General features: G+C 35.1%; 2 protein-coding genes and 1 long non-coding RNA gene across 3 annotated transcripts in view; all 3 read left to right on the top strand.

The window, feature by feature from the left end:
• The window catches only part of LOC131012404 (sugar carrier protein C-like), a 16,593-nt gene extending 12,061 nt beyond the window's left edge, over positions 1-4,532 (top strand). The window contains exons 3-4 of the mRNA XM_057940357.1: positions 3,238-3,867; positions 4,120-4,532. Coding sequence (XP_057796340.1) covers positions 3,238-3,867; positions 4,120-4,260 — 771 coding nt within the window. The 3' untranslated portion in view covers positions 4,261-4,532. The remainder of the gene's footprint in view (positions 1-3,237; positions 3,868-4,119) is intronic.
• Positions 4,533-29,571: 25,039 nt separating this feature from the next.
• On the top strand, positions 29,572-31,846 carry LOC131012403 (uncharacterized). The gene has a single exon (XM_057940356.1). It carries the CDS (start codon positions 29,979-29,981, stop codon positions 31,695-31,697), a length of 1,719 nt encoding a protein of 572 aa, XP_057796339.1. The 5' UTR covers positions 29,572-29,978; the 3' UTR covers positions 31,698-31,846.
• Positions 31,847-41,297: 9,451 nt separating this feature from the next.
• LOC131012401 (uncharacterized) lies at positions 41,298-43,146 on the top strand. Its single transcript, XR_009097313.1, has 2 exons — positions 41,298-42,551; positions 42,639-43,146. It is a non-coding gene; the product is annotated as an uncharacterized LOC131012401 (long non-coding RNA).
• Positions 43,147-72,089: the final 28,943 nt, after the last annotated feature.

Raw genomic sequence — 72,089 nt, 5'->3', positions numbered from 1 at the left:
CTTGAGTTCAAAACTGTTCTAGTCTATTACAAATTAAACCTAAGGATTTTGGTATCATCAAAATAAAACCTGATATTCCATGGGGTTCCCAACAATATATATATATATATATATATATATATATATGGTTGCATTCTGCAAAAACAGACGTGTTGAACGCAAATTAGAAACATTGAACATGGCAGTTAATGTTGTTGCACGTATAAAATGATTTGTTGAACTTTTGGGGGCTGGGGGATTTGATGGTTGTTCACGTGCAACACAAATCCGCATTGAACGTTGAACGAACGAACGTTGGCCGTTAAATTAGATAGGATTAAGGTTGAGATTCAGTCTCCTTTCTCTGTCTATATTTGCGTTTCTATAGAACTTTGCCCTCTATATATATATATATATATAGGGGTGCGCTCCAATGAGACCATTATTTTTCGTGAGACATTGAGACCCTTAGTTTTCAATGAATTTGTTTTATATACTGATGAACAAAGCAGTATATACTGATGAATAACAAAATTTAAAAAATTAATTAGTAATGAATAAGACATATATACTGATGAACAAGACATTATATACTGATGAACAATGTAGTATATACTGATGAATAACAATGTTTAAAATATTTCGCTCCCTCCAGGATTCAAATTCCTAGAAAAAAAATTCGCCCTCTAGGTACAATATCAGCCATAAGATTGATAAAATAAACACACGAAATAGTGTCTAAGATCTCACTAAAAATAGGGGGTCTCAGTGGAGTGCTCCCGTATATATATATATATATATATATATATATATATATATATATATATATATATATATATATATATAGGGGAGGGCTAGAATAAAAACACTCTTAAGTGTATAAAATATAAACATTTCTTAATGTACGAATTTTATGTAGAACACGTATGAATTTATCCAACAGAGTTACGAATTGCGAAAAATAAATTTTTGTTACATTTGGGATTCGAACTCAGGACCACGAATTCATCCAACAGGGTTACGAATCAACCGTAGATCTTGATGATCTAAGGGCTGAAAATCATTTACTCCCTCCGTCCCAGAAATGGCTTCCTCTTTGGGGACGGCACGGGTTTAATGAAAAGTTGTAAAGTGTATTGATAGTGGAGAAAAAATGATATAATTATTATTGAAAGTTGTGAAAAGTGTTATAATTAGTATTGGGAGTGGTGAAAAGTGAAAAGTAAGAATAAATAAAGTATTATTAGTGGTGGGGTAGGTGTCCAAAAATGGAAAGAAAGAAAGAGGAAGTTATTTGAGGAACGTCCCAAAATGGAAAAAGAGGAAGTTGTTTTAGGGACGGAGGGAGTATATTTTATACACTTAAGAGTGTTTTTATTCTAGCCCTCCCCTATATATATGTGTGTGTGTGTGTGTGTGTGGGATCATGTAGTATACACTCCACTTATAATATATAGGTCCAAATTTGGACCACACAATGGAGTCACGTGGCTCATTAGGAGCGCGCCACACGGTAGTAGCGTCCTAAGGCTTTCCAAGGCAAAAAATACGGGGTAAAATAGTCATTTCAGAAATTATAAGAAAAAAAATAATAATAATTTTTTTTTTACCGAAAACCCATTTTTTCCCCACGACTGTCGTCAAATTATGCATATAATTGAATACCAATATGCATAAACATAAACTCAAATATGCATAATGTTGTATAGAAATATGCATGAGAAAATATTAGTATGCAAACCCTCTAGTGTCTCTTGTTGTCGAATAATGTTATGCATATTTATATTTTTGTTTATGCATATTCGTGTTGAACTATATGCATAGTACTATGCGATACCGTCAGGTAGTTCTTGCAGCTATTCACTTGACGGATCATACTTTTTCAGATGGGTCATAGACTAATGATACTTTTCCATCGATATTTCTATCCCACGTCATGCATATTTGTGTTACCTTTATGCATATTGGTATTCAATTATATGCATAATTTTGACGACGGCCACAAGAAAAAAAATTAAATTTTTGGTATTAAAAAAATAATTAAAAAATAAAAATAAATAAATATATATATTTTTTTAATTTTCAAAATTTGTATTCCTATTTTACCTCTGTATGTATTTTGTCTTGGATGCCCTTGGAAAACATCCGCCGCGTGTCACTCTCCTAGCGCGCAACATACACACATGATGTGGTTCTTAGTTAGGATCTATATACTATTATAAGGGGTGAGATCTACATGATCTACTCCCTATATATATATACAGAGAGAGAGAGTTGGGTTCCGTAGAGTATTATATTTTTCAAGAGAAGGAGAATAATGAACAAATTTATAAATTTTACGACCACATAAACATAGCTAATGAACAGACGTATTTAATAAATATAGTGAAAATCTCGCCCCCCTCGGGATTTGAACACAAATCAAAATACTTGTTCATACGGTACATTGATTTGTTCATCAAAATTATTGACTTATTCGCCATTTTTTCACGCATTTTCTATTCTCTAAATATTTAGCATTCTCCATGGAACCTCTCTCTATCTCTCTCTCTCTCCCTCTCTCTCTCTATATTTATATATATATATATATATATATATATATATATATACCTTGTTGGATAAATTCATGGTTTCGAGTTCGAATCTCATAGATGGCAAAAAAATTATTTTCTGCAATTCATACAATTACACAGCGAAATCATACGTGTCTTACATAGAATTCATACATTTTAACTTGTCCGTATTTGATATGTTACGAAGTGTTTATACCCTAGCCCTTCCATATATATAGATATATATCTCTCGCAAGAATGTTATCTTTCATGAGAATGTAAATTGATAATGAATAACTCAATAAAATTTACGAATAAATCAATGTAACGTATGAATAGTCATTCTCATCTGGGTTCGAATCCTGGAGGGGGCGAGATTTCACGACATTAATTGGATGCAACTATTCATGCGTTATATTGATTTATTCACATATTTTATTAATTTATTCATTATTCTCATTTCTCACGAAAGATAATATAAAAAGATCATTATTTCAAATAAATAAAATCTATAAGTATTTTTATTAAATAATAAGAATGTTATACAAATGTTAGTATTTGTAAGAAAATAAATTTTTATAATAATGATAGATAATAGATAAATTGACTTGGGTGAAGTCCATAAATAATATATTCTCATGTTCTAATTTATGTAGTTCCACTTCCAAGCAGTTTATATATAATTACAATAGTTGCATTTTTGCAGTCTGTTCCACTCTACCTATCTGAGATGGCTCCTTACAAGTATAGAGGTGCACTCAACATTGGATTTCAATTATGCGTCACCCTGGGCATCTTAGTAGCTAATCTATTGAACTTCGGGTTTAACAAAATCAATGGTGGCTTTGGGTGGAGACTCAGTTTAGGAGGCGCGGCAATCCCTGCTATAATCGTTATCATAGGTGCATTAGTCATTTCAGACACACCAACTTTCATGATCGAGTGTGATGAGCACGACAAAGCTAGGTCCAAACTTAGGAGAATTCGTGGTGTAGCTGACGTGGATCAAGAGTTCAAAGACTTGGTTTTGGCAAGTGAGGCGTCTAAAAATACGGAACACCCATGGAAAAACCTTTTCAAAAAGAAGTATAGGTTCTACCTCATGATGGGAATTGCCATTCCATTCTTTCAAGGGCTTAGCGGCATCAACGTGATCGTGTTTTATGCACCTGTCTTGTTCCAGACCATCGGTTTAGGAAATAATGCCGCGTTGATATCGACTGTGATCACAGGTGGGGTGAATGTTTTCGCCACTGTTGTGTCCATTTATGGAGTGGACAAGTGGGGAAGAAGGTTTCTTTTCATTGAAGGAGGCATTCAAATGCTTATCTGTCAGGTACTTTTAACCTTCACATCATCATCATCATCATCATCATCATCATCATCATCATTATCACAACTATCAAACTATAAGCTCGACGTAACCTAAAAATGTAGTGGTCATACCCGATCCCAATGAATTGAAGCCACCAGCTGGACTTGAAATCATTTTGGTACTTGAAACATCATTTTCGATGTACTCAAAATGGACCATATTATATTTGTGTGAAATTTTTTAATGACCTTATATTTTGATGCATATGATCAGATTGTCGTCGGAATATGCATTGCTGTGAAATTTGGGGTGGATGGAGAGGTAAATGAGATGATACCTAAGTGGTATGCAATTGTAGTGGTGCTGTTTATATGCATATTTGTGGCTGGATATGCTTGGTCTGGGGACCTCTAGGGTGGGCTGGTGCTAGTGAAATTTCCCCTCTTGAAATTCGATCTCTGCTGCTCAGAGTTTGAATGTTTCAGTTAACATGGGTTGCACCCTGTATCATGGCTCAAATCTTCTTAACCATGCTTTGTCACTTGAAATTTGGGTTGTTCTTTTTCTTTGCCTTCTTGTGTTGGTTATGAGTATCTTCATATACTTGGCCTTACCTGAGACCAAGAAGAGTCCGATCGAAGAAATGACGATCCAAAGTAGCTATGTGTTCGAGTGTGGTAAGGACAGGAGGAGGGAGGAGGAGGAGAGAGGAGGAGAGAGGAGGAGGAGGAGGCGGAGGAGGAGGAGGGAGGAGGAGTGAGGGAGGAGGAGGAGGAGGAGGAGGAGGAGAGGATGAGGAGGAGGCGGAGGATGAGGAGGAGGAGGAGGAGGATGAGGAGGAGGAGGAGGAGGAGAGAGTGGAGTAGGCAGGGTAGGAGGAGGAGGAGGAGGAGGAGAGGAGGAGGAGGAGGAGGAGGAGGAGGAGAGAGGAGGGAGGAGGAGGAGGAGAGGAGGAGGAGGAGAGGAGGATGAGGAGGAGGAGAGGAGGAGGAGGGGAGGGAGGAGGAGAGGAGGAGGAGGAGGAGGAGGAGGAGGAGAGAGGAGGAGGAGGAGGAGGAGGAGAGGAGGAGGAGGAGGAGGAGGAGGAGGAGGAGGAGGAGGAGGAGGAGGAGGAGGAGGGAGGAGGAGGAGGAGGAGGAGGAGGAGGAGGAGATGAGGAGGAGGAGGAGGAGGAGGAGGAGGAGGAGGAGGAGGAGGAGGAGGAGGAGGAGGAGGAGGAGGAGGAGGAGGAGGAGGAGGAGGAGGAGTAGTAGGAGGAGGAGGAGGAGGAGGAGGAGGAGGAGGAGGAGGAGGGGAGGAGGAGGAGGATGAGGAGGAGGAGGATGAGGAGGAGGAGGAGGAGGAGGAGGAGAGGAGGAGGAGAGGAGGAGGAGGAGGATGAGAGGAGGATGATTAGGAGTATTATTAGTATTATATTATTATGATTATTATATTATTATTATAGTATTATTATTATGATGATGAGTTAGTATATGATATTAGGTATTATGATTATGATTATTATTATGATTATTATTTTATTTATTATGTATTATTATTATATTATTAGTATTATATTATATTATTATTATTATTATGTATATTATTATTATTTATTATTATTATTAGTATTATTATTATATTATTATTATTATTATTATTATTATTATTATTATTATTATTATAGCTCATTCATTGTATCGTATAGTTAAAGTATGATATATTCACTACAATGTCATTTACCGTATAAGATATCAATATTACGTTGGTATGATATATTTGAATTTTTGTAACTTATAATTCATCTTTTAGCAAGGCGTATTAAATTGGTTTTGTTATTGTTAAATAGCGATTGAGTCTCATTAAAATAAAACAATTAGCCAAATGGAAAATGAGTAGAAAGTTGGTGTGATCATAAGAATTTGCTTTTTTTTTTTTTATGGGAGGAATGGTATGAATAGATTTATTTGTATCGTTCGTTCCAAAAGTTGGCGCGACATATCTTATAACAAATTGTACGAAAGAACACATCATACCAAGTGTTGCGCACCAACAATCGGTTCAAATGGTGTTAATGAATTATTTCATACCATTTGAATCGTGTTCGCACGAAAGATCTTGACACAAATGGTGCTAATACGAATTTTCGTACCATTGTTACAAGTGCTGACGCCACAGATGTTGGAATGAATGGTGCGTATAGGACCTTACGTACCATTAGTTTCAAATGTGAATAAGTTAATTTGTACCATTCGTCCCAAGTTCTGGGGCAATAGATCTTAGGGATGAATAGTGTGAATAGGACCTTTTATATCATTCGTTCCAAGTGATGACGCATGTTGGGACGGATGATATCAATAGGCCATTTCATACCAAGCGCAGGATCGAATGATATATCAAAATGTTGCGTGTGACAACTGGTATGAAAAATCCTCTTTCGTATTAAATCTAAAATACATTTAAAAAATAAGTATTCAAAATATATTCTAAAAAAGATGATCGAAAAAATATATTTCAAGAAAATAACAGAGGACCTGATGTCAACGGAACCACCTCACCGAATTTAAATGCAGAAGATGATCGAAAAAATAAATACAAATAAAATAATAAAGGCTAATTTAACACGTGATAAAATGAACACCGCTTTTGTCGAAGAAAATCAACCATGATGTCGTTGGAGAAGATCATCGAGAGAGATAAATAATGCAGAGAGAGTGCTTGTTTTGAAAAAGATAAAATTGAAAGAAAGATACAGAGAGAGCGGCAGATCCAAATGAGAGATAAAAAATTGTGATTCAAAAGCTGACTTAAGGAAAGATACAAGTTGTGATATAAAAGTTAGGGTAATTTGGTTCATTTTACTCAAATTTAGCTAAAATTTATTAAATTAAGTTGGTGGATAACTATTTTTTGCTTCTTTGTTTGGCAAATATTCGCACCAATATTAACATAATTTTATTAGTCATATATTTTACGACTAGATTTGCTCTCTGTGTGTTTCACGATAACAGTTATAGTTTATATATATAGGGGAGCGTTTCAAGGAGATCTCCTATATGTGGTTAGATCTTAAATTAATTTGTGAATGTTGATTTTATGTATCCTATGGCTGATATTTACCTAGAGGGCGAATTTTTTTACCAGGGTTCGAATCTTGGAAGAAGCGAAAATTTTATCAATTTTTTAATATCGTTACTTATCAATATATATTGCCTTATTCATTGTACTTATGATCTCACGAAAAATAAAAATCTCACTGGAGTGCACCCTTATATATAAGGAAAGTTAGGTTAAAAATAGTTCTTAAACTACAAAATAAGAATAGATTTACATCATTGATCTACCCATAATTTAACTGTTGAGATTTAATGTTACAGAAATTGTAAGTAAATGTATGAGTTTTATGTAGAACACGAGTAAATTAGCTATGTAAATGTTTGAATTGCAAAAAATAAAATTTTCGTTACCTGTGAGATTCGAACTCAAGGCCATGAATTCATCCAACAACGTGATGAATCAACCATAGATCTTGATGATCTAAGGGCTAAAAATAGATCATATTTTATATTTTAAGATGTGTTTTTATTTTAGCCCACTTCTATATATATAGGGGAGGGTTAGGGTATAAACACTTCGTAACATTTAAAGTACAAACTAGCTAAACTGTATGAATTATGTATAGAGCGTATAGATTCGTTGTGTAAACGTATGAATTGCGAAAAATAAATTTTTTGCCACTTATGAGATTCGAACTCGGGACCATGAATTCATCCAACAAAGTGATGAAGTCACCGTATATCTTGAAGATCTAAGGGCTGCAAATGGTTTTTATTTTTATATTTTAAGATGTGTTTTTATGTGAGCCCACCCCTATAGTGCGGTTTTAGTGAGAACTACAATTTTTATAAGAACTTGATAACCATTAAAATTATTGCATTCGCTATTAAGTTACTGCTCTCTAAAAATATAAACTTTTTCGTTCCCTTCGAGATTCAAACCCAGGTCCTGCATTCATCCACCAAGATGATCCATCTACCGTAGATCTTAATGATCGAAGGGCTGAAAATGGTTTTCCGTCCTTATTTTATCTAGTGGTTCTTATTTGAACTACTCCCAATACTGGTCAAGTAAGAACTAGTAAATAAAATAAGAACGAAGAAACATTTTTAATCATTCGATTATTAAGATTTATGGTGGATGCATCATCTTGGTGGGTGAAAGCAGCACCTGAATTCGAATCTTGAAGGGAGAGAAATTTAATTTTTTTTTCGAGCACAACATATGTATTAGCAAATGCATTAATTATAATAGTTCTCACGTACTCATGAAAAATATAGTTTTCAATAGAACCACACCTTATATAATTGAATTAGAAAAAAAAATTAAATTAAATGTGAAGCATAAATGTTATAAATTTTAAAATATTAGATTTTATTCAACATTTTTAGTTGTACCACAACAAAATAAGATATTACATTAACAAAATAAAAGCGAATCTTTCATAATATTAATTTTTAAAAATGAAAATTTTGCAAATGGACTAAATAATCATGGTTACTATTTTCAAAAAGTCATAATTATTTCTGTATATTAAATATATTTAGATAAATTTTTAATATGTAATATATGAGTAATCTATTAATTTAATCTAAGACTTAATATGATATTTTTCAAAATTATAAATCCATTATTGATTTAAGAGACGCAACCAATTATAAAGTCATACATAAATATATAATATAATATTGAATTATATAATTATTTTATCCTCCCTCCGTCGCATTAAAAATGGCATGTATTCTATTTTGGGATGTCTCACTATAAGTGACACGTTTCCATAAATAAAAAAATTAACCTTTAAAAAAGTGTAAGCCCTACCACTTTTAACCATTTAGACATTCTCCTTAATTCTTGTGCCGAAAAGTTTGGAGTCACTTATAGTGGAACAGAGGAAGTAGAAAATATATACTCTCTTTGTCCCATAAAAACATGCATAATTTTTATTTTTCGTCTGTCTCATAAATACATGCATATCTCATTTATAGTAATAAATCTCTCACTAAACATTACAATCAATGTGTCCCCAATGGTACACTAAGCGATGCGACCTCCTGTATGTGAACAGTGAGGTCCCGGGTTCAAACTCCACTGCTCCCCCTCCCCAACTCCCCCAAGTAAAAAAAAAAAAACATTACAATCAATGTGGGACCCTATCTCCACTCAAATTACACTTTACATGATTTTTTAAAACTCGTACCATACTGTGCATGTTTTTATGGGACGGAGAGAGCATAGTTTTTAAGTTTTAATTCGATGTAATAATCGATTCTTTTATTTGTATTAAAAATCAGTAATGCAATAATTATTTATCTCATTTTTAAGTAAATGAAACTCAATAATTATTAATGCTTGAATTCAACTTATGATTCTAAATTATATGTTTTTAGAAGCAGAATTATTATTTAATTATGCCTATTAGCTTCGCGTGAGATAAATGCGATATGAATTACTTCCTCCATCCCACGAATCTTGACATGTACTTTTTTTTTGGGCCGTCACACGAATCTTGACACATTTCCAAGTAAGGTAACAATTATTACCTTATCTCTTACTTTATCACTTTTATTACCTTCTCTCTCTTACTTTATCACTTTTATACTTTATTAACTACACACTTGAAATACTTTTTTTTTTATCGGGCAAAGTCATGTTAGATGTTAATAATCTACACACTTGAAATACTAATCTACAACTCCTTAATTCTCGTGCCGAAATCAAACGTGTCAAGATTCGTGGGACGGATGGAGTATTAAATAGTTCACCCAGCTTTGGGGTGATAAATAATCACTCAATTGAATGATTAGATGCGGGACGAATTATCAATCACAGATTCACAGGTCCAATCATTCAAACTAAATAATTGGTTGATGTTGATTATTTTATCAAGCATGCCTTATCACTCAAACCAAATGCCTCCTAAAAGAATAATTAATTAGCACTTCATTAATCGTACTAACAGCAAGCTGAATTGCCTAACCCAAAAACGATAGTACATTAATATATAGTTACACAATTTGACAATTTCTACTCGAAATCTGTAAATTGAGGTATATATGGAACCATGTTATTTGGTGTGGCGATTTATTGGACCATTTATCTATCTATTATTCATATAATTATTAGTTAAGCCGTGAAATTATGTTGATAACTTACTTTCCTTCATTGATTAGCCTAGATTAAAGAAGGTGCTGGCAGCTTGGGGACAGCGGTACGTACAACAATTAGAGCGGCATTGTAGCCCAACTCTCTGCTTAAGAGCTTGTACGTTGGCGTCTTAATACAATCTAGTATCCTGTTTAGGCAGTAATAATAGTTATAACCCAATTCACACTGTGTGAATCACATTTCACAATTAGATTTTTGATGTACGACACTTTTAATCGCGATTAAGACAATTCGATGTGTTCCCAACTTATTGTACCCAAATATTAATGAATGGCTACATAGCATTTATACATGTACTTTATAATTATGATTAACTCATACAAATATATATATATATATATATATATATATATATATATATATATATAGGGAGAGGTTCAGGAAAGAACCATAAATAAAAGAAGACCGGAGAACCATTTTTAGCCATTCGATCATCAAGATCTACGGTGGATGCATCATCTTGTTGGATGAATGCAGATCCTGGGTTCGAATCCTGAAGGGAGCATTTTTATTTATTTATTTGAGTGCATTAATTTTAACAGCGGATGCATTAATTTTTACAATGAATGCATTAGATTTGATGGTTCTCCCGTTCTCACAAATAATGTAGTTCTCTCTAGAACCACACCCTATATATATATGTATATATATATAGGAGAGAGAGTTCTATGGAGAAGCAAATATTTACAAAGAAATGAGAAGCAATCTCAGCCGTTGATCTTATTTAATCTAACGACTGAGATTGATTCGCGCAATGTTCAACGAGAATTTGTGTTAAACATGAACAACCATCGAACCCCCCAGCCCCCAAAAGTTCATGACGTGTTCAATGCTTCTCTATTCTCTACTTTTTTTTGCTTCTCCATAAAAACTAACCCTATATATATACATATATATATATATATATATATATATATATATATATATAAGATGGTTAAAATAAAAACACCTCATAAAATATAAAATATGAACTATTTTTAGTCATTCGATCATCAAAATTTACGGTTAATTCTAGCAGATTTTTTCCCCTTTATTATCCATCCTTGCACGACTGTATTAAAGAAAAAAATGATGAAAATTAAAATTGAAATTTAAACCCACAAAAATTGAATTTAAAAACATGTATTGCGAAATTCTTAAATATATGATGGAAGTCAAACGGAAATGCTTCCATAAATTGCTGAAAATAAATGCAGAGACAAGGAAAATAGGGCTGAAAATAAATACATACAATTTATCCATAAATTGCTGAAAAAACATAAATTCATCCACAAAAATTCGTTGAAATTGCTAAATTAAAGAAAATAGGACTCGTTATGGTTGTTGAATTTTAATTATGGTGTAAAAAGAAAACATGACATGTTACATGGAACGACTTAAAAAAGAATACAAACCATAAATAATGGGACGAAGTGAGTATATTATACCTAACAATGAAATTCGAATCACTAATTATTATTATTATTATTATTATTATTATTATTATTATTATTATTATTATTATTATTATTATTATTATTATTATTATTATTATTATTATGGTGTGTTAGTTGACGACCATGATATTATGGCGTCTCATGTGGAGAACCTTCTTCAAGAATCTTTTTGCGACTGATGATGGTCAGGTCGGTGATCTTTCCTGGGTTACTAACTATATCCCGCCCAGCATCAACTCGGATAAGGCGGCCACTCTGATTGTTAGCCCCTCTGCGACTGAGATTAAAGCTACAGTTTTTTCTAGGGACAAGGACAACGCCCCTGGTCATGATGGCTTTAATGACACGTTCTTTCGTTCTGCTTGAATAATTTTTTAGCATGATTTCACTTTAGCTGCCAAGCGTTTCTTTACGCATCACTACCTTTCTTCTGGGCTCAATGCTAACATATTGAGTCTCTTGCCCAAGAAAATGGATGCCAAAGTTATTTCTGACTACAGGCCCATAGTTTTGGGCAATTTCTTCTTCAAAGTGATTGCCAAAATTTTGGCGGCTCGATTGAACGCGGTTGCGGCTAGGATTGTTTCTGACAACTAATTTTGTTTTATCTCAGGCAGATCCATTCATGAGTGCATTATTTTGGCTTCAGAAGTGGCCATTTGCATGGAGAGATCTCTTCGCGACAACAATATGGCTCTGAAAGTTATTATCCGAAAGGCCTTCGACACTCTTACATGGGACTTTTACTTGTATGTTCTGCAAGCTTTTGGTTTTCCCTCTATTTCTTGCTCCTGGATTAAGACTATCCTTAATTCAGCTCACATCTCCATTAGTTTCAACGGATCTCCGCATGGGTACTTTGCTTGTAGTCAGGGAGTTAGGCAAGGAGATCTTTCGTCGCCCATCCTTTTTGGTTTGGCGGAAGATGTCATTAGCCATCTTTTCTTAGATGTTGCCAATCAGGGTTTGATTACTCGCATGCGGTTTTCTAGAACCATGAGTTTTCCTTTCCATTTACTTTATGCGGACGACGTTCTCCTTTTCTGTCGGGCTTCGCGCCGCAATTGCGTCGTGATTGACTCGATTCTTCAGTGTCGGGCCAGGCTTGCAATAAGCAGAAATCCATGTTATATTTCGGCAAGGGGGTTTCTCCGGCCCGCCGTTTGCACTTTCAGCGCACGTTGGAGTTTTCCGTGGACCCTATGCCTTTCATTTACTTGGGCATTCCTATCTTTTCTGGTCGCGCATCTGCTACTAAGCTACGTCGTATGTATGATAAAATTGTGGCCCATTTTCCCCGGTGGCAAGGTTCCCAATTGTTGATGGCGGGGAGGCTCTGTTTGGTTTCCTCTGTGATTAACAGTGCGGCGATTCATAATATGCTGGTCTACAAATGGCCGGCTAAACTTCTTCACAATCTTGACAAAGCTTGTCGGTCCTTTATTTGGACCGACAATATTCTCAGGAAGCCTTCCTTTTCAGTGAGTTGGAATAAACCTCACGCTTTGAAGGAACATGGTGGCATTGGGGTGAAATCTTTCTCGGATATCAAGAACAGTTTCATCTATCGTCTCGGTTGGAACATTATGAAGCTTAATTGCTTTGGTTATTTTTTGTTGCATCAGAAATATCTCACCCCGACGATGGACTTTGTTTCTAAATGGGCGACTTCTTCGGTCTAGATTGGGGTGCGTCGGACTATCAAGGATTTGGTTTCCGATACTTTCTGCACCATTGGTGCGGGCGACACAATATATTTTTGGAGAGACAACTGGTTTGGCTATCACCTTGTTAACAAGCTTGATATCCCAGAGTTTATGTTGCCGTACTTCTCTCAAAAGATTTCCAATTATTATTTGAACAATAAGTGGCATCTCACAGCTCACTTTGTGCAGGCGTTTCCTCGTATTGCTTTAGATTTCATTGCTACCCCGATTGCCGGACATGTTGATGATAGGTCTTGGGTACATTTGGGATTTGGTGAGGTTACAACGGTCGCTGCCTTTGCTCATATCAGACCTCATTTTTCGACGGTGGATTGGGGGAGTTGGATTTGGGCTCTCTTTATTTCGATGCGTCGCTCTCTTTTCGCTTGGTGTATTATTGTGGGCAGACTTCCTACATTTGATTCTCTCCGCCGCCAGCGCATCGAGGGTCTGAGTTGCTGCCCTTTGTGCTCAGCTTCGGAAGAATCGCTGGATCACACTCTCTTGACGTGTTTTTTTCGATCTCTATCTGGACGAAGCTTTTTTATTGGTTTAATCTTGATAGTCCTTCGCTTCCCGACGTCGGAAGCTTGTTTCTTTTTTCCATGCACACTCATGCTAGCAAGCAGGTGCGAAACTTGTGGAATGTAGGTGTGGTTTCACTTCTTTGGAGTCTTTGGACTCACCATAATGATATCATTCATAAGGAATCTTCTTCGTCGCGTCCCTTTATACTCAAGCATATTAAAATTTTCCTCCTTGAAGCGGCAAGTAATTTCGATCTAGGGCCAATGGAGAACTCGGTCTCGGATATCTTGATTCTTCATAAGTTGTCGATTGTTGGCCAGCGTAGGAGGCTTATCTTTTATACCTATGTTACGTGGTGCCTTCCTCCGCCTAATTGGATTAAAATTAATACGGACGGTTTGGTTTGAGATGGGATTATTCACGCGGGTGGCCTCATGCGTGATGCTTTCAACGCGGTGCTTGGTTGCTATCATTTTTCTGGAGGTCATGGGGTGGCGTTTGAGGCGGAGCTTCTCACGATCATTATTGGTATTGAATCAGCTCATCGGGGCGACTAGGAGAGGGTCTGGTTCGAGTCCGATTCAACTTTTGTGGTTCGGCTGCTTTAAGCTCAGGATTCGGTTGTTCCTTGGAGATTTAATAGACGTTGGCAGCAGGGGCTCTCTTATCTAGATTCCTTCTCTTGGCGCATTTCGCACATTTATCGTGAAGGAAATAGATCAGCGGGCTTTCTTGCTTCTCACATTGTGGCTGAGGGCTTTTGGCCACATGCTATCGAGGGTTTACAGGATTTCATCACGGAGGATATCTATATTTCTTACTTCACTCGCATGGCCTGAGTCGGCTAGACTTTGGCTATTGTTTCTTTGGTTGGTCGTTGGTGCGAGCCGGCTTAGCTTAGGAGTGATGGTTTGACCGGAACCTCTGAAGTTTTCCCAATTCAGCTCTATCGGCGTTCTGTTTCTTTTTAGTAGAGTACTCTTTTTTCCTCATTAAGGTTTTCCCTCACGGGTTTTCTTAATGAGGTTTTTCGAGGCTCGACCCTTAGTCTGTTTCGTTATGCTTTCAAGGGCCCTTAGTTTTTTCTTTCGTCTTTTTGGTTCTTTAATAAAATTCTATTTCAACAACAACAACAACAACAACAACAACAACAACAACAACAACAACAATAATAATAATAATAATAATAATAATAATAATAATAATAATAATAATAATAATAATAATAATAATAATAATAATAATAATAATAATAACAAATCAAAATTCTCTCCCCCCCCCCCACTGCAAGAGATTATCAAATCGAGAACAATAAAATATAACACATATATAAAACCTGATCACCTCTTTTTCATATATTTTATGCATTATAAATTTATAATTGTTCACGACATGATCATATCTTGTTCATGATTTTATGTGTTCATAATACTTCTCAGTTCTCACGAAAAGATGTCGTTAATTCTCACTTGAACCTAACTCTATATATATAGGGTGAGATCTTAGATTAATTTATAGGTGTTAGATTTAATGTATCCTATAGTTGATATTTATCTGGATGGAGAAATTTTTTACCTGAATTCAAATCCCGAAGAGATAAAAAAAAATTGCTAATTTTTTTAATATAATTATTCAACACTATATACTATATTAATTTATAGTCTGCCCAAAATTTCAAGCTGTATAGAGCTTAATATATAATCTTAGGTATATACGGAGTATTATATAAGCACGCATTATTGGGCCTATACGAGAATTCTAACATATATGAGATCAAATAGAATGAAGTCTAATGTGGTATTAGATGGTAACTTTTTCAAGGTGGGAAATGTACAAAGGTGAAAAAATGAAGTCTAATGTGGTATTAGATGGTAACTTTTTTAAGATGGGAAATGTTCGAAGACAAATAATCGTACGTAGGCGGAATCACTACCCACATAAAAGTGGAAAAATTATATGTGTGCAGACGAAATTACAATCAAAGACTTCTCATAAAGAAGAGTCTTTGAATGCCTCAACTTTACCTCTTAAACTAGCTTCATCAGCATAATTACATAGTAACTTTGGTATATCACTTTTTTGCTTTTCATTTCGAGGTTCAGAATACTCGTGTCATTAATGTAATTAATTGTTAGGATGCACGTATAGATGAACAAAAACCCTTTTTTTCTGAAGGGTTGAGATGAATTCCTTTTACCTAGTTATCATTACTGAAATCCTAACATTTGACACTTGCTTTAAGTTAAGTTATATTAAAACATGATAATTATATCATAATTTGAAACTATTAAGTTCAACATATTTGAAAAGAAGGGCCAATAATTTTAGAGCATTGGACCCCGGCAAATCACATTCGCTACGGTATTTTTGAATAAAATAGCTGCCACATAAACAAAATAGAAGTTTGGCATCCCCTGTGAAATACTCCCTCCCTCCATAAAAGTAGTCATTTTTTTTTTTAAGACGTTCACAAAAATTAATTATTTTTATAAGATGATAGACCTTATAATTAATTATCATTATTAACACTATTTTTTAAGTGACATTTTTTTTCCACTCACAATACATTAATTATTTATATTAAAACCAATATCGTCCACTTTTAGGACTATTTTAATGGTTGGGGGAAGTAATTAAAATAAGGGAGTACTTTTTATATGGCGTGAACAATAAATCTCCATTCTCATATAATACTATGCAAATCACATATAAGAAATAGAGGACACTTAATTATAAAAATAAGTGTAACATCAACCCCTATAAGGGCATGGGTCGAAATATTACTTTATTTTTTTCTTTTTTTTTTAATATTTCTTTTAGTATCAGAATCCTTCTATAATACAGCGTTACCTCTAATATATACCACAAACTAGTTAGTCTAGATGAATTTTGAATTGTTTATACATTGGATTCTAGCTATTAGTATTAAACATGACTAACCAAGACATAGCCCAATATAATAGATCTTAGTTCCATTATTAGAGCATCAATTTTGATTCTTGTAAAGCACTATAGCTCACATTTGTCTAATTATGCCAAGATCATTGCTGACACAATAAATCAAAGAATAATGGGTTGAACAAAAACACACTAATTATTCTGATTGCAAAAATATGAATTATGACCGATATGTCTTGCAAATTATGATAAAAACTTAGTGGGAAAAGTGAATGTATAAATGATCTTATTACATTGGACCTTTTTCTCTTGGAAGCTAAGTCTAGTTCATGTTTGGGATTTCACTTGTTCCTCACTCAAAGTCTTTTCTAATAATCAAATATTATGATGAATATTTGAGCAATTTTGCCTTTCTACCAAACATCGGACAAAAACTGGCCTTCAAACAAGAACACACCACTTACTTAACTATATGCTTCTTTTATTGGCATGTGGCAACCATTTCACTCCACAAACTATATTCCAACAAACCATTATTTTGTCTTTTGTTTCTTTCCTCTTCCTAGTCCCTATCTTGATTATAGACATACGTAAATTATCAAAAAGTAATTTATATGAATTATAATTATGGGCAGGGTACTATTACTCTATATACCCTTAATCAATCAACCATACCTATTAATAGGGATTCTTTCGAATGAGATTCTGATGAGGATATAAAATCGGTACATGGTTGTTTCAACTCAAAACATTCTAAATTAAATCAAATATCAGGAAAAGCTAAACATAGTGACAATTTGTATTGCACACATTGAACAAAATATAAATTTAAAGATTCTAATCTCAGTTTGGGTCTAATGTTTATCTACTCAACTCTAGACAAGAATAAAGAAAGCAATAACCGTTTTAGAAATATTGGGAAAGTAATTACAACGGCAGAAAGTAAATACTGAAAACATAAATCACGCTACTCTAATTTCTTACTGAGAAACATAATCAGATTCACAACAAAATACATGGAATTTGAATGACTCTAGATTGCAATAGAAATTGCAACCCAAAAAATTAATTACGCTAAATAAAAATCCCTAATAATTACAATCGTAGAGTTACAGAGATCATAGACATAATTAAATTCTAAAGCAAAGACGTAATGAGTAGATATTGCAGAATTAAATCAGAAATCAAAGACAAAAATATTAAACAAGAAATCACATTGTTCAATTATATTACAAGGAAAGCAATTCTTACAAAAGTCATGAGAATTTAAATATCCTAATGAAATCCAACAACATAATCCTTAATTTGAAGAATTGTTTGTACTAAATTGAAATCCTGATAAAACCTAAGGAAAACATTAAGAAACTAGAGGAAACTGGTGTTATTGTTAGAAATCGTAATTTCTATCTTTCTCCTGAATTTTTTTAATCAAACGCGTGTTTGTTGGGAGTTAGTGTTAGAAATTGTAAGCAAGTAAACTAGGTGTTATTGTTAGAAATTGTAAGCAAGTAAGCTACAAGTTTGTAGTTTGAAAGTTGAAATTATATTCTGACATGACCGAGTAAATAGTGAACAACAGACACGATCGCGTAATCCGTAGATAAGCATAACGTACTTTGTTGGTCAAACTGACTTTAGCGTTAGAAATGAGGTACCTAAAGTGAAGTGAAATCGCATGTAACTCATGCATGTGGACGTAGGATAGTTATCTCCAAACCACGTTAAAACTCTGTGTGCTTTACTTTCTATATTTACTTTAAATATCTTGATCTGACATAATTTCAGCACACACATTTTCAGCATTGCAAAACTCAACTCAAGCTAAAAGAATACTTCATCCATCCACTAATACATGATCTAGGGAGGAAACACGGATTTTAAGAAAAAGAGTATTGTTTATTAGTTGAGTGGAGAAAGAGACCCACAAAGTGTATTGTTTATTAGTTGGGTGAAGAAAAAGCGTATTGTTTTATTGTGATCCACCAATTAAAAAATGTATAAATAGTTACTAAAAATGGATAAGACATGAATTGTTGGACGGGCCAAAAAGGAAAGTAGAACATGAATTTGTGGACGGGTGGAGTATTTTTAAGCACACTTTCATCAGCTGACTCAATAAGCTAATCAACATTAATACTAATAAGCTAAACTGAAACCCTAAAGATTTTCATAAACACACGAATAGCTTAACCACCACATTCCACAAAACATTAGTTATTAATCCAATTGACTTACTAGCAATAGTTGGTAGAATTGTTAACTGGTTACTTTGTTAGACAAGTTTTATCTGGATAATTCTCAATTTACTCTTGAGTTTGCTGATCCTAGTCATCGTAGTTGATTCATTTATCAGTTGAATTTATCTTTTGTAAGAAAATTCGCAATGCAACGAAAGTTTGTAATTGGTGACTTAGTGTATCCTTCCATACACCAATATGCACTCGCTTGGAACTAATAATATTATTATGAGTGTTCGATTTGTATACTGAAAGCAAGAACGTTTTATGCTTGTATACAATGATTCATGTGTTCACTATTTAATCTCCTATCTGATTGTGTTCATGATTGCATATGTATGTTCCTTATCTCTTTATAAGTAGATTATATTGTGTTGTAGATCACAGAAGACCATATAATTGGAATAACCTTAAGAGATATAAAATGATCACAACTGAGATGACTTTAGGACGAGTCATTGGTTTAGGCTGCAGTATAGATGGAAGGAATTTGTCTTGACTACTTGTCTATACTGGTACGTCATAACGTATTGATAGGATCACAGTGAGATGTATTCTTCTGTCTGACATAAGTGAAGAATCAAGATCTCGGTGACTTAATAGAATCTTAATACTAATAAGATTTCGAATATATGTGTTGATTCGTGTATCACTTTGATTTACTATGGGTGAGAGTTATATAGTAACTTGAGTACTCTGTATCTTGGGTGATAGCGGTCAATATATGATATTTGATTATATGTATTAGTACCCGTATCCGGTAAAGGATAATGACATCATCTTAAGGAGCTCAATAAGGTTTATTGCGTTAAACCCTGCAGGTTGATTAAGTTCAGGCGCAATAATAAAGTTTGAGTGGTACTGCTTAAGGATTATAAAGAGATTAATTAATTTAAGTTGTCAGAGCTCTAATTAATTAATGGATGTCGGATATTTTAAATACGGAGATTTAATAAGTCTAAATATAAGCCTCGATTCATCACCGGCAATAAAGGGGTAAGTCAATATTGGTTCTCTAGTGGAATGAACTAATATTTATAAATTAATTATGGTTTGGGCTGACCATGGAGAATTAATTTATTTGAGGCCCATCTTTATTCCTTGTATCTGGTCCCTAGACTGGTCCAAAGTCTCCTTGCCCTAGCAGAGGGAGAAATCGCCTAGCACTAAGAAACTGGCGCCCCACACGTGTATTTTATTTTAAATACAACTGTCTGCTCTCAGGAAAAATACACACATAAAAATTAGGTCTTTGAGAGTAGGGAAAGCGGCGCCAAACATGTGAAGCAGAATTCTCTCTTGGGACTTTCACAGTTCGTTGTCCATCCAACAGTGAAAGCTGAGCGGGATACAGTTCAAAAGGTCAGAGCTGAAGTCGTTCAACACGATCATCGACAACCTTTGCATACAGTTTACAAGTAAGTAATTCTAATTCCAACGTGCAACACTTAAATTCATAGGAGCATGTTAGGATTAATCGTTGTATGGTAAATTAAGATATCCAAGAAACGATCCTGTTGGGGCTATTAATCCTTCAATGAGGTGATGGTATAATAATATTTTCTCATGTTTTCTTTCCTAAAGAATATGAGATAAAAAAATAATGCGATAAATTTGTTCCACTACAAAAAATGGAGTGGCTGAAATTAACGATGGTAACAACCCCGTCGAGAAAATTCCAGTGTTCTTGACCCATTCTCGACGGTCTCGACGGGAGCTTAGTGCCATCGTAAATCCGTTACACATCCGTCAAGAACTTTTAATTCCTTAAAATATTATTTTTATTTTGTATAAGCTCGTCGTTAATCCATCGTAAATTATTAAATTTAATAAAAAAATTAAACTCTTGTCGATAATTTGTCGACAATTATAAATTATTTTTATAATTATTTTTAATATTTTGGTTTATCGTCGTTAGCCCGTCGAGAATATTGATTTTTAAGTCCAGTCGTTAATTACTGAATAATTTCTAATCTCTTCCCCCAAATTCAGTTGTCCTACCATTCCCAAAACAAATTCTATCTAGCCCCCTGCTCTGTCGAAGTCCGTTGTCGTCGCTTGCCCCCTGCCGAAGTCGCACTACGTCGTTGATTTGCTGCCATCTCGACGTTTACCAGCAGATTCTCTCTCTCTCTCTCTCTCTCTCAAATTTGTATAGATTCAGATCTGCCCCCGCCTCGCCCCCAGCCGAAGTCGCACTACACCGGAGTCGCCGTTTACAACAAGTTCTCTCTCTCTCTCTCTCTCTCAAATTTGCATATTTTCAAATCTCTTCCCCTCTCAAGTAGACATTTTGACTTATGGGTATGTAACAAATTTAATTTAACTTACAATGTTTTAATATACAAATATATAACCTCCAATTTGTTGAAATATTTTGCGGCCTAGTAATAAAATCTGGCGTTATACATCACATGCTTTCCAAGTCTATATAGAGGGCGTTTTCTTCAGATACGAATGAAGTTTACTTCAATCAGTTTATGGTAAGAAATTGTTTAATTAGTTTTCTAACACTATTATAATATTAATGTTATATAAAAATTGACATCATTTAAAGAGGTGGTGAAAAAGGATACAAAGGGCCGTGTGTTCGGGATAGGCATGATGACACAGATGGATTCTAGTGGATCCAGTACTTAGTCACGTCTCAGGCTGCTCCTGCTGCTTATCTTGAGGAGGTCGAGACGCTCAAAGGTCAATTGGATGTGCAGGTTGCTAGAGGGAACAACCTCAATGCACGTATGTTGGAGCAAGATGGCACCATCAATGATCTCAAGAGTATCATGGTGAAGTTGATGACTAGTATGAAGAGGGGTTATGATACTTGTATATGTTGTCAGTATGGAGTTAGGATTTATGTTGTCACTATGAAGTTATGATACTTAATACTTAGCTTAATTCAATTCTGTAGGTATATTTGAATTTGAATGTTTTATTATGATAAGTATGTTTGAAGTGTAGCAGATTGGAATAAGTACTGGAGTGAACTTCAGGAGAAAGTTAAGAAGAAGGATTAGGCTGGTAATAAGTATGTTTGAATTAATTTGATGTTTAAATTGATTTTACAGTATATTAAATTCCAAAAAAAAAATTATACAAAATGATTTTCAACGGATTTTCGACGGGAGACAACACATATCAAATTAATATAGATCCTTCGATGTTATGTTTTTGCATTTTTTCTTTTAATTTTATTTTTTTTAAGTTACGTAGTCATTAGATTATTCAAACCCTCCAATTTATTAGTTGAAAATAAAGCGTTTTATGCATTGAATTGTACTTAGGGATGACAATCGGGTACGACGGGTACGGATAGTGACTATCCATACCCATACCCACGAACTAAATGGATAGTGGTTGCTAACCACGAAACTATCCATGGATATCAATAGTATCCAAACCCGCTATCCGCGGATACCCGCTACCCGTCGGGTATCCGCGAACCCGCTATCCGACGGATACCCGTCACCCACTATCCGCCGGATACCCGCTATCCGCCGAATACCCACTATCCGCTGGATACCCACGAAATAGAATTTAAATATAAATTTACAACAAATTTAATAATAAAAAAAAATCAACACAAATAGCATAGTTCAAATCCACAAAGAACAATGTTTAAATTCAAATTCACAAAGAACAATGTTCAAATTCATCAACTAAAATATAAAATCCAACAAAGAACAATGTCTATAATTGATCGACAGTAGAAATACTAGCCCATAATTTCAAAATATATATTCAAAGCCCTTATTTTATAGAATTTTTTATGGATATTTGACGGGTAATTGACGGATAATTGATGGGTAATTGGCGGGTATTTTTCGCGGGTAAACGGGTTTCGCGGGTATGGATAGTAAGTATCCAAACCCATACCCACGAACTAAATGGATAGTGAATTGCACCCACGAAACTATCCGTGGATATTAAATGGTATCCAAACCCACCCTAATGGGTTCGGGTTTTCGCGGATATCCGCTACCCGCGGGTAGATTGCCATCCCTAATTGTACTTCATCATTATATTTCTAGTATTAATTCCGTATTTCATAGTTTGAATTAATCTACATGATGTCTCCTAGGAGACACTAAGCGGTGTGAACTCCTATTTACGAATAGTGAGGTCCAAGGATCACCCCCTCCCCTATTTTCAAAATAAATAAATTAATATACATGATAAGAGAGTATATAAAATACTCAGGCTAATATTTTTTTTTCCTTCAAAATTCAAGCAATATAAAACATGATCTCAATGTCAATTATTCAAATATGTGTGATTTACATATATCAGCATATACTAACTTATTATTAATTAAACTAAAATAAAAACACCTTTTAAAATACAAAATATGAACCATTTTTAACCCTTAGACCATCAAGATCTATGGTTGATTCATCAATTTGTTGGATGAATTCATGGTCCTGAGTTCGAATCTCATAGGTGACGAAAATTTTATTTTTCGCAATTTCATACATTTACACATAGCGAATTTATATGTGTTCTACACATAAAATTCATACATTTTAGTTGATTTGTATTTTATATTTTAAGAGTTCTGGATCCATTCTATATATATATATATATATATATAGGGGAGCGTTCCAATAAGATCCCCTATTTTTAGTGAGACCTAAAACACGATATCGTGCGTTTATTTCATCAATCCTAAGGCTGATATTGTATCTAGATGGAGAATTTTTTTACTCAGGGTTCGAATCCTGGAGGAAGCGAAATATTTTAAATTTCGTTATTCATCAATATATACTATATTGTTTGTTGGTATATACTGTTTTGTTCATCAGTTTATATGTTCATTACCAATTTTTTAAATTTCGTTATTCATCAGTGTATACTGCCTTGTGGCCCTTGTTCATCAGTATATATGTCTTATTCATTGTACTCAGTGTCTCACGAAAAATAGGGGGTCTCACTGGAGCGCGCCCTATAGTATATATATATATATATATATATATATATATATATATATATATATATATATATATATATAGGGGAGAGCTATTCAGAAAACTCCTCTTAGACTATAAACTATAAACTTATTAAAATGTATGAATTATATGTAGAACATGTTGGATTTGTATACTGAAAGCAAGAACGTTTTATGCTTGTATACAATGTTTCCTAAGTTCACTATCTAATCTCCTATCTGATTGTGTTCATGATTGCATATGTATGTTCTTTATCTCTATATAAGTAGATTATATGGTGTGTTGTAGATCACAGAAGACCATATAATTGGAATAACCTTAAGAGATATAATATGATCACAGCCGAAATAACTCTAGGACAAGTTATTGGTTTAGGCTGCAGTATAGATGGAAGTAGTTTGTCTTGGCTACTTGTCTATACTGGTACGTCATTACGTATTGATAGGACCACAGTTGAGATGTATTCTTCTATCTGACTTAAGTGAAGAATCAAGATCTCGGTGACTTATAAGATCTTAATACTAATAAGTATTCAGATATATATGTTAATTCGTATATCACTTTGACTTACTATGAGTGAAAGTTATATACTAACTCGAGTACTCTGTATCTTGGGTGATAGCGGTTAATATATGATATTTGATTATCTGTATTAGTACCCGTATCCGGTATAGGATAATGACATCCCCTTAAGGAGCTCAATAAGGTTTATTTCGCTAAACCCTGCAGGTTGATTAAGTTCAGGCGCAATAATAAAGTTTGAGTGGTACTGCTTAAGGATTTATAAAGAGATTAATTAATTTAAGCTGTCAGAGCTCTAATTAATTAATGGATGTCGGATATTTTAAATACGGAGATTTAATAAGTCTAAATACAAGCCCCCGACTCATCACCGGCAATAAAGGGGTAAGTTAGTATCGGTTCTCTAGTGGAATGAACTGATATTTATAAATTAATTATGGTCTGGGCTGACCATAGATAAATTAATTTATTTGAGGCCCATCTTTATTCCTTGTATCTGGTCCCTGGACTGGCCCAAAGTCTCCTAGCCCTAGAAGGAGAGAAGGAACGCCTATTACAGATTCCAAGCGTCCCACACGTATTTAATTCTATTAAATACAGCTGTCAGCTCTCAGGAAAACAGACTGATAAAATTAGGGTTTTGAGAGTTGTGTGGGGCGCAGGAAAACGTGTGGAGCATTCTCTCTTGGGACTTTCATAGATCGTTGTCCATCCAACGGTGAAAGCTGAGCGGGATACAGTCGAGAAGATCAGAGCTGGAGTCAGATTTTCGCACGAAACCAAGTTCTGGCAGTCTCCGTAAAACGGCCATAACTTCCTCCACAGAACTCCGATTCAGACGAATCAGGCGGCCACGGAAAGCTCTCTCGAAGACGAAGAAGTCGTATTTCTGGGCGAAATACGATTTGAGGACGTTTGAGGCTTCAAACGAAGGCTTGAAGCTGACCGGTCTGTTCAGATGCGAATCTGCGAATTCTTCTGAATTCTTCAGGTATTTCTGAGCTCCAACGTGCAGCTGTTAAATTCATAGGAGCATGTTTAATATTAATCGTTGTATGATAAATTAATAATAACCAAGAAACGATCATCGGGCAAAGCGGAACGTTAATTCAGTTTAATATTCATTCAGAACACCTATGAATTCCCTATGTAAATGTATGAATTACGAAAATTAAATTTTTTGCTACCTATGAGATTCGAACTCAGGACCATGAATTATTCCAAGAAGGAGATGAATTAACCGTAGATCTTGATGATCCAAGGGCTGAAAATGGTTCCTATTTTATAGTCTAATTTTGATTTTTATTTTAGCCTTCCCCATGAATTATATGTAGAACACCTATGAATTCCCTGTGTAAATGAATAAGTCCTTGTATAATATATATATATATATATATATATATATATAGGGAGAGGTTCAAGAAAGAACCATAAATAAAAGAAGACCGGAGAACCATTTTCAGCCATTCGATCATCAAGATCTACGGTGGATGCATCATCTTGTTGGATGAATGTAGATCCTGGGTTCGAATCCTGAAGAGAGCATTTTTTTTAAATTTTTTTAGTGCATTAATTTTAACAGCAAATGCATTAATTTTTACAGTGGATGCATTAGATTTGATGGTTCTTCTGTTCTCACAAATAATGTAGTTCTCTCTAGAACCACACCCTATATATATATATACACACTGTCAAACGAATAAGTCCTTGTATAATAAAATGTTATATTGTAAGATACTAATACATAATTCACCATTTCAAGTTTTATAACACTAGATGTTCGTGAAAATGTCCATGCCAAACATTCATCTAAGATATATTAATAAGATTAATCCTAGATTAACTTTTTCCCCTTTTGAAACCTTATCCATACATTTATATTCCTAAATATTACAGGCCCCATTTAATATCCACTTTTAACAAGATATAATTCTTTTTCAGTTTTAGAAATTAAAAATGTTATTTTTCAATATATATATATATATATATATTAAATGAATAATATGAAACGAATGTGTATTTATAATGATCTAAAGCACAGTCATTACAACAAAGATGATATAAATTAAGCAAGGCTCCGTGACAAACCAAATTATGGGCATTTTTTGTCTTGTAATGAAACGGATTGGTCTTAATCGGACACTTGGCCTACTTTTTTAGTGGTCCTTTCTATTATACTAAATTTAATTTCCTAAACTTCTGAAATCTGCATAAGAAAATATTTGCCTTGTGACGCCCATGTTTCCCCCTTTTCCGTTGAATTCGTTGTTATAAAATCGTTTTCTATTTAACAACCACTAACACCTAGCTACATATAGGGGAGTTGCTTCGTCCCCAAATTTCGTATGTGGGAATATTGCTTTTCGAAATATAAATGTACATTTTAATATTTAATCCAACATTACAAAACAATCATACTTTCACCGTCCATAATTATCCCAACCATTTTCATTATTTTTTTCATTCACCACTGAGGATTTTATTTTGTTTTATCAAAAACGTAAACATACATGAAATGATGACACCATTATTGATTGGATATATTGATGTGTATCTGATGATTAATGATCAAGTGAATATCAAGTTCGTCGATGACTCGATAAGATATGATGAAACGTATGTAATTTTTAGCGTCGAGTTTAAAATTGCCATTTTAATATATTTTCGAAATAGAACGAATAAGACACATAATATTGAGATGGACGGGTTTTCGAACTTGAGTTCTTTCCTTTTAGGTCTTTTTTGGCCCTTTAGTATTTCAATTTTGTAGGATTATGATCAATTTTTTAAGTAGGATTCATATTTTAGGCCTATAAATATTTTGTTTTCGCATTTTATATGACATTCAATTATATAATTTTTGAGTTTTCAATAAGTTTTATTTTTCGTTGAAGAGCATAATTAATCTTTTACATATATATATGATCTAGACTTCTAGTATATATCACATATAATTTGTATAGACAAGTTTTCCCCTAAAAAAATACTTCATCCGTCCTAACTTTTAGTATCCATATTTCATTTTTTGAATGTTCCACAATTTTTTTATTCATTTCTATTTTTAGTAAAAGTAAGTGAGACGTTAATCCACTTTGATTATTTTAATACTCGCATAAAATGTGAGACCCTTATTCCAATTACAATACATCCAATCATTTTATTAAAATCGTGTCATTCTCAAATGGATACTAAAAATCGGGGCGAATGAAGTAATATGATATCATTTCAATATTCGAGCTAGCCTATTTTTTTTTCTTTATAAACAATATTTATTCGCAATCACTATATTGTCACACACACACACACACAAAAACTTTCAATTCGAAATATATTAGTATCATCGTCAGATTTTACTAGGCCAACCGTAAAACGTGAAGCCAGCCATTCTTGACTTATTAGGTATAATAATTGTTTTTGGAAGAATAATAAACTTTTTTTGGAGAATAAATAATTTTTAAAAATAATGTCGTGGCGAAATTAAACTTAAAACACGTATTAACAACACTATCGTTACACCAACACACATTTCTCTCACAATTTGATATTGGTGTTTCATATAGATTGCAAATATACACCAATTATCAACATTCCATCTCTCTTATACATGCTTGGCAAGTGGAGTACATTGTAAGACATACAAGAATGCAGTACTATATATATCAGTAAATTATCCAGTGACTCATTTCATCCGATCAATAATATAAGAGCCAAAATTTAAAATGATCTATCAATAATATAAATAACCCCTCCTATTTTCTGAAGGATACCGATTAAGTGCTTTATCAATCATAATATATTGTAAAACTCCATAAGCATTTAGTTTACCCCCCTTTCAATTATCCTCTCAAAAAAAGAAAAAAGAAAAGAAGGTACTATTACAGATTTACAGCGGAGGGGCTGTGACTGCATTCAATTTTTGCCATTAATAAAACTGAAAAATTCACCATAATTTTGCTGCAGTAGAAAAGGCTGAGCTCAAAAGCAAGAATCTCACACATGGTGGTGGGGTGGGGGGTTGGGGGTGGGGGTGGAGGTGAAGGCAATATTGAAAGCTACTCTTTTCTGTTTTATCCTTTTCACCTAATTAAAAAGGCTTTGTCCTTATTATCTGTTGTCCATTTTCCACATTATTTCTAACCCACAGTTCCCCTCTTAATTACTACCCCTAAAACATGCTCTAACATCAAATCACAATTTAGTTACACCATTTCAATTTATATTAAGCTACAAAATATTGATACAAAGAGAGAAAGAGAAAAAGTCAAAACGACCCCACTTTTTACAAATGCAGGGTAGTAGTTTTATATAGGAGTTATGACAAAAACATACTTGTGTATGTCAGTCTTGTAATTCAGCTTATCACCTATGTACTTCTTCAAATAAAGACACCATTTTATTATCTGAAATAAGACACAATTTTGTGACTATTTTTTGGAAGTATTTAAGTTTAATTGGCTGTTGGGGCTCTGGCTTTAAGGTTTGGAAATATATATGTACTTTGGCAATCCATTATTTCATCAAATACTCATTATACGGCGAGTGCATGCGTGTTGACCTAATAATAGAGTAGTTAATATCTAAGGTAAAAAAATTTGGATTCGAGTTCACCGCTTATTTAATTATTAATTTATCAAAAATAATACTCCTCATTATATATATATACGACACTAGCTTGTCCCGTGAATTCACTCTTATGGCTCAAATTAGGCATAGTGTGGCTCTAGGCCGATTCTTGAATAATTAAGATGCTTGGGTGTCTCGTTGAATTGAATGAAAATTCAAAATTTGAGAATATTAACATAAAAAACATACATACGTACACGAGCAAGCTTTTATTTCAAAGGTTTTTTCGACCACCAAATAACACGTAAGCTAAATTAGCGTCTAAAATTAGTTAATCGATATTATCGTTGTGCGATAACTAGAAATATTTGAAATGGGAGTGTGTTAAACATTTCTCTACATTTGCCACAGTTGAAAATTTGTATTTTGTGGGGAATTTTAGGAGTGTGTTTAACGCTCCTTGATTTTCTAGCATTTTTATCTAATTATGGTATGATACATGTGAATTGATGAAATGATACGTAATATAAATTGTAAAGTGAAAATATTAAAGAAATGGCTAAATCACAAGATTCGAACGTACAAGTAACCGATTATTTCTAGAAAAATCATCGGTATATTGTAATGGGTCAAAGAAATGAATACGATAGTACTCCAAATAAAAACGAATACTAATACACGATATTTTATTTTTAGATATCGTTGAAAACTTGAAAAAAAAAAAATTAGGAAGAAATCGTGAAAGCAACTTTCTTGAATATTAGCTCTTATATGAAATTAAAAATTTCGACGTCCCAACTGAATAGACTCCTAGTCGAAGCTAAATTACCAAGACAACCCCTACATAGACTTGATGCTTCGCAAATAATCGTGCCCATTTTCGTAAAATTGGGCACAAATTGCGGTTCTATCCCAAGCCGTATTACAATAGACCTAGTCCCGCACAACAGATAAGATTCCCAACCATCCCCCATAAAACCCACACCTCTCATCAACCGCCGGAATCTTGAATCTCCGCCGCCGGAAAACCTAGCCCTCCGCCGCAAAAATGTTTTTCCCCCAAATCCAGTAGTGTTTAAAGAAATTCAAGAAATGGGCGACGAAGAAATCGCCTCGTCATCGTCATCTACAACAGAAAAGCAACAATTACAGCAGGCAATTCTGCAAATTTCTTCGTTAATTTCCCTCTCCCACTCGATTAAAGTGTTCACGGCGAAATGGCAGTCGGCGAGGAGCAAGCTCGAGGAACTGATCTCGAACCTCGCCGCCATCGAGAACTGCGAATTGAGCGGGAATCCGTCGCTGTCGGAGGCGCTGGAGAAGATTCTAAGCACACTCACAAACTGCGACGGCCTCGCGCGGCGGTGCTCGGAGTCCTCCTACAGCGGGAAGCTCCTCATGCAGAGCGATCTCGACATGCTGTCGGCGAAGCTCGACGCCCACATCACCAGCTTCCGCGAAATCTACTCCGCCGGCCTGCTGGAGCAGAGCCACGCCCTTGTTGTGTCAAGGCCCGCCGCCTCCGCCTCCAAGGACGACGTGCGTTTCTACCTCAACGACGTCGTTTCCAGGCTCAAAATCGGGAGCAAGACAATGAAGAGGGAAGCCCTCATTGCCTTGAACCAAGTCATTCGAGAAGATGATAGATATGTCAAGATTGGCGCCGAGATTGAAGGTTTTTTAAGCATTCTTGTCAATTTACTTGATTTTCAAGACACGGAGGTGCAGGAGGAGGCCGCGAGAGCCGTGTGCTTGATCGCCGGCTTCCCGCCCTGCAAAGCCGAGCTGATCGCCGCCGGCGCGATTGCACCGCTGATCAGAGTGGTGGAGAGTGGGAGCGAGCCGAGCAAGGAGTTTGCAGCAAGGTGTCTGATAAAAATGACGGAGAATTCCGACAACGTTTGGGCTGTTTCCGCCCACGGCGGCGTGCCGGCCCTGTTGAAAATTTGCTGCGGCGAAAACGGCGGGTGCGGGAGCGAGCTGGTCTGCTTGGCGTGCGGGGTGTTGAAGAACCTGGTGGCGGTGGAGGAGATAAAGAGATTCATGGTGGAAGACGGCGGCATTGCAGGGCTGGTGGAGCTGGCCGGGAGCAGGGACGAGGCGGCGCAGATGAGCGCTCTTGATCTGCTGCAGACGATGGCGTATAGAGACGAATCCATTAGAGAAACGATCATTGCGTATGGTGGGATTCCGACACTTGTCCGAATCCTGGATCCCGCGTCACCGGTTTCGACTAAAACAAGAGAGGTCGCACTGAGAGGAATCACGAGCATATGTCTGTCGTGGGAGAGCTCGGTGATGAGCTGCGGATTTGCAGATCACATACTGCATTTTCTTCGATTCGGAGAGGTTCCGCTGCAGGAACTGGGTCTCAAGGCCGCCTTCTGGCTCTGCGGAGCATCGGAGCAGGCGAAGAAGGTGATGGGGGATGCAGGATTCATGCCGCTTCTTCTCAAGTTTCTCGATTCCAAATCCTTCGAGATGCGGGAAATCGCGGCGGAGACGCTGTCGCTCATGCTCCTGGTGCCCAGGAACAGGAAGAGGTTCGTGCAGAGTGATCAAGACGTCGCCGTTTTGATGCAGATGCTTGCTCCCGACCAACCCAACTCCGGTAATAAGAAGCTTCTGCTTTCGATTTTGATGTCGCTCTCGCGGAGTAATAGTGCGAGGAAGAAGATGTTGAGCTCGGGATACCTTAAAAACATCGAGAAGCTAGCGGAGGAGGATGACGTCTCCGATGCCAAGAAGATTGTCAGGAAATTGTCTTCCAGTAGATTTCGCAATGTTCTCAATGTTTTCTGGCATTCTTGAATCCTTTATTTCTATTTTACTTTTTCGTCTTTTTATTAATGTTGGTTCAACATTTTTTTCCTTTATATTTTTTTTGGTTTTGTAAATCTACATTAGTCCCTTTTGATTAGAGAGTTGTTGATTGTCAGCAACATTCAGAATGCAGAAAACGGCCTACAAAAGTTTCCATCTTTACCATCAATATTCAATATTAATAAGACTGAATTCGTGAAATGTCACGTGATATTGGAATGTGGTCGGAAATAGATTATGTGGACCAACTGCTTGATTCTTATCAGATGATTAAAATTCAAGCCAAGATGCAAAACATGCGTAACTTCTGGCGTTGAATTCACTATTGCTATTATAAGATTTTTTTCCAGATGTAAAATGTGCGTAACTTTTGCCATCCCATTGACAATTACTATTATGAAATGTTTTTAGAAGCGAAACAATTAGACGAGCAGGATTGACTCACACGCAGCAAGAGCCCCAATTCTATATTCATAGTTAATTTTTGGATTGATTTTAGTTTTAGAATTTTGGTTCCTTTTGGGAATTAGGATTCATTTTAGATCTATAAGCAATTCAATTTCTGTTTTATAAGATATTGAATGATACTCCATATCCTTAAAACATTTGCCTAAATCTTCTTACTTTCTAATTTTGTACATAGTGTCATCATCAACTTTACAATTTTAATATTAGCTCATCATTTCAATTATTAAAATTTGTGCTGCTTCCTTTGGACAAACTTTTAAGGGACATAGGGGGTATTATTTTTGGAATTCTCAATAATTTTTGTTTATCGTTGAAGATTGTTGTCTTCGACATATGTGGTGGTGTGTTAACGGACGATCTCGTGTGTGCGCGCGCGCTTGTTGGCTAATTAAGTGTGGCAATGCAAAATATGTGAATAATTAGTGTGTGTGGCAATGCAAAATATGTGAATAATTAGTGTGTGGTATGCACATGGGAATGATATGAATTTTGGAGAAGGGCATGTGAAGTAGTATATTAGCTATAGATGTATACAAACGAAGAATGTGATAGATGATCTGCCTATTTCCCTGTCCTTTTTTGTCTTTTTACTCTTTCCTTCTTCGCCACTTTTCATGTTTGTTTTTGCTTTCTTCTGCAAATTTTTGTTTTTTCTCTATTATATTTTTGGGTTTGATGTGCTCTGCCTGAATCATCACCTCTGCAGGTTTCGTATCAAATGTAAATAAGGTGAAAAAACGTATTGTGTATTTAGTGTGGATTCGCACAATATTTTTCACCATATTAAGAATTTAAGAATGAAATAAAACAACGAGTTAAAACAAAATATTTGAATTTGTTTGGTGACAATTTGTAACATAATTGAGGTGTGAGGTGCGCACTTGATTGGTAAAATGGAGCATAGGCCTCGATAAGTAGAAGATGTGGTCATGGATATTACTGAATGTATCGTATAATCGGGTTATGCTTTGATCTACATCTTGATCTGCATTTTAATTTGAATCCGCATCCTGATTCGAACCGTGTAAATAACTATTTGGTTATACAAATGACATTGCCTGTAATTGATAATATTCGGTTATACAAATGACACTGTGTATAAAGGATATTATAACATTGCAAATGATACTGTGTATAATTACTATTTAAAAATATAAATGACACTTCCTGTAATCGACACTATAAAATTATAAATGACACTATAATATTTTAAATGACACTATAAAATTGAAAATTATTAAAATGTTACAGTATCATTTATATAACCGAATAGTGTCAATTATAGGCAATGTCATTTGTATAACCGAATAGTGTTATTTACACGATTTGAGCCAGGATGCGAGTTCAGATGAAGATGCGGGTTAATTTATTTGTACAGTATATCTGGTTGTACTCAAATTTTTGTGTAAGTAAAAAATCCTCGTGATTAATTTTAATTTTAACTCCAAAAATAAAATTACAGGTGAGAAAATTGTTTTCTCTATGGACAAAAGCAACTCAACAAACTGGTAAGAAGCTAACTATTCAACTAAATAACGAAATTGTGGCATTGGAATTTTGGCACACGCGTACGTACCCATATTTTGTTCAATTGCGAGTTTTCTATCTTTTTTTTTTTTTTTTTTTTTGTGAAAGTTTATTTTCTTTATTATGTCACTTTCAACTTTCTTCTTTTTCTTTATTGTAACTTTTACTTAACCTTTTTTTCTATTTTCCGACTCAACTAAGTTTTTGAGGGTCAATCATGTTATATGTACTTAATTTTCAGTATTTTTTATAAAATATTTCTAATTTATTTTTTTGAAAAGTTTTCAATTTTAGCTTTTTTAATAAAATATCTCAAATTTTAGTTTTCTATTGAAAAACCACCAACTTTAAGTATTTTTTAAAAATGTCCTCAACTTTCAATATTTTTCAAAAGATATCATGTTATACAAAATTCAGCGACAATTTCATGTGTTATCTTACCATATTCTTAAGTGGGACGATGTCATTTTATTAGGTGAGGTGTAAAAAAATATTCTACGTACCTAAGAATTCGGCAAAGTAACTCATCATTTCGGTGTCGAATTTTGTATACCATGATAATATTTAGAAAATGCTGAATTTTTGGGGTATTTTAGTAGAAAGCAAAAGTTGGAGATAATTTTTGAAAAATATTAAAAATATTTATTTAACTTAAGAAAAGAAACATAAGTTTTAAGTCATAAAATAAAATGGAATAAACAAAGAATACTAATCGAGAATTGTGATAAAACTTGTAAAAGTTGGTAACTTAACATGCGTTGCATGTCACGTCTACTTGGGCCACAATTATTGGAATAATTTGGTTTCGGATAATGATACTTAATTGGGCTTAAAGTATTTGGAATAAGCAAGTCTTGTATTAACACTTAAATGGGCCTAAAGAATTTGGAATAAGCAAGTCTTGTAACTAAATTCTGAGATCACATTTGATTAATAGGAAGTTTATACAGCTCGATGTTTACTTGTTATTTTTTCGAGGCAATAGCTCCATGTTTACTCACTAGTCACTACCCCCCACACCCACACATAGACATGTCACATAAGAGAGGACTACGGTACAAATACTTCTTAACAAATAAAATACGAACTAGCTAAAATGTATGAATTCTATGAAAATAGTTCATATTTTATATTTAAAGAAGTATTATATATATATATATACTAGTAAGTAGCCCGTTGAAATTCGACGAGAATCTATTATTACTAAAATAGAGTATCGAATGAAATTGCTCTAAAATAAAAGTTGTACTAACATTTATTTGAAATTGGCCTGAATTAGATGTCTTATATGTAAGCAGAGTATCGACCCACAAAAAGTTAAAAGAGAAGCTACAATATTTATTTGAAATTTAGCTAAATTAGATGTATGTAGCTGCAACCAGTTACTGAAAAAAAAAAATTAATAATATCATTAACGACTTCAATTTTCAAATTTTTTTTTTATTAAATTTGCAATTACGTACCTCATAATCTACCAAAAATTTTATCATACACCATTGTGTCGTGCGTATGACCACTCTCATCACATACTAAAATCTTTCGACCTTTTTTTCTAGTGACCACTCTCATCACATACTTGAGATTGTCACTACAATTGTCCATGATTAAAAACATGTTTCGATAGGTATAATCTTACATTCAAAATAGATCATCCCTGTCTCTTATATAAGAGTCATAGCAAAAGAAACACTCAGAGGAAATTACCTTCTCTGGAACCGAATAAGAAATTTAGTGATATAGGAATGATTGAATCTTCAGACGCCCCGAAATGATTAAATTCAAAGAAGGATACATAATCGTACTTCTCAGAAATATTGATATATCTAATGAGCTTTTCAATGACATTAAGCTGATAGTAACTCAATTCAGAGAACACATAATTGAAGGCAAACTCATTTAAAAAAAAAACGTGGGCAAGAAGTTTCCTATAGCTACAATGATTATAGGGGCAGTGCAAGAGAAATCGTAGAGAAATGATTGAATCTTCAGACGCCCCGAAAATACTATGGTAGGATGCTCGGGAAAGAACAACCTACGTAAGTGAAAAGTGGGGTCGCTTTGTTTATATCACTTATGAATCCAAAACGGTTGTCCATAACCTGCAACGAATACAAACGTGAGAATGGATAAGATTGGGTCATCATCGTGTTGGTTTCATTATCTATGTATACACGTTGGAGGAATAGTTCAAAGGCATCGCGTCCTACTAATCCGCCAGTATATTTGATGGTATCAACTAAGGAAGGTTCAAAGCACAAGCCATCTGTCCTAATGCTTTGATGTCACTTGAGGATTGGGCTAGGAGTATGCATTCATGCATATGGCATTTCCACACTTGGGTTACTGTTGGAAATTACTTCTGTGTATTTTTTATAATTAATTAATTAATTTGTCGTGATTATTTATTTAATTCCTTTAAGAAATATAGTACGATTATTTTATAACTTTTTTTATATAGATAATCATAGTATTTTCATTATCTCAAAACTAATTTGTAGTGAGTGGAAAATAATATGCTAAAATTGTGTACTACACATGAGACCTTTTAGTTGTTATAACTGTCAAAATCTTCGGCCTTTCAGTTGTGGTAATCACCAAAGTTTAGCCGCCCTTTAACCTCTCATGGTGTGGCTATATAAGCCTCATTTGTAGATGGAGAATAACACACCAACTACATATTATTCTCTTATCTCCATCTCATATCATTATCTTAGTTGCACTCGTAGAAGCATAAAACTTAATTCTCATCTTATCTAGTTCGCCGGAGCATTCTTAGTTCGTAGTGCTGCCACCTTAAAAGACGAAGTCGTTTCATCTTTGGGGACGACATGTTTTACCGTGAGCATTATCGGGGCGTATATCATCTTGCAGAGAGAGAACTCCTCGATTCAACTTTAAATTTATTTTAATTTCTATTTTAGTATATTTTCAATTTTTCCGTTATAATCTTTCTTTTTTTATTTAAGTTGTATTGTGCTACAACAGGTGTACTATCCAACAGGCAATAACATCTCATAATCTAGAAAAAACTAAATTATATTGTTTCCATGATATTCCAGGGACGGGGTGTCCTTAAAGCAGTCTTTACGGCGATTGCAACAATTCACCAAATATAGCAAAATAGATCAATATAAGAAATTAATATAAAAGTTAAATATGGGGCATATGAATAAACTGACGTAGCATAAATACATTAAATTCTCAACATGTTAAGCCCATTCACCAATATAATATCATCATCTTGTACGTATAAAAGCATGAACAAATGACCTGTCTCTCTCAATCTTTAAGTCTAAGATAGAGTAGATGCTTCTTCATCATCACTACTTTTTTTCGCAATATCTCAGCTGTCACACTCTGCATTTTTAAATTCAATAATTATCATTCTTTCCCTTTGATTATGCCTGGAAATGCATGCATATTTTAAGTAATTATCTAGTTAACTAACTAATTGAGTTTTCTGCCCTAGTTTGATGCAACCGCAACTGACTAATTATTAGATTAAGCTTCCCATAATCTTAAATGAATTAATTGATGACAAGTTGATGATGTTCGGTTGTTGATTGCCAGATGAGAAAGCCCATTGGTTTTACTTAATTATTCGGCTCAACAAATTTTGCTATAATTTTTTATTATTTAGTATAGTTTGTTAGAGTCAACATGACTCGGATTTCACATTCTTTTTCTTCAACTTGGTATAAGAGAGGTCTCCTCTGCGCTCGAGCGAGCGTACGATGAGAACCGCCCCTAATTATTAATGTTGTGCGGTTAAATTATGAATTAATTATGTGCATTATTTCTTCTTTTTTTCTTCACCTTCAGAACCATCCCTAGATGCAATTGCACTCAGATTGTAAGTGAAGCGCGAGTTTAACATATACTCCCTTCGTCTTTATAAAAAGTATTCATTTTTAAATGACACGGATTTAAATAAAGTAGTTGAATGTATTGAGAGTGAAGTAAGAGTCTCACCTTATTGTCATGAGTGAAGAATTTATCAAAAATAGATTGAATATATTTTATGAGGATAAACGAAAATAGTAAATTGAACACATTTTATAAGAATTAAGAACGTAGGAAGTATTATTTTCGGATTGAACCGGATCAAGTGCAACCTGATTGCACCATATATACACCCGATTGTACAGGAGATTTTATACAGCTATTATGAAGTATCCCACCGCCACATCAACTCTTCAATAACTATTCTACCACAAATAGTAATATGGAAATATTATTGCAACATTTCAAATATATATTAAAATTAGAAAAGAAATTAATCTTCTTATATCAATAGAGACCATTAATTTTATTAATTACTTAGAAAAAGTATCACATACGGTATCAATTGGGGAATGGATTTAATTAATTTCGTGGGATTTGACATATATTCATATAGTGATGGCTGCTATATAGGAATGAAATTAGAAGGGAATGGAATGGATTTTGAAATGAAATGACAATGGCAATGAAATTGAATGAAATATAGGATTTCTATGGTTGGTATTTACAAGGAATGAATTGATAGGAATGAAATAAAATTAACACAATAATAATAGTAATTAATAATAACAATAAATGAAAGTAATAGTAATAATAATAATATGTTATTATTATTATTTATATTATTTATTATCATTTATTATTTTACTATTAATTAATTTATTTTTATTATTATTAAAATTATTTTATTATTTTACTAATATTATTTATTTATTTTTATTATTCAAATTGTTTTATTATTTTTACAATTATTATTATTTATTATATTAATAATATTAAATTATTTTGATATTATTTATTATTATTATTACTATTAATATTATTTATTTATTTTATTATTTTTAATATTATTATTTATTATTTATTTATTTATTATTATTATTATTTTTAATTTTATTATATTATATTATTATTAAATTTATTTTATTATTTTTAAAATTATTATTATTTATTATATTATTAATATTAAATTATTTTACTTTTATTTATTATCATTATTATTTAATTAAAAAAATAAACTTTTATTATAGAGTAATCTCATATCCGTGGGAATACATAATACCATAAGGGAGGGGAGGAATGGCTAATCCCATATGCATGGGAATAGGCATTCCATCGGAAATGACGATTCTCATTACAAAAATCGTACCAACCATAGGATTGGGAATGGGCGCAGGAATCACCATTCCATTTCTGCGTACCAGCCATGCCCAGGGACGGAGCCGGGGGGGGGGGGGGGGGGGGGGGGGCTAGGGCCTCCAAAATTTTGAATTTTTTTTAAATATATATAGATATATGTTTATACCTATTATAAAATAATTTTATTTTATAAAAGAGTATTTGGTTATTATATTCTCTCATATATACTTAATTTAAGGATAATTTTGTTATTTAAAACTATATAATCTATGAAATATTGTTTGTTATTATTACTATTATACTTGTCTTTTAATAAAAAATGCCTAATATGTATGAAATGCTAAAAAAAATTATAATGTATTGAAACTAATTTGTAATATATAGAAAATATATAATCTATGAACATGTTGTTTGTTATTATTATTATTATGCTTGCCTTTTAATAAAAAATGTCTTAAATATACGAAATGTCCAAAAAAAGTTTTGTGATATATTGAAACTATATAATCTATGAAAATATTGTTCGTTATTATTAGTATTATGCTCGTATTTTAATAAAAAAATACCTTAAATTATACGGATTGCCCAAAAAAAATTTCTCGGGGGCTACCGCCCCCGATCCCCCGTACAAATTAACCCCCTCCGAACTTAATTCCTGGCTCCGTCCCTGGCCATGCCCTAAATGTTATTTTAGTTATCTACGAGTCTTGACATCAACATTGACTAGAATCTCTGTCACGACTGGACTTAATTAAGGATAGTTAAACCGAGAAACCATGACTAAGGGAGATAAGAAGTGGGAGTAGAAAGGGGAGTAAATAAATAGAGAAGGATCATACTTTTTCATTGATAACGAAGGAAACATCTAATATATATATATAACAGATGTTTAGTTGCAATGATTCGATTAAACTAGTGAGTTCGGATATCTTCGACTTAGCCAAAATAACATAAGACTTCTTTGAGTACGCAGCGGAAGGAATAAGGTTTCTGATTACATGTATGAAGACATGTACCCAAGAGTTTTTCAAAACATATAATATCGAGACAAAAGAAGATCCCGCTCGTCACTTCATCACCATCGGCTACTGCTCAACCTGCACATTTAGAAATATATGCAGGGCTGAGTACAAAGGTACTCAGTGGCACAGATGCCTATTATGAAATATAACATGCTTCGTAAGGATTTAAATTGTCATGCCATCATAAACAGTACAGAAAGGGGGTTTTTCGCTAAAAAGGCCCAAGCTTACTAAATTCATTTGTGATTCTTAAAGTTCGACTGATCAGTCTAAGTTCTCTTGTAATCTATCATATCTAGAATTGTGTGCCGGAGAGGTGGCCACATCTCACGGACACCTGACCGGCCAACCCGCTCGATGACTCACGGTCACACGTGTACACTAGCCCTGGCAGGATAGCTATCAACTGCCCAGGACCCGAATTCGATTACATAACACATCAGATAGATATCATACCAAAATTAAAACATTTATGGCAAGACAACAGTTGAAATAATTTTCAGTTCAAAGATTTTGTAATGGAATAACTTGTTCAATATAACATTAAACTCATTTGATATATATGAAAGTAAACCCACCTGATAGAAACTTTCTGTGGTACAGTAGCTCTTTGACTGATTAATAATCTCGCGCTTGACCTTTATTACGAAAATATAAATAAGATACTGCTCGAGCAAAATCCTCAAATAATGAGAATATGAAATTAACGGCATGATCCTCTTATGCATGAATTATTATTCTGAGATAATAATTGGGGAAGTTCTGCTATTAATCCAGGCTGTCGGACTTAATACATAAACCATCTAGGTTTCGTCTCATGAGGTCAAGTAATTAACCGTAATAATCCATTCTCGTCATGGTGTTCTAATTTGTCAATCAAATAAATCTCACTTGAGGTAATCAATAGAAAAGAAATAAATACTTCGGCTTATTCGCTTTATATCCTCATAAAGTTTACCCGGGCTAGAGTAGGAACAATAGTAATACTATAAGTTCGAATAATTAGAAGGCCCAACATAAGGCAGCCTAATAATTAATTAAGTAGAAGTGGGCTTGAATAATTAATATGAGAGGCCCAATTGAAATAATTCATTGGCGCAAGTAATTAAATAAATCTTGACCCAATGAATAAATAATTGATTAGCTGGGCTCAAATAAATAAATCAAACGAGGCCCAACTAAGATAAAACAACAGCCAAATTAAATAAAATAGGTGGGGCCCAAATCTGTTAATAATCCCCAGCCCAACTCCAATAAAACAAAGGCCTTAAAGAAAAGGGGATCTGGGCTTAAATGATTTGGAAGACCAGTCCATTATCAAATAATCTGCAGCCCACAACAGTTAAAAAGAAGGCCCAACATTTCGGCCCAAGGGAAAAATAAGTGAAAGAAGCCCAGCTTTCTTCCTCCCCTCCTAATCGGTCCCCTCTCTCTCTCATTAATCAGTCGAGAACTCTCGCCCTCTCCCTCAACATCAGTCGCGGTCTCCCTCTCTCGATTCAGTCGAGATATCCGAAGTCGCCACTTCCTTCTCCGGCTGTTCGAGCTGCCGGCGTCCAATCGTTGACCGCGCCGCCTCCTTTCTCTAAAACCCCTCTTTTCCACTCTCAAAATCAGTCGAGGTTTCAACCGCCGCCTCTGCTCCGACCGGCGTCGGCTGCCGCCGAGCCTAGGTCCGGCGTGGCCGCACCTGCCTCTCCCTTCTTATCTTCTCTCTCGCTGATAGTACGTCCGAGGCGAGAAGGGCGAGCCCTAATTTCTCCCCGACATTGCAATCGCCGCTGCCGCCGCCGCAACTCCCGACGAACAGCCGGGGTCTCGTTCGTCCTCCTGCGCCGGGCTCTTCTTTTCAATCCGATGAAGGGACAGCAGAAGCCCTAATTTCCCTCTCTGATTTTGAACCGCCTCTCTCTGCTCGGCGCCGCGGCGTTCTGTAAACCCGGCGATTTACAATCGCCGTCCAGTTCTCTGTCCATCAATCGGTGAACCGACGTCGTCTCGCTCTCTTCTCCGAGCCATTCAGGTCCCGATTCAGACGTCAAGGTGGGTAGGGAGTCGAGCACTGTTTCTTTTCCACCTCCGCCACCATGGTTCTGCCGTCATCTCCACCGTCTGTGGAAGGCCGGCGATTCAGCGTCGTTGTTCCATTCGCGACACTGCTGCTGTTGTCACACGATTTCCGCCGAGGCAGCAAGAGCTGCCGCTGTCGCCGTCGTCGCCGTCGTCTTGGCTCAACCGAATAGGCCGCCGACCCTATTTCTTAAAGCTAAGTTCTCTAGTCTCATTTGTTTTCTAATCCGCAATGGGGTGTCGATGAGTATGCAAAATGAATCTCGAAACCACAATGTTGGGACTAAGTCTGTGTTCGATTATAAGCTAAGGTGTATCCCTTCTTATTATCAGCGAAGTCATTGATGCAATAGAGTAGTAGTATGTGAATGGTTGATCATGCTCTGAGGATGCGAGATGTGTATGTTGAGAGGGTGGACTGAGATAGTATAAATACCTTGAAGTATAAATGTTGGTTGGTGATTTGTTGCTGAGTTAGACGAACTGGAAGCTGTTAGAATCTGAAATAGAGTCATAAGATGTTTCTCTTAACAAATGCAGGGGAAGATTACGGCAGGAGGTGGAAGGAATAAAGCCCAAGCTTACCTTAAGGGTTTGGCAGAAAACAATGAAGGTATGCTCCCTCCTACTTCTTCGATTTCTTAAGGTATCAACTGGGTTGAAACTGAAATTGAAGTGGATGTTCTTTGCATCAATGCAGGTGAAATCTTGGGGAAGTTGAAGAGAGTTAAGTAAGTTTACCTCCTGGCAGAGAATGAATGAAGGTCCCTGCTGTCCTGAAACTTTCTAAGTGTGGAATGGAAATGAAATGAGAAGGTTGCTGCTGATAAACTGATTTGAAGAAGTGTAGTGGCAGCTGCACTTGAGTAACCTACGAGATTGATGGCAGTAGGGTGGCTGATGTATGGGTTAGATTAGATGGGGCTGACATGGGGAAGGGTTGAAAGACCTTCCCTGCTGTACTTGGCAGCAGAGGGAAAGGGTGGAGAGAGGCTGCCCTCTTGCAGCTCACGTTCTCCACTTCCCTTTTCCCTTTTTTTTCTTTTCTTTGTGTACTTGGTGTTGGTGTAATTAGGAAGATAGAAATGGAGGTTGATTTTGAGTAAAAGTCTGTAAAGTTTGAAGATAGGATGGTGGTGAATAAACGAGATATATTCGTATATCTCGGTGCTTCTGTAATTGTAATATGAATCTAGATTAAATCCGTAGATTTAATTCGTTCGTTGTTCTACCATCTAAATTAAATCCGCAGATTTAATTAACTCACGAGTCGGAAATAATCCGCGACTTAAGAAATTATAAACAATAGAATCAATAATTTCATCTCGCTTAATAAATAACATGACTTCGCTAAGTCAGTTATAACTTTCGAAATAATATCATTGACTGCTTTAACAATATAAATTCAGGATCATAAGCTCAATTCATATCAGGATAATAACCGGGTTTTATTTACTGACTATAAATAAATAAACACGCATTATTGGCTTATATATATATATAAAAGAGCGGGTCATTACAATCGCCCCCTAAAAAAAAACATTGACAAGAATCGCATATCCAAGTTTTAAAATCAAGTTGGTGCCAAGAAATTAACGTGACCTACATATTTTTGTTTTATCCATCCTCGTATATTATTATTATTTTTTTTTATCATATTTTTCATATATCTATACAGAAAATCTCTAGTTAATTATGTCGATTTAGGTCAACATTGTTTACTTGCGGAAAATAAGATTCAATAAATATTACAAAAACGTTATAGAATTTAGAAGTAAAAAAATAAAAACAATATTGATCGATAATTATTAATATGAAAAAATTGAAAATGAATTAATATAAAAAATACTAAATTAATGATAAATATAAAAAAAAAAGTAAGGAAAAATATAGGGGTTCAAGATTTTAAATACCACCTTTTAAAAATAGAGTGTTTAATAGCCTCACATTAAAACTAACTCTTTTGTATACCAAAATGAATTAAAAGACTAAAATACCATTTATGGTCCCCACGACTTTAATTTTCGCGCAACATGACACGTGCCCACGATCGTGGATATGATGGACACGATCGTGTCTACCATCATGTCCACGTTCGTGGGCACGATGGGCACGATCGTGTCCACCATCGTGTGGACAATCGTGCCCACCATCGTGGGCACGTGTAATGTTGATCGAAAATTAATGTGGTGGGGACCGTAAGGTGTATTTTAGTCCTTTCGCAGATTTTGGTATACAAAATAGTTAGTTTTAAAAAGGAGCTAAAAAATATATCACTTTTAAAAAATGGTAATTTTTTACAAGTTTCATCTTAAATATATTACTATAAATTTCTTCAATCTATTTGCTACTTAATTGAGAGTGGTAAGAATTTTAATAAAATGGTTGGGTATATTGTGAGTGGAATAAGGATTTCACATTTTATGTGAGTGTTAAAATAATTAAATTTGAGTAAAGTGTCATCTATTTTATTAGAAATAAAAATAAATACAAAAATATGAGATATATATCTAAAAATAAAAATATATATACTAAAAATTGAGACGGACGAAGTATAAATACTTTTACGACTATAGTTGTCGATATTTGCTATCCTGTTGTGAGTATAATCAATCAGTTAATGGTAAATGTGACACAATTCATAGACATTCATAACACTGGAGCACATGTTTATTAATGATGGGACAAGATAATGTTGTAGATGGTTCCTAAAAAATTAAATAAAATGTAGCTTTCACTACTTAATTACTACTAGTCTATTAATAGCGTTTATTTTGTTTCATCATCTAGTGTGGAAAATTGGAAATTGGGGGTCCTACGTTTGTCAGTTTCATGGCATTTTCTTTATTTACTCAAAAAAATATTTAATGAGATCTTTACTTCTCCGTCAAAAAATCAGTGTTTTTTTTTTTTTTTAATTATAAGAGGTATTTATTATGTAATCAAATAAGTCGATGTAGACAAAACATCTATACCACATAAAGGTGAAAAAAATAATTATATACAAGCAAAATTATTATATCACATAAAAATTAAAAAATATCTGCACGCAAATAGATCTACTATCTATATAAAAAATAAAAAAATTACATCACATACATGTGAAATTGAATCCACGATCTCTCTCGCAAAGAAGAGTTGTTTTTGGATGCCTCAGAATTTTGAGTACGTTGATATATTAAAAGGATCGGAGCATTTTAATATTGCCACTACCATGATGTGAATTAAAATAGCCTTCTGGGTTCTACATAATCTTGAATACATTAATATAAAACCAATAATTACCTTGTCTAAATCCTCAATTATGTTTATTATATTTGAAAACTTTGATAAATTCATTTAAATATGTAACTTAATTAAAAAGGACACTTGGAGATGGGACAAAAGGATCTAAATTGCCATATTTTCGCTTGATCATTGACTTCTTAAGTTCTTTTTATGCTTTCCCCTTCCCATTTCGGTGGACACAATTTCCAATTTTGAAGATTTTTTTTCCTTCTCCTTATCATGGGTTCTCTTTATTTGATAAATTTATTTGAGTTAAGTATCAAATATACCCCTAACATAAAGACCCTTATCACGTCTAGCAGTATTCTATGGTCGAGGTCTGTTCAACTAAACTCTCGAAGTCCTTAATTTCGTGCAATTAGCCCCTCCGACTTAACGGTCGTTTAACACCATTAACTATTTTATTTTTATTTTTATTTCGTTGGTGGTGGGACTCACGCCTTCTTTTTTGCCGAGTTCGCCGGAAACATGTCTCCACCGCCGCCGACGCCGTAGCATCGATGTCAGCAACAATGAGCTCTGACTCGTGCACCTCCCGACACTTCTCATGACTGACGAAATCCTACTTCCCCAACCCCCAGCAGTCCCACCACCCATCCACCCTCTTCACCACCATTATTGGCGGCGCCGACACCACCATTTCGAGCCTCCCCGGTGACCTTGTCCTAGAATGCCTCTCTAGTGTTCCTCACTCCACCCTTCCTTCTATCCCTTTCGTCTGTTGTTGCTGCGCCTACCTCCTCAACTTTCCCACCTTCCACCTCTTCCACCTCCGCCACCACACTCTCTTCCACAACATCCCTACTTTCTCTATCTTCTCGCATTTTGATTGGTCTCAATTGGCCGGAAAATATACATCATCGATCGGATGATGATGCTGCGGTGCGACACGTGGACAGGGACGCTGGTGCCCAAGGTCGGGATGACCTTTCCGAGGAAGAAGTTCGCCTCCGCCGCGATCGACGGGAATATACTCGTATCACGTATAGCACCATATACTCGACTTGGGTTCAACTAAACCCCCGAAGTACTTAATTTGGTGCAATTAACCCCTCTGCCTAATGGTGTTAAACGACCGTTAAGTCGGAGGGGCTGATTGGACGAAATTAAGGACTTCGGGGGTTTAATTGATCCGGCCTCGACCATAGGGTGCTATACGTGACAAGGGCCTCTATGTTAGGGACGTATTTGATACTTAATCCAATCTATTTAAAAAAAAGAATAATAAAAGAAATTATTTAAATTCCTTTTTTCCCCTTATTTTCTACAAAAGAAAATTATACTATTTTTCACTCCTCGTTTTGACTTGAAAGAAGGATAATATTATCACATCAAGCTTTTATCTTGTTGATCGAGCTCGATTCGTCACCTACTTACTGAACTTATGCCGGTTCGTATGATATTCGATAATGTCAAATTCGAGCGTGAACTCGAGCTCAACTCGTTAGATGTTTGTTTATGTGATGTTCGAGTTCGAACTTGTTAAAAATTTAGAAATAGCTTATTAATTAATATATTACTCGAGCTCGACTCGTTTAAAACTCGTGCATTAATTCGATTGCAGGATATTGGAGATTTGTAAATAGGCTCGCAAACATGTTCGCAAGCTTAACGGGGCGAGTGTTGTCAGGCTCAAGCTCGAAACGAGCCTTTTTCGATTTGAGTTTTGAATAGCTCGTCATGTAGCTATGATCATTTACAACTTTATATTTGTTTGACATGGATGTTACCGTGAAAAAGTAATATGATTTCAAATTTTAAAATTATTGTGTTTAGTTGAATTTTTATTAAATATGATATAATTTAATAAAATACAAAAATATGTTTAAGTCTAAAATTTATAAATTGAAATATATTCTTACTTGGGTTGTGATTCTGTGCTTAGAAATTCGATCTGATACTTCTCTTTAAAAGTTTCTCGAATATTCTTTGAGTTTCTTGAAATTCTTAGAGGTAAGTATATCTTACAACTAAAAATAATAATAAACAAAAATACATCTTCTCGTCTCATTTGAATTTATATTTGAATTTGATAACGTCAATCTAGAGATGACTTCCACTTTATTTCTAAAAATCAAACATTGACAAAGAATGTGTGTTTATGTTGGGTCCCTTAGTGTTACTGAATTGATGTATGGAGGGGAGGGGGTTAATACACCAGTAGGCTGTCTTTGAAATAAAATTTGAAACTTCTTTTCTAAACTGAAGTGAGTATCGAAACTGATACTGATGTGTTGACTCAAGAGAACAGTGAGTTGAAGATCAGTTAAGAAGGGCATAGACTGATACTGATATTGGTTCAGTAGAATAACTTCACTGCGAAGAACTTGTTAACACACTGATAGTTCAAGTAGGGTTTCAGTCCAATCAGTTTTATGAAATCAGAGAAGTGTTAGAAATCTTAGTAACTATCCGAAGATTTGTTAGTTAGACTGATAACACTTGGAGCGAAAACGATTTTACGAAATAGCTTTTTAAGTGAATCACTTTGTAAGTTTTTAGGGTTTCTCTTTTCACTTTAATAAATTCAGTATGAATAAGTGTAACAGCCCGACTCCCGGGAGAATAAGAAACGGACTACTTAATGGGATTGTTAGACTTTGTTAGAATAAAATAGGTGATATGTTCTTAGATTCGGGTAACACATTTTTAATAAAGGAGTGCCGCAATTGAAGGATAATAAACACAACAATTAAGATAGGAATTTTCCCAACCAAGATCAAAAGTTCGGAGGTCTGAGACAACGAGATATCACTTCATACTAGACATACATATATGCGAGGTTCAATCGCTAGGAATGCGAATGCCAAAAGAGTTCATAATAGTTAGGCTAAGAATATTTAAAGAGTCAATCTCAAAAGATATCCACCTAAGTGAATATTATGGCAACGGAAATTATATTAGAAACTACAGCAACATCCTCCCTCAGCCTCGCACGACACCACCTACCGCTCAACCTGCAAAAGGTTTTGAAAACAAATGCAGGGCTGAGTACTAATATACTCAGTGGGTTTAGCCATTTGAAAACATTTGAAAATCCATTTAAAAGAGTAATCCATGCTACGAACAGTATAACATAGAAATATTTGAAAGCATTCCATGCATACTTAAAATAAATTTGTGGATCCATTTTCAGTCTTCTCTCTATTGGTGCTTCACCTATAATGTGAACATGTGGGAGCAGCCCACAGAGGTCCACTACCATGTATGTTTCAGAAATGGGAGCAACCCAAGTCTGACAGTCTGAGGCAAGTGGGAGCAGCCCCAATACCCCTTTGTGTGTACATAATCCTAACCAGGGCGATCCAATCGCTACGCCGGCTAGGACCCGATCGTTAGATAACTGATGCAGGTAGAAGCGTGAAATATATTTGATATTGATAAATATACGAACTCCGTTGATAACCATTGTATGCCGGAATACGTACAATAAGGGTTAATCCGTTGATTCACTCATGAATACCGGAAGAACACCGCGAGAAGGGAACAATCCCACCCTCTACATTTTAACTCTCAATTCGACTCCCATAAAACATAAATAAAACTCCTATTTATAATAAAACCCTAAACATCTAAAAGGAAACAAAATAACTTGACCAACAAGACAAATCAATAATTAAAGATATAATATATTATACGATTCTATCTTCATCATTCTCTCCATCCTTGAAACGATTCGTCCTCGAATCGAAAACGTCCTTGATGATGTTCTGCATAGGGTCGATCATATTGACCGTGTAGGAAGTCAAAGATCTCTCGATTCTGTGCTCGTAATTCCTTGAATTGTTGAGACAGAAGATCGTCGTCACGATGGAGATAATCTTGAACATTCTGAACGGTTGATTGACGGGGAGACATCGCGTAGGAGCGTAGCAAGGCTCTGGATACCAACTGATGCAGGTAGAAGCGTGAAATATATTTGATATTGATAAATATACGAACTCCGTTGATAACCATTGTATGCCGGAATACGTACAATAAGGGTTAATCCGTTGATTCACTCATGAATACCGGAAGAACACCGCGAGAAGGGAACAATCCCACCCTCTACATTTTAACTCTCAATTCGACTCTCATAAAACATAAATAAAACTTCTATTTATAATAAAACCCTAAACATCTAAAAGGAAACAAAATAACTTGACCAACAAGACAAATCAATAATTAAAGATATAATATATTATACGATTCTATCTTCATCAATAACATAGGAGCACTTTAAACAATAGAGAGATAAGAAACATTTTAACATGGACATTCATTTGCATAATACAAGTAGAGCTCAATAACTCAAAGCATACTTTGGAAAATAAAATCCACCTTGATAGGACAAGCCTGTAGATAAAACTTGCACAATTCTCTTCTTGTAAAATCAGTGTTAAAACCTTCTATCAAGTGGACCTACAAGATAATATAATCTTAATAGGTCGCAAAATATCGTATGAGCTAACAATTCTACAAAGCTGCTAAATCTTAATATTCTACACCCAGATTTTCAAAACTCGATTAAAAATCTTAAAAAAAAATTCAAATTTATCAAAATGCTTTTATTGCAATATTCACTATGCATATCCATATCATATTTCAAAATCACATAAAGTAAAAATTACACTTAATAAAATAAATAGTCTTATTAATAAATCAATTGATTAAGAACTTAACTAAATAATTTTAAGTAAAGCCTGATTTAAAGAATTAAATCAGTCCAAAATCTAAAAAAAAATGCAGCCCAATTCTTTTATTAAATCAAACCCATCTTGAATCACAATATATATAGGCACAAAAATTTAATAGCCCAATATTAAAACCCTAGCCCACAACTCATCCCTTTTATTAAAAGAAAAATCACACACACACACATAGGGATGTCAATCTAGCCCGAAACCCGTGGGCTGACCCGATTAACCCGCCACCCGAGATGGTTAGGGTTGAATATTTTTAACCCGATAAAAGTTACAACCCGATTAGCCCGTAACCGAATAGCCCGGCACCCGATAAGGCCGGCCCGACTAACCCGATGGGCTAGCCCGAAACCCGAATACTTAATATTAAATATTTAGATATAAAAATAAAAAAATGATAAAATATTATAAAGTCTCATCATTTCACTTTTCTGTATTTTTTAGATGCTTTGCTTCTATGAATTCAAACTATTGTTGAATATTTTATTATTTTTTCTTTAACAAAGTTGAATATTTTATTGTTACCAACTTATTTTATATGTTATGCAATCTTGATGTTTTTTTCAATATCTTATATTTTTGCATTTCATGCTTGCTATATAATTTATATTTTTGATTTCTATGTATATTTTAAACATTATACATTAGATCATTAAAAATAATAAAATACAAATGATTATTTTATTTTACGCATTTAAGCCGACTAGCCCGACACCCAAACATTTAGGGTTAGGGTTGAAAATTTATAACCCGACAAAATCCCCAACCCGATTAACCCGCACCCGATTAACCCGATAGGGCTGGCCCGAACCCGGTGGGCTGGCCCGATTGACATCTCTACACACACACACAACCAACACACGCACGCACACAACACAGATGCACACACACACACACCCATACGCACCCTCTTCCTCTCTCCCTCTCACGCTACTGCCGCCGCCTGACGGCGGCGCCGCCCGACGGAGGCCGGCTGCCCCCCTCCTTCTCTCTCTCCTCCGAGTTCTCTCTCTTCTCGCAGCCCTCTCTCTTCTCCTACTTCTCTCTTTTCTCCCAGCCCTCTCTCTTCTCCTCCTCTCATCTCTCCCTCTTCTCTGTCGACGGCAGCGGAAGCCACCGCCGGCGCTGCGTCGACAGCAGCACGGCATCAGCCGCCGCCTCCTCTTCACCCGTCTCCCTCTCGACTGGCAGCAGTAGCTGCCTTCGCCGTCCCTGCATGGAGCAGTGCCGCTGCCTCTCATTTCCTCCAGATCCGGCGACGCCGTCGCCCTCGCTCCATCCGACAACAGCACAGCAGTGCCGTGGCCGACGCCTCCTCCTCCTCCTGCCATGCCGAGCAACCGACGCTGCTATCCTCCTCCGGCTAAAAACCGCCGCCCAACACCCCTCCCCAAATCATCTTATTCTATCCACTATTATGAGAAAAATCTGTAAAGCCCTTCTTCATATGATTTGTTATGAAAGATTTCATTTTTTTTATTATTATGCATAAGAGTGCTCCAGTTTGAATGTTTGCAAAAATTTTGTGTTGTAGTCGTTGTGAAATGCTTGCTATTGTGTTGATGCCAAAAAAAAGAAAAATAAGAAAATATATATATTGCTATGTTGAAAATTTTAAGAGTGAGCAGAATTCATGAAATTACCAGATGAAGAAGCTTTGCTCAAAGAAAAGGTAAGAAAAGAGGAAATCTGCTAACACTGAGAGTTTTGGCAAATTTATTGCATGAGAGAAAAATCCATGTAAAATGATTGGTTCAAAATGTGGTGAATTGCAGAGTGAAGCGTGGCTGAATCTGGCTGGACGTAAATCCTATAAAAAATAATTAAAAGTAATTTAAATTATTATCACACAACTAAAAATATAAAGATAAATGGGCTTATAAAGTACACATAATCTTAACTCAAAATTAAATAAGACCCAAACTAGATAAGTTAGTAAAATAGTTCTATTTAGGCTCAATTCAAATTAAAAGTAAATGAAAAATAAAATGTAAGACCATTTCCTTTGAACTCGTCTGGTGTTAATATGAAATAAATACACATAGTCACGTAATTGCATTTAATCTCTCTTGGTAAAATTTGATAAAATCTTTTATTAAAAGAAATACCCTCTTTTTTTTCTTCAAAATTTTTATCCGGGCGAGAATTCACTTAAATAATATTCTAAGTTCAAGTATTCTCGGGGAATCCTATTAGGAAAAATTAGGGTGTTACAATAAGGTTTGTGCACAGATAAGGAAAAGTAAATACTGAAAGCAATGAGAACACTCAGATTTTTACGTGGTTCGGAAAAGAATTTCCTACGTTCACGGTCAGTCGATGACACTGACAAATCATTGGGCTTGTGCTTATGGGTGCACAATAAACCTTGCTTCTGAAACTCAAGTTTCAGAGCCAACACACTGAGTTAGACTTTTCTCTTCCTTAACACACAGTTGCTGAGACAACACACGTCTAGCTTGTGGTGGTTAAGGTTCTCTGAGTTCAGAACCACGTCTCGAACTCTCTCTCTATCTTAAACACTCTTTTCACTCTAGTAAAAAGGGTTCAAATCTCCAACTAATGATTACTGAGAACAGGCTCTCGAGTAATCAAAACTAGGCTAAGGATATGGAATGTTTGCCTAGCAGCTTCTAAGATAATGTAGGAATATCAGGTGAACTGATATTTGAGAAAGGGAATTCTCTTCTTCGATATAAAGATTTTGGCTAAGTGTAAGCTGAGTCGTAAGTTTGGCAGAGCTTCAGCGTATGTTTTTGAATCGGTGAGGTCGAAGGTTGAATCTTGAGCACTATTTATACGCAAATAGAAGGAATAGATTCGTTGGAGGGGATCCTTCAATCTTATCTGTCGTTTGACTTGTCAATTCAAATATTGCTCAAGTCTTCGTCCTCTATCTCCTTTTCGCCGAAAGAGGCATGGTCTTTCTGAGCTAGGAGATGGTGCTACAGTGCATGGTAACACGGAAAGGAAAAATCTGTAGGTTGAAGGACGATTCACCATATCCTTGCATAAAATGCACTGTTCTTAGCATTAAATGCGGTGTGCACTGGAAGCATTCAAGTTGTCCTTCGTTAACACTGAGTGTGTTATACATAACTCGAACTTCAGTCCGCGTTCTGCACTATCAGTCCGAGGTTTCTGATCAAGACATTCCTTTCAGTTACAATGAATGCTCTTCAACTGATCAGGTGTACTGAAGTGTTTTCCTAACACTTGTACGCCAGTGTAGATGCTTCATTGAATTCAGCATTTAATTCAGGTGCACTTCAGTTCTTCAGTATGGTGAATAGTATAACTTCAGTCCTTCATACTCCAGTCTTCAAGACTTCAGTTTTTCGCTCTTCAGTTCTTCACTCTTCAGATGTTGGTCTTCAGTCCTTCAAACATCAGTGCTTTGGTCTTCAGTACTCTTGTTGTTTTCAGTCCTTGCAACTTCAGTGCTTTGGTCTTCAGTCTATACAAAAAAAAATGAACTCCAACAGTTGAGTTCAAGAGAAGTTCTACTATAGTAAAATAAAGTCTAAGGGTTTTGGAATCATCAAAACTAAGGGTAGGATATTTCTTTTTATTTCCCAACAGTTTACTTTCCTCGCAAAAATGCCTTGATTTTTGGTTGAGCTGTTCAAATAGTTTTGTGTGTTTATAAGCTTCCTACACTTCATATTTATAATTGTAGGAAAAGATAATTTAGAAAATTTAAAGTTAGGCTTTTAGGCCCGAGATTGAGATCTTGGGCCTATGGCTTAGGTCGCATAATTTTATTGGATTCTTTTAATTTATTTAGATTTTGATACATGACAATTTCTTATTGCTAAATATATTCATATAATTAAATATTAATTACATATTTATTTAACTTCAAAATTATATTCCCTCCATCCCACCATAAGAAATGCATTTTTTTGGCAATGGATTTAAGAAATTGTTCTTTAGTGTATTAAATGTATTTAATTATATGTGTAATTAAAAATGTTAAGAAAAAATTAATTCAAAAATAAGGGATGAATATTAATTAGAGTGCATTTAGTTTTATTAAGTAAGCTCTTAAATTTCTTAATTTTTGCTAAAATAGGAAATGACTCACTTTTGTCGGTACAGATCAAAACGGAATACGCATCACTTTCAATGGGACGGAGGGAGTATGTAATTTAATTTTAAATAATACTATATCTGTCCACGAAAGAACTTCCTACTTTTTCCTTTTGGGATGTCTACAAAAAAACTTTCTACCTATTTCTGGACTATACCCCAACACTTATAAATATCTCATTACCCTTACTTTTCACATTTTCACCACTTTCAATACTAATTAAAACATATTTTTCACCGTTTCTTAATACACTCAACAACCTTTTCTCTACTTTCAATACACTCAACAACTTTTTTCTTAAAATCTGTGTCACTTCGTGTTTGTTTGGAGCGTCTCCCGGGTCCTTTGTCAGTTTTCGGGTGTGCTCGGAGTTGAGATCCAAGAGGTCGGATTTCGTTGGTTGCTCTGCAATTGGGGTGGGCTCGCTGCTATTCCCAATCGGCGTTGAGTTGGCTGCGATTTTGCGGTTTCTGCCTTCATTCAGTAGGCATTTTCTCGAGCACATGGAGTGTGGTATTTTTATGGGGGTTTTTGCATTTCGTGGGTCTGATTTACTGGGTTGGGTTCGCTTGGTTTCTTTGGTTTGCGAGAGTCGGGCCTACTTGGGAACGATGGTGAGGCCGGAGCTCTTGAAGCCTCTTCCCGCTCTCCTATCATTTTTGCTCGTTTTTTGTCTTTAGGCGATTAGTCCTTTTCCTTTTTAAGGTTTTTCCCTTTTGATTTTCCTTAAAGAGATTTTAATGAGGTTCGACCCTTAGTCTGCTTTCTTATGCTTTCAAGGGTTGTTAGGTCTTTCTTCTGTTTTCTTTTTTTTTTCAATAAGCCGCAATTTAACAAAATTCGTGTCACTCCCTCTTAGAATTTTTTTTTGTGTACGGATAAAATATTAAATTTTTAATTTTACATGATATAATTTAATAAGCTATAAATTTTTAATTGACTATAATAGCAAACCATGACTTATCAGACTATCACATGTAACGGTGATGTATAGTTTTCCAATACATTTGTTGACATTTTCTCCCACCCATCAATTCGTTTTATTTGATTGATTTCAAAACTAATAGAATGTGTGAAGTGTAAATCCTCGATGATATGAATACCAATGAAGGTTTCTAGAAATGAATAATTTTTTTTTCCCTTTTAATTTCACATTTTATACATCCTATTGAAGGAGACTAACATTTTCATATATAGGATTAGGGGTGTAATGAAGTCGAGTCGAGTCGAATAGTGTCTTGCTCAAGCTTAGCTTGTTTAGCTAAACGAGTTGTTTGTTTTAATTATCGATCGAGCTTTAATTGAGTCGAATACAATGCCGAGCCTAATTGAGTTTTTTAAATTTAAAACTTTAGTTACTTTTCTAATACATAAGTTATTTTTCAAATATACTACAAGATATTTTATTCACAACAATGTAATATATTTACTATTTTCTTGTAAATAAATGATACTATTAATTAGATACTTAATCCAAATATTACTAATTATAGTATAAAATATCCGACATTCGATTAATAATATTATATTTTAAAGATAAATCATTTAACAAGCTTGCTCACGAGCTAACGAGTCAAGTATCGTCATGCTCAAGCTTGGTTTGTTTAGTTAAACGAGCTGCTCATTAAATTACCGATCGAGCTTTTATCGAATCGAACGTCGAATAGCTCACGAGTAGCTTGGCTTGTTTACAACACTATATAGGATATTAGAATCGCTCCATTGCGTATGGTGGACACGAGTTAAAGTGCCCACCACTCATATGACACTGTAGACATGAGAGTCAACTTAATTTCACATTTTTTTTAATAATGTTGTTAGTGTTAATACTTTTTTTATTTAAGGTAATGATAATAATTTATATAAAGTGAAGAGTTATTTTAGTTAGAGTAGAATTTATTTATTTTTAAGATAATGATAATAATATAAATGAAGAGTTATTTTAATTATAGTTGAATTTGGTTTACTTTCCTGCCCACATGGCATTGACACATCAACGATAGGCACATTAACTTACGCCCGTTCTGGCGATTAGAATCGCTCCATTATCTTCCGTATGCACGAATTAATGTGCTCATTGTTGATGTGGCACTATCATGTTAACATAAAAGTCAATTAATTATTATTATTTATTTATTTATTTTTATTTTTTTTAATTTTGCAGAATTCTGTCGTATCATAACTCCAAGTCTTACCAATATTTTGTAAAAATAAGATCAATAAAACGCGCAAGTTCTCAAAACCATCACTGACAAAAGTATGATATTCTTTTAGGAGAAAAAATAATGGTGTGATTTTGATTAGTTTGTTGTATTTAGACAGCTTTATGATGTTGTTATCAAAGATCTTTCGCATCTCCAACCTAATTCACTTGTTCCATCAATCCCAATAACCACACAATCCAAATTGAGCAACAAGTCATTACAATAAACAAAAGCATCAACATCCCTCCCCAGTAAACAATAATATTTTTTTGACTCAATATAATTTATATATAGAAGGTGTTATAAGTTCAATAACATTTTTCCATTTTAAATATTAGTGGAGTTTGTAATTTATTAAACCTTATAATCATGTAATATACACGACATAGTACCAAACTTCAATAGCACTGTTAATGTAATAAATAATAATAAAAATACCAATAATAAGACAATCAAAAGCACACACGATATAGTTACACATTACACAGATAAAATTATTAGGATTATGTACTGAAAAGCATGCTTTAGCTGCTTATATATCTATATTAACTTTATTTTTTATTAATGAGAATGCATTTTGTCATATAGTTTACATTATTATTTATTTGTTAATGATTTTGCAATATCTGAATTCTATATAAAAAAATGATGTGGTGGTCGACGATCACAGAAGATTATATGGATAATTTTTTATAGAATAAATTAAGTTCAAAATTTAAAAAGATTTGGACAATTTATTGGTAACGACTGATGTATCCAAGTTATGAAATTATCTTATTCTTTTTTCTTTTAAAAAAACCCAAAGGGTGAGGGGTTAGGTAGACCCCCAACCTGTAAATAAAACATCAACCAGTATCTCATACACGACGTTGTCCAAAAGTGAAAACATCAAGAGGAAACCACAGGGAAAATAAGAAATCAGACAGGACAAAGCCATACAAAGTTGTAGCCCAAAAGTTACTACAACTAGAGGTTAAAAGACACAACAACAGAAAAGTAACAAACCAAATCAAACTAACTATCAACATGAAATCTAAATCTAAAGTTAGGGTAGCCAAGTTGATCCATCCTAACCAGAGCAAGAAAATATCGAGGTGCAGCAAAACAATCGAAAGTAGTCAACTCCTGAGCTTGATGTCCTTTCCTCGTCGTAAAATTAACAGGTCGGCATCCCTTGCGAAGTTGCGATGGATGTGAGTGAAATGGATCCGCCAATGCCGAATAAGTTGTCGAATCCAGGCAATAGTATGACCGTGATGCCTAGCAGACATGAGCAAAACGATTGCCGCAGCATCCAACTCGACTCAGATATGAGCAGAAAAAAGGACAACCATCCTAAGACCCTCGAGAAGAGCAAACAGCTCAGCTTCAAAACTGGAAGTGGCAGCGCAAGGGCTACAGAAAGTAATAAGAAAAGCTCCAGTGCGATCACGAACTACTCCTCTACCGGCACCATGTTGCGTCTGTGAATCGTAAGAGCCATCAGTGTTCAGCTTCACCCATGGAGACTCTGGAGGTATCCAACGCACCATAGTGGAGCAAAGAGTCCTCCCCACAGGAGAAAGCTGGAGGCATGAAATCAATTGGGGGATCACATCCACGCCACTAAGTATCGGTGAGAGTCCCCGCTGCAACAAGAAGGCGAAGATGATGAGTACCTGCCAAATCACATGAGAAGCACGAAATTGAATAGCCCTATGCTTACAACTATTTCTTTCCGCCCAAAGGAACCACATAACTAAACAAGGAATCAGAAAGAAATATGTCTCTTAGCCTTTCTAGGAAAGGCGCGCCGCCAGTGATCTAGTCTACGTGCAATATCAGTGCTCATGTGAAGAGGTGTGTGCACTGAAGGAAACCAAGAGTCAAATGAGCCCAAACAATCAAAGCAGCCTCACTCCACAGAAACACATGAAGACACGACTCAGACTGAGGAGACACACAACACAGACACATGGAGGCAAGGGAAATGCCTCGCGGCTGAAGACGAGAATCAACAGGAGATGACTAAATAACAAACGCCACAAGAAAACAGAAATGCTGGGAGTAAGACAGTCACTCTAGATATCCAAACCTAAGCCACCTTTGTTATGCTCCTCAATCTCAAATCGCCGGGCTTCAGGAAATTGTCACGAGAATGCCCGCCAAATTCCGCCCCCAACAACACAAAATCTCATCATCGTCACAACAGGTAAACATCAAGGCAATGGCAAAGCAAGAGGAATGAGAAAACCTTGCCTCTATTGACAAGTTGCACAAGCTCAAGATCCCGACTTGCCGAGTCAAGAACATCATGAAACTCGACAAGGATATCAACAAGGTCATCTTCGAAGCCCTGTTCCTCATCGCCTCCTCCACCCGATTCTTCCTCCAGTTCCTTGCCGAGAAATTGGCGCACGCCGTCGTCGAGAAGAAGAGAAAAACTGTAACATTCGAACACATTCGAGTTGCTACCAAACGACACCGTCCGACTGCTGATTTTTTGCTCGATTGTCTTCCGATGACTCCTCAGCCGACCGAGAAGAATCCTTCGGGGGATCTTGCTAAATCGCAGCCAGATAAGAAACCCGTTCCTTTCACCACTCGTTCAATTGATGCTTTCTTTCAAAAGACTACTTAAATTTTTGTTTGAGGTTATATTGTCGCCGCTCACATGGACAGGTCCGCAGCCGAGTAAAGACGGCTGGAGGAGGAGCTGCATATCCGAAATAAAAATAATAATAAAAAAATTTAAAAACTAACGGATGGAAGATGCCATTTGTGTGGTGGGTTTAATTACTTAAATTTTTGGACTTCGGGGGCCTATTTGATCCAATGCCGAGTATGAGGGGATATACGCTCTAGGAGCCTCTACTTTAGGTATTAACCAGTTATCGCTTGGCCAACACACGCACACCAAAGATTACATTCTTTTTTTTTTTATAAATTAACAATATTAAATAAACAAGGGTTAAGGTGCAGATCCACTCCTAAAGTAGAGGCCCCTAGAGCGTTTATCCCCCCATTCTCGACGTTGGCGCAAATACCTCCCCATAGTCCAAAAAAATGGTGCAATTAAATCCAGACCTCTAACGCCGTTAAGTGTCGTTAAACGTCTGGGTGGATCTGCACCTAAACCTTTTTTTTCCAATTTCGATAACCCACTTTCGGCATCAGCTTAGCTGCCTCAGTACTCATCGGCTCCGACTTGCACCTTGTCAACTCGCACGCGTCCAATTTCTTGGTCGTCGACTGCCCACCGCCGACATGAGCAACGCCACCAACTTCTTCATCGTCCCGCACAATAGCATCGACGACCAAGAGATTGGGTGCATGCAAGCTGACAAAGTGCAAGTCGGAGCCGATGAGTACGGAGGCGGTTAAGCTGATGTCGTAGGTGGGTTGCCGAAATTGAAAAAAAAAAAAAGATTAACGCTCTAGGGGCCTCTACTTAGCGGGTGGATCTGCACCTTAACCCAATAAACAAAATTAAAGAGCGTTCCAAAGAAGACTCGAACCCAAGACCTTTGGCCTTAGGCACTAACCCCTTACCGCTTGGCCAAAAATTGTAATTCTTTTTGTTTTTTGATAAATTAATAGTTTTAAATAAAAAAAAATAACTGCATCACAGGAAACTTGAATCAAAGACTTTTAGTTTTGGACTTTAACCTCTTATCACTTGGCCAATAGTAAGACACTCACACACTAGATTGCAATTCTTGTTTCTCTTAACAGGTTGCATTCGGATCTGCTTTCATCATTTCGCGGGTCAAGTCGTTATGTGGGGGCGGGTCATAAAGTCAGTTGTCGATTCTGTTTGTTTTTCCAGTCAACTAAGTCAAGCACTCATTTTAGAATTTTTGGGAGCATCACATGCTTTCCTTGTTATCAATTTCTTCACAATACAGAAATTTTCTCATACTATTTGCTTTCTTTAATAGGAGTAATAAATATTAATTCGTTTTAAGTGTATATTTATTAAGTTACTAGAAACATACTGACATCAGAATAGTAACAGAAAATAATATAATTTAAATGGAAAATTTTCTATTAAACTCGTATATATCATATACATTTAGTACATAAGATAATTCTTCAAAAAAAATATATGAGTTCATTTCCAAAGAATTTATATTGGGTGGGTTATTCGAAGCTACAAATTACAAATGAAAGGACTTTTAGCGATATCCCTTATGATATGGAGTTGAATTTATATCTTAACTCGAGCTGTAGAACAACTATTTTTTTATTTCATAAAAATTTAAATCATATTCACAGACAATCTAACGTATTAAACACATATTTGAATTAAAACTCATATTTTGTGACGCATGTAACTTCCTAGCATTAAGATCCAAGATTGAGTGTACTGTCTCACGATCTAACTATCTCTTATTCACATATTTTATATATTTATTTATAATTTTCAGTTTTCATGAAAAAATGTAATTTTCACCTGGTCTTTGGAGAAATTTTACGCTGAACTTATTTTTTATATACCCTTTTGTTGTTTAAAAGTTGAAGTATAAGTCGTTGTTTTGCCTCATTGATTTCGTTGGTGAAATCTATGTCGCCCGGAGCATCTCTTGACTATAAGAAGATGTAAATGGTAATAAGTTTTATTAACTTAACATCAATTAGTATTTTTATCTTGTGCAATGTATAAAAAATATTGAGTAAAATTTTGGAATAGCCAAAATGGATCATAAAACACAAATTATGGTCACTCATTGAAAAAACATAAATTTTGGCAATTTTTATAGCTTTGGGACGTTTTTTGCCCTTAATTGGGCGGACTGGGTAGGGTCAGGAGCGCGAGTCGCGTGCCGGGTAGGATCAGGCACGCGGGTCGGGTTAGACACTTATGGCACTATTAGTGCCATTAGTGCCATAAGTGCCAACGAAATTTTTTTTTTACTCCCCCGTCCTGTCTACCCCCAGACACCCGACCCCACCCACCCCCAAGCGAAAAACAAAAACAAAAATTTACTCCCCCTAGATAAAAATAGGGTTAATAGCCGGAAAATACACGAACTATTTTCAAATTTGCATATTGCACATCACCTTTAAAATTAGCCTCAGAATACATCACCTTTTAATTTTGTTGCAAATTGCACGTGCGTTGACCACCACCTTGATCGGTGTTGACGTGGCATCAGAATTTTCAGACGTGGACTCACCGACATTCAAAACGACGTCGTTTTGAGTGAGTATAAATTAAAAAAAATAAAAAAAATGGGGAAATTAAATCGTGAAAATCAAAATTGAGCCATAATTCATCTTCACTCACAAACTCACCGGCCTTCCTCACTCCTTGCACCAGCTGCCTGCCTCAGTTCACCACCACCACTCCAGTTCGTCGCTGGCCGCCGCTCGCCTCCGCCCTCCTCGCCACAAGACGCATCACCTCCAACTTCCAGACATTGCGCCGCCTCCACCACCATCACTGCCAGAAGTCGCCGCTGCGCTGCTATTTTCGCACCGCCGCTGTCCTTTTCCATCTGTAAAACACCGACCGCCTCCACCGGGTTCCGCCACCACCGCTCAGGCCAGCCGCACAACGCGGCCTTGTCTCCAGCCGCCGCCTTCCACCACCACGCCACGAACTTCTCAGTTACCATGGATCTACCAAGTTTGCAAAACCCCAAAATCCCCCACCGAGCCCTAGATCTTCGCCAGCGACTCCACCGCTCCGTACAATCGACGTCGCAGCAACCAACCTCTACATCTGCGTCGCCGCAGACCCAATAGATTTGGTAAGTTTTGGTCTTTGATTTTCTTTGGCAAAACGATGGTGGTGGAGATTTTTGTGGTGGTTGTGGTGGTTGTGGTTGTGTTTCGAAGGGGCGGAGTCATGTTGCTCAGCCTTTGAATCGGAAGGGGAGGCCGGTGATGGCTCGCCGAATTCTGAAAATGGTGACGGCGGCGCGGCGGACCGCCTAGAGCAGGAAGAAGGCAACCTTTTAAAAAAAAAAATCTTCAAAATATCAAAACGACGTCGTTTTGCCCACATGGCTTGCCAGCGTGTAAAAAAAATCATGTGGCTGTCCATGTCATCGTCGGTCAAATTTAAGAGTTGCCGGAATTTTCGCCGTGTGCAATTTGCAACAAAATTAAAAGGTGATGTATTCTGAGGCTAATTTTAAAGGTGATGTGCAATATGCAAATTTGAAAATAGTTCGTGTATTTTCCGGCTATTAACCCATAAAAATAAATCAAATTTTACTTTTGTTATTTTATTTTATGGCACTAATAGTGCCATAAGTGCCAACGAAAATCCAAAATAAAATAAAGTAAAATGGTATTTTTAGCACTTATGGCACTATTAGTGCCATAAGTGCCAAACATGCAGAACAAATATAGAAACAACAGCATCATCTAAACCCTAAATGGAACATTTAAACCCTAAATAGATAATCTAAACCCTAAATGGAATATCTAAACCCTAGGGGAAGTGTTTAAAAAGTTCCTTTTGGCTTGGGGGTGGGTGGGGGGTCTGGGGGGGTAGACAGGGCAGGGGGAGTAAAAAAAAAAATTCGTTGGCACTTATGGCACTAATAGTGCCATAAGTGCCTAACCCGACCCGTGTGCCTGATCCTACCCGGCACGCGACCCGCGCTCCTGACCCTACCCAGTCCGCCCAGTTAGGGGTATATTAGGCATATTGCCTAATTAATGGCCATAATTTGTGTTTTTTGAATTAGTGGCCAAATATTGTGTTTGCATGTTCAATGTGGGCATTTGACACCATTGTTTCAAAAATATTTTTATATTTATATAAAATTGATACCAACTCAATTATTATATTTATAAATATAATAAAACTTTATTTTTAACAGGATATATTTGACCTAAATATTGAAAAAAAAAATTCACAATAATGAAGCATGATATTATGAAAAGGGAAAAAAGTTAAATAAATGAAATAAAAATAAAAAAGAATTGAAAAATATAATGAGAGATACTTTTTTAATTTTTTTAAAATCTTTAAGTAAATATAAGTTTTACATTGTAAATCAAATATTTACGTAAAATATACTATCAAATTAAAGCTCTTACCGTGATCTTTAATTTTGTTGTGCTAAAAAATATCGCTTCTAATGGAAAACTAAAAGAAGGCAAGAATGATGCGAAAATATAGAGAACTTTATATTGAATATCAGATTTTGGCTTACGCAAGTAGAAAATATGACAAAAGATTGAGAGATTGTAAGTGATGATTTTACAAGGAAGCCTCACGTGTATTTATAGGCTAAAATACTAAGAATTCTAGTAGAAATATGACTATTTTCGGACTTATAATAGGACTATAATTCTTCATGCTTATCTCTTTCTGGATGACAATCTTGTTCTTCATCGGATATGAGGAAATCTTCAAGATAGGGTTGAATCCGACAAATCAGGGCTACAAGATAGTAAATAGCTCTGTCTTCGGCGAATTAGCTTTAATCTTTCGATTTTCAAGGGATGCATATTTTTGTCCTCTTCAAATTTGACATGCATATTAAATATTTTATAATTAGTTAAATTTCACAATGTTAGAATGAAATAAAACAAAAAATAAGAAGATAAAGAAAATTAAAAAAAAATATATAGTTTACAAATAAACTTTCAAATTTATTATAACTATAAAATTGTTACTCAATTTAAATTGATTTCAAATTGAAATCTTAGCTTTTAATATAGTATAGATTTTTTGACATTTTGTATTTAAAAAAGAAACAATATACTCGCATGGCCATTTTAAAGAAGGAAGCACAATATTTGACCACTAATTAAAAAAACACAAAATTTGGCCATTTTTTACGTTTTATAATTATTTTGCCCTTAATTAGAGCGGACCAGATTCAGGTCGGATTCGAGTTTGCGCGCGGGTTAGGCACACATGACACTATTAGTGCCATATACTCAGTGTTGCACGAATGGTACTTACGGCCATATTAGTGCAATTAGTGCCATACGACCTGTGTGCTTAATTATATTATTTAGATGGGTACAGTTATATGACAATTTTGAACACTTTTCCGTAGGGTTTAGATTATACATTTAAGGTTTAGATTATCATTATGTACCTAACCCGCACGCAAACTCGAATTCGACCCGAATCCAGCCCGCCCTATTTAAGGGCAAAACAGTCTTTACACGTAATAAATGGCCAGATTTTGTATTTTTTTTCAATTAATGGCCAAATATTGTGTTTCCTTCTTCAAAATGACTATTTCAAAAGCGCTCTCTTTAAAAAATAGGCATAGTTATGTAATAAATGTGGAGTTGGAGTATAAGCTAAGACTTCAATTTGAAATAAATTTTAAATTGATTTTAAAATTGAGTGATAATTTTGTAGGTATAACAAAATTAAAGGTTTATTTGTAAACTATATTTTTTCTTTTTATTTTCTTTTTCTTTATCTTCTATTTTTTTTTCTAAAATTGTAAAATTCAACAAATTATAAATATTTAACATACATTTCAAATTAAATATCACGATAAGAGCTTTAATTTGATATATTTTTATGTAAATATTTAATTTAAAATATAAAATTATATTTACTTAATGATTAATTTTTTTTAAATAAAACTCTCTCTTTCTCTCTCATCTTTTTTGAATAAATCTATTTTTTATTTTCATTTTTAGTTTTTTGCCTTTTTATAATATCAATTTTTATCATTGAGAATTCTTTTTTATTTCTATTCATTATTAATATTCTACTCAAATATATTCAGTTAAAATTAATTTTTTTTATTATATTTATAACCGGTCGGACCTAATTGATCCGGATAAGTAGCTTCATTTTTGTGTTATTAACCAAAAAATAATTTCACTTAGTTACTACAAATTTAGAAACTTTGTTATGAACTTTAAACTTTAAATTTATAAAGTTATCTCTGTATAATTAAAAATTTGTGTTGGTCCCTCTCAATTGATCAACTTTATATAAAAACAATTGAATAGGAGGCGATTTTTGTATTAGTCATACAAGAAAGTGAAAATCAATAGTTGTTTATTTAATATTATTTTAATAATTTATAATCAAAATTTAATGTTGTGGACAAAATTTTCCCTAAATTGTATGTACAAAAGACGTCCATGTCGTCTTTTTCCTCAAATTTATTCCTCTCTCTCTCTCTCTCTCTCTCTATCTCTCTTCAACGATTGCATCTCTCTATATTTATCTCTAGATTCACCTGAACATTGTCGTCGTCATCCTTTCCTCTAGAATTTGGTGGACTCCACTATCGCACCGTTGTCACTAAATCTAGTTCCAAATCAATGAGAACTAGTTCCAGATTTACAAGATCTATGAGTTCGAGTTCTAGAAGTTTAAGATTTAGAACAAAATGGTACGAATTCGTACCATCCATTCCAAGATTTATCGCGCTAGGTGGAGAAATTGATGGTGCTAATGTGCCATTACCATCAGCCATTCTGTCCCAGGCGTCGAAGGCTCACACAAAAGGTATGAATGGTACCATTAGCACCATTTGTGCGAGTCGTTCCTTGATACTACACATATACGCGGCACGAGTGGTATGAAAATATCCATTCGTACCATTTGTGCCAAGTACTGCTGAAATAGAAATTTTATTAAAAGGAAAAAAGAAAGTCTAGAGTCAAAACAAAAACAGGCGAAAACACTCGCGAGAAACCACAGGTCACCGAAAAACAAACAATCCAAGACTATGAGAAAATATTTAGAGATTCATCCTCGTCCAAAGAGTCTTCGTCGTCCAACATATCTCCCCATCTTTTAGAAACCACCGCCGACATAGATCGAGCAGCGTCGGAAGAAGAATGAATCACAAAATTTTGTAGCATCGCACCTCCAGCCTGAACATGTTGCACTTTATTCAAGAACTCTACTGGCGAGGAAGTGTCAATATCTGCTCCTGCGCCCTGCAAAAAGGCACCAGCCGCACGACTCTTACTCATATCTGAAGACATACCATTCTTGATTATACGCCGGAGCCGATGCTTTATAGAGGAATCGGAAATCCTTCCCTTCTTGGTAGTACCCTTTGGACGCCCACAACCGCGAGTTATGGGGGGATCCTCCATCATCGCCTTTCCTGGCATCACCATCAAAGCCAGATCAGTATTGCTACAGTGTGTCGGGGTGACATCAAGCACAGAGTCCGAATGATCAACTGCTGGAAGAGGCATCCCATCCGATGACTCATGTCGACTCGGTCCAGAAGTAGTCGCCAATTGCGGGACCTGATGCAGAGTCGCCGCAGAAGAGGGAGACCCGGGTCGGGCATCAGGGACAGGTTGCCCATTAGAGCCCGTCAGATGCGGCTTCCGAGGTTGGGCATGAAGCTCAAACAGCCTCTTAGGCAAAAATTGCGTGTCATGCCGCTCTGGAGTAAAATCCATACCATCTCCCAGTGAAGTATCAACAATACTCAAATCATCCAAAACCGTAGAGGCCCGTGGAGGATGTTCGAACGACCCGTTAGAAAGAGGATCATGCCTATCTGGGGCAATCTCCAAATCATCTCCCAACAAAGGATCAGCAGAGTTCAAATCATCCAAAACCGCGAAAGGGTTTGAATGAGAGATATCATCACGCCCTGGATTATCATTCTGAGATGAGTGGGTGTGTGTGGAAGGCGAGCACTCATCAAGAGAAGTGTGAGTGCCCCCTTCCTTCGTGGCTTGCATCCCCGACACAGCAGTACTCGTATTATCAGGACCTGCCTTGTCATGGCCAACCTGTCTCCAATCAGAATTCTGAATTTTGGTAACCAAAATCCCTTTGCTTTGCTCAGTAACCGAAGCAGTATTATCTTTGTCAGATTTGGACCACCTGCAATTGTTAGTAGAATGTCCCACAACCTTGCAAGCATGGCAAAAATGGAAGATCCTCATAACCGAATTCAATCTCAAAGATTTGATCACTACATTTCACATCCATAAAATCTAGAATAGGTCCAGAAACATCCATCTCAACCAAAACTCTAGCAAAGTGACCAACAAAAGCATGCGCAGACAAACCATCAACAATAATAGGTGCACCTACTTGCCTAGCGATGCCAGATATAGCCTCAGGATGCCAGTATTCATGAGGGAGATGAAATATGCGAACCCATACCTGAGATAATGAAGGGGCAGCCTTGTAAGGATTGAAATTAGGAATCCAAGCTTGCAAGTGAAGAATACCGGTACGTAGACGCCACGTGCTTTTCGTGAAAGCAATCGCTGAATCCTCTGGGGAGGAAAATTTGAGAGTGAAGTAACCTTTCCCCAAAGTTATGATCTGCCACGGAAGAGACGACCGCCATAGAGAATGCAACTCAGCGTGAAGATCATCGGCGAACATAGGACGGTCGCCTTTGCGAAGAAGAATTCTTCCATATTGAACCTGCCGCTGATGGAAGGTTTCAGAAATAATAAGACAAGGCTTGTCATTCAGCAATGTAACACCCCGATTTTCATAGAATAATATTAGATTATTTTCTAAAATATTTAATGAAATTTGAAGAAATTTAGGATTTATTTGAACTTAGAAAATAAATTAGATATTAGCATAATGTGTGGTTACTCACTTCTCATTGTTTAAAAATTTCATTGATATTTCTTTAAGCGTTCTTAGGACATGAGCTCAATTGCATTGTATTGTTATATTATTTTTCGAACTTAAAGATATATTTTATCTAAAAGACTATTTAAAATTTATGAAATATATATATATATATATATATATATATATATCATAGATATATGATATATATTCTTTTAAAATTAGTAATACAAATATATATTTATAGCATATACGTATGATATATGTCTAAAGTTAAATAGTACATATTATATAACTAAACTAATTAAAGATTGTTAATTTTTATACATACATATATATACCCTATGCGTGTGCTATTAATAAGTTAATTTACTAATAATAAAATATATATATATATATATATATACCTATAAAATAAAATGAAGAAATAAATGTATATATTACATGATTACATAGTACGTATAGTACATGTATAGATATATATAACTTTATTTTAATAACTAAATATATTATAGCATATAAATCTGCATGAACTTACGTGGATTCATTTTAACAATTTAGCTAAGCAAACCTATCAACCTATTAAAGTGACTCATCCAACCTATAGTTAGATATTTTAATATTATTGAGCTAGTATAAATAGGTGCTGAATGTTATTTTCGGCCACTCAACGCCAAACACATAAGATTAAAAATAAGCTTTTGGTATATAAATATGGCACCTTGCGTCGTGTGAGGATTGGATCGAATAGGAGAATTTCGATAAACTGATAGAGCATCATATAAAATTAAGATGAGTTATATTTTTCAAAGTATATTTGAGTTATTAAGCTCTAATGTTATTATTTGAAATGTGGTATGTTCATGAAACTAGTATGTGCCCGCTCGTGCGATGCACGACCATCATCGAAATTGAACGATAATTTAAATAAATAAATAAAAATGTTAAACATAATATATATATATATATATATATATATATATATATAAGTAAATATAAACATAACTGATCTCAATAAAAAATAAATTATTCACAATATAATCTCAATAAAAATATCAATCTGAAAACATTCGAATTTTCAATTATTGAAATAGCAATTAATTGATTTAATTGATAATGTGTATAAATTTATAAATAAATAAATTATGAAATATCAAAAGCAAGTATAGATGATAATGAGTATCATTATGGATCATATAATATTCTAAGATGTACAAAACTATTTATTTACATATAGTATAACTGTAGTTTAATATAGTTTTCGAATGCATATTTATGAGGTCATTTTGTTTATGCTCAAATTTTAAAATAAAGTTACAATGTATACATTTTTTTTTTCAATTGGAAAGTGAAAAAATAAAGGGTTTAACATGAGATATGTGTCGTTCATTTTCCAAAATAAAATGTATACAATTTCAGTAAATTTAAATAAATGTGCTACTAAAAAATTAAACTCTTCAATTTACTTTTATTTTTTATTTTTAAAGAAAATCGATAATGGTTCTCTAATTACTGATTTTCCAATGAGTAATTTTGAAGCTTAAAAATTCGATTTTTAAGATATACTATATATTAGTTATTTATCTACAAATTTATATTAATATAAAGTTGACCTTTAAAAAAATATTTTTAAGCTAAAGATTTCTAAAATGAACAAATATAAGTTTCATCATTGTAATTGCATTAAACTGATATAATAAAAATATAAATAGTAAAATATAAAAAATACTGATCTATAGTAAAAACATAAAAAATAAAATAAAAAAATATGGAAAAAGGAATGAAAGAACCGTGAATTTTAAAAAATGAGAAATGAGAGAGGAGATGATAGAGGAGAGGAGAGAGAGGAGAGAGAAAAAAATAATTTGGTGACTTTAAACTATAATAACTTATTGGTTTTAAATTTATTTTTTATAATTTTTACATCAAATTAAAGATATCGTCATTATCTTTAATTTAACATCCATATTGAATATTTTTTTATAAATTAAAGTTGATGAATTTAAAAGAAAATCAAATTGAATAAATATATTTGAATAGTGTTTTCTAAGTAATTAATATATTTTGTTGAATTAGTGTGAGCGTGTGAAATGAGTTAGTGGTGTTAATAATTTTTTTTTACCTTCATATTAAAAGTATTATCAAAATTGCCATTCAAATCAATTTCAAATTGATTTGAAATCAATTTCTAATTGAAAACTGCTGTTTTAATATAGTATAGATGTTTTCACGCTCTCCCACTGTTTAATGTTCTTATGTTAACAATTGTGGCTTTTAATGGGTCTCACACACCTATTAAAAGTTGTGCGCACGGTCTTAAGGTAGTGGATTGATCCCCACGAGCCTTATAGACGAAATGAGGATTTTGGGTTCGCCTTTAATCCGGCTAAATGGTGTAGCTGACATGGGTTCGTCCCGGGGTCCCATCTAGTTAATGAATGAATGAATGATTACTTCCCAGGGGTCGCCCAGGGACTACGAATGAAATGATAAGGGTAACAGTGGTGCTACGGTATGGCGCGCGCAAATGAATGAAAATGATTTGTGATTATAGAAGTTAAATATTTTATTTCAAAACCTTCTATAATTCACGTATGTGCATGGACTATCATATATAAATGATCATTTCAAAAATGCACGACCCACTGGGTACACTAGTACTCAGTCCACAAATCTTTTCAATCTTTTCAGGTTAGTAAGATGGTGGAGACGGAAGCAGCTGTGGCGGGTTGGCTGCAATATGTTGAAATTATTAAACTGCAATTTTATTAAGAAAAAATAAAAAGAAAACCTAAAGCAACCCTTGAAAGCACAAGAAAAGCAGACTAAGGGTCGGGCCTCATTAAAACCTTTTCACGGAAAACCCAGTGGGAAAAACCGTGAAAAGGAAAAAGAGTACCCGTCTACAGGAAAAAACCGAAAAAGGAGAGAGCGGAAGGGAAAGTTTCCGGAATTCCGGCCTAACCGTCGTCCCCAAACCCTCCCGGCTCTCACCCAAACCAAAGAAACAGAAACAAGGGCAAAAGGCCGGTGAGATGCCGTCGCCAAAATGCCCAAAACCAAAAAAAGGTGACACGGCCGGTTAGAAGCCGTCGCCGTAGTCACAGACACAAACCAAAACGGAGAGCTACACGGCCGGTTAGACGCCGTCGCCGACAGCTCCCCACAACAAAGAAAGAGTTCGCCAACAGGAGCCACGGCCGGTAATACGCCGTCGCTGGCAGATCCCGTCGAACGAACCCGAAAGTTTGAAAGTTTCGGCCGGTAAGACTCCGTCGCCAGAAACTAACAAACTAAGATAAACAACACCAAAGAAGAAGAGACATATCTCGCCAAACCAGAGCTCACGTCGAAGAGCAGCAGTGGAGACGCAGCTCAGCCCACCACCGTACTCATCAAACCTCCGCAGGAGCAACTCCAATTCGCCCCCGAACATTGGGCACCTCATCCAAGACTCCAAACGAAACGCAGGAACAGGCCATCTCCGAGCACCACCTATTCGACTAAAGACCAGAAACCAGCAAGCAACCTCCAATATGTTGAAATAGCTAGCTATTATATTTAAAAAATATGTCATATATTTTGAGTATGTAAAATGCTATTAAAGATTATATATATGATATTATTATTATTATGCAATAATTTATTTATCGCTCGATGGAGAGTGCATGTAGTAGGCCCCTCTTGGACGCTTGACCAAAGCTCTCATGATCATGTTGTGCTATGCCAATTTCATGAGTGAGCTGGTCGGTCAACTCCTTTTGGCGAGCTAGACTCGGTTACCCCATCATTTACCGCTTTATTAAAATTGTAATTAAATGTCCGACTGCTTAGCCGCACGTATTTGTAGACTGGTTCTAAACCACCAGCGTGCTAAGCCAAGCTTTCCGACTTGAATATTAAATATGTTATAATACTTAGTTTAATTATCTAACAACGATTAGTATACATTAATATTCTTTAAGAATATTAACAAAAAGAGATGAGCATATATATTATTATATTATTTATTAAATATTTACAATTATTATTATTATTATTATTATTATTATTATTATTATTATTATTATTATTATTATTATTATTATTATTATTATTATTATTATTATTATTATTATCCTCTTTCTTTCCCGCTTCTTAAATCCAACCCCTAGTCACGTTTCGGCATTCGTGCCTTCCTTTGGGAATTGGGGCGTGACAAGCAAAGTCGGCCTAAGGACAGTGAAGTCATGTGCCGGAACGTCGGCAGGCCGACCAATGACAAACATGGTTTCCATACCTTAATTCCACATGTTTTGTTGTCATCTCCCTTCATGTTTTGCTTGTGAATGCTTGTTTGTGCCCGAATATTTAGTTTTATGAAGATTTGATATCTTGGTGTAGT

The sequence above is a fragment of the Salvia miltiorrhiza genome, chromosome 2 (genome assembly GCF_028751815.1).
Source record: "Salvia miltiorrhiza cultivar Shanhuang (shh) chromosome 2, IMPLAD_Smil_shh, whole genome shotgun sequence".
In the NCBI taxonomy this organism is placed as follows: domain Eukaryota; kingdom Viridiplantae; phylum Streptophyta; class Magnoliopsida; order Lamiales; family Lamiaceae; genus Salvia; species Salvia miltiorrhiza.
Note: the sequence above shows the minus strand (reverse complement) of the source record. Positions and strands in the feature narration are given on the sequence as shown.

Coding starts and splice junctions, on each gene's coding strand:
- LOC131012403 (XM_057940356.1), top strand. CDS start 29,979: ATGGGCGACGAAGAAATCGCCTCGTCATCGTCATCTACAACAGAAAAG.